This window comes from Vicia villosa, linkage group LG6 (genome assembly GCF_029867415.1).
Source record: "Vicia villosa cultivar HV-30 ecotype Madison, WI linkage group LG6, Vvil1.0, whole genome shotgun sequence".
Taxonomy (NCBI): domain Eukaryota; kingdom Viridiplantae; phylum Streptophyta; class Magnoliopsida; order Fabales; family Fabaceae; genus Vicia; species Vicia villosa.
In genome coordinates, this window is record NC_081185.1 from 127,529,716 (window position 1) to 127,588,005 (window position 58,290).

General features: G+C 34.7%; 2 protein-coding genes across 2 annotated transcripts; one reads left to right on the top strand and one right to left on the bottom strand.

Moving 5' to 3' along the window:
- Positions 1 to 18,251: 18,251 nt before the first annotated feature.
- Positions 18,252 to 22,125, bottom strand: LOC131612324 (uncharacterized). The gene is made up of 10 exons (XM_058884121.1): positions 21,971 to 22,125; positions 21,629 to 21,857; positions 21,455 to 21,556; positions 20,844 to 21,013; positions 20,603 to 20,736; positions 20,331 to 20,508; positions 19,484 to 20,195; positions 19,092 to 19,204; positions 18,761 to 19,013; positions 18,252 to 18,684 (listed from the first exon to the last, which is right to left on the bottom strand). The coding sequence occupies exons 1-10, from the start codon at positions 22,030 to 22,032 to the stop codon at positions 18,457 to 18,459; spliced, it is 2,181 nt and encodes a 726-aa protein (XP_058740104.1). The 5' UTR covers positions 22,033 to 22,125; the 3' UTR covers positions 18,252 to 18,456.
- Positions 22,126 to 33,895: 11,770 nt separating this feature from the next.
- On the top strand, positions 33,896 to 37,083 carry LOC131609946 (uncharacterized). The gene is made up of 2 exons (XM_058881782.1): positions 33,896 to 34,055; positions 35,817 to 37,083. Exon 2 carries the CDS (start codon positions 35,880 to 35,882, stop codon positions 36,915 to 36,917), a length of 1,038 nt encoding a protein of 345 aa, XP_058737765.1. The 5' UTR covers positions 33,896 to 34,055; positions 35,817 to 35,879; the 3' UTR covers positions 36,918 to 37,083.
- The last annotated feature ends 21,207 nt before the right edge of the window (positions 37,084 to 58,290 follow it).

Here is a 58,290-nt window from a genome sequence, read left to right on the forward strand (position 1 = left end):
GAAACTTGCTTAAATAGTACAAATAAAATAACTACTACTAACGGTCGACTAATTACTAGCCACCACGTGTCCTCGACATGCAGCATCTTCGTTTGTGAGACTTCCACGCGTCTTTTAGAAACTGCTTGAAAACCGTCTGAAACTGTTCTTTTGACTTCTGATATCCTCCGACTTCAAATCTATACTTGGCAAACGCCTAAGTTTTTCTACATATTTTAGTCGACCAGACATGGCAATTTGTCAATTTTAGTCGAACGACCTTGACTGACACGAACTCTTTAGTCGAACTGTTTCGACTCAAGACATTAATATTTTGCACTTTTCTCAAAGGTCAATTATTAATATTCTATACTATCAAATCCCTATTTTTAGAAGGTCGAAATCTTAGGATAACAAATTGCCCCCCAAACGGCTTCTTTCGACTGATATTTCAAAAGGAGAAAGATGGCGTTTTGTCTTCTTTTTAGGTTTCGACCTTTGTTATCCCTTTAACGCCATGATTAAGTTACGCATTCCCAGACACTAATTATTACCTAAATCCTAGGTAGTGGGCTATAACTGCTCCCCACTTTCTTGTACCAGTTTCCAAAGCGTTTTGACATGATTTTTGATTCAACAACTTCCTTTCCTCACGTTTCAACTGACGTCATTACAACCCTTATATATATAAGCTTCTCTTCTAGCAGTTGTTGCTCAATTCTTTTTTGATTTTGAAGCATATTTCGACCAACTCTGGAGGGACCTCATCACCAAGAAAAACATTGATCGTCAAGCAAAGAACAAAGAGCTCGAGATGGAAAGGGAGTGGGATGCCAGTGCAGCCTCGACTAAAAAGGTTGAAGAGTTTCAGGAAAAAGCTTTACATTTTCTGACAAGGAAGGGAAAATCAACAACAAAATTGCTGATTATAAGGCCTAGATTGATGCTCTCAACAAGAAAATTCAAGATCTTGAACAAGAGAAAATCACTTTGGCTCAAACTGAGAAGATTCCTTCGCCTGAAACTGTCAATCAAGAGATTCTGAAGGGTCTTGGTCATGGTGAAAACGCTCTCAAACTGGAAGATAGCGTTCGACAACTTAGACAAGGCTTGTCTCGACTTGACTCTAAGATTGACTTTGAGTCGGCCAAGCTAGCCTATTTTAGAAATAACTTTCCCTCTTTGTAATTTTGTTTCCGTCTGACTGTCCACGTGCTTTGTAATGAACATTTTGTAATGGCTGGCCAAATTTTTAGCCATTTTAATATAATATTTTGGTTTTATTCTATTATACGAATTTCTTGAAGTATAGGTTTATATTTTTTCAAATATTTACCATTTATCCTCAAGATTCGACCATCTGAATTCAATTCTTCAATTTCATATGCGTTGTTTGAAAACACTTGCAAAATTTTAAACGGTCCTTCCCAACTTGGGGACCATTTACCCAATAATTTATTCCTTTGATCCATGGGTAAAATAACCTTCCACACGTAATCATTCACCATGAATGTTTTCTCTTTTACTTTTTTGTTATAAGCTTTCGCCACCTTTTGCTTCTGTCTAATCAATCTATCCAACGCTATTAATCGTTCTTCGTCTAACTCTACTAATTCATCTAACATCATACTCTAATATTCATCTGTCGAAAGATCGCTTTGTCGTTGAATTCTAGCCGACTGTAGATGAATCTCTGCAGGAAATACAGCATCATGCCCAAAAGTCAAACGGAATGGGGTAGTATTTATTGCTTCCTTTGGTGATGTTCGACAGGCCCAAAGGATTTGGTCGAGCGTTTGATGCCAGTTTCTTAGCTTTTTCCCTACATGCTTTTTTATCAAGTTTATAATAACTTTATTAGCTGCTTCGACTTGACCATTAGCTTGAGCATAATAAGGAGTTGATGTTAACAGCTTAAATCCTATCTCTGCTGCAAAAGCTTGCATCTTTCGACCAATAAACACTGATCCCTGATCAGTGGTAATAGTTTCTGGAATCCCATATCTGTAAATAATATGTTTTTGTATGAAACTAATCACTGCTTCTTGGTCAGCATTAATCAGTTGAATTGCTTCTATCCATTTAGTAAAATAATCTATTCCTACTAAAATGAACTTCTGTTGTTTAGAAGATGCATGTTTAATTTCTCCTATTAAATCCAGAGCCCATCCTCTAAAAGGCCAGGGTTTGACAATAGCATGCAACTCACTAGCTGGAACATGTTGAATACCTGAAAATTTCTGGCATTCTTGACACCCTCTTGCGTATTCAATACAATCTTTTAACATTGTCGGCCAATATAAACCTTGTCTAAACAATAACCACTTCATTTTATAGCCTGACTGATGAGCTCCACAGGCACCACTATGGACCTCTGATACAGCCAAATATGCTTCGGCTTCACTTAAGCATTTCAACAATACACCTTCAGCCGTTTTCTTGTATAATTCATTTCCCAATATCACATAGTTTAAAGCTCTGTATTTAATCTTTCGATCAGTTCCTCCGACTGGATTATTTAAGTACTGGACTAATGGGTTTCTCCAATCAGAAACTGCCATATTGTCGATGGCAAAAATTTCCAAGGCATATAAATCTTTACTTTTAATTTTGTCTTCTACCCCCCCCCCCCAAGTTTTGGTGTCGACAATTGTTCTATCTTATCCAACACTTCATGAGTTTCCTTCTCTTTGACTTCGACCATGTCTTCTAACTTCCATTTGGAAACTCTATATCCTGAAGCAATTTGTGCCAATTCATTAGCAACGTGGTTATCAGATCTTGGTACATGCAAGATCTCAACATATTCAAATTTCTCCAACAAGCGTACCACTATTGCATAATAAACTATTAAATTTTCTTTGATGCATTTATATTCTTTCTTAATTTGTCGAATCACAAGCTCAGAATCACCTCGGATTTCAACTCGCGTTGCCCCCAAGTCTATTAGAGCTTTTAAACCAGTTATCAAAGCTTCGTATTCGACTTCGTTATTAGAATATACACCATTCATTCTATAGTGGAACTTAGTTGGAAGTCCTTGAGGAGAAATAATCAATACTCCAATTCCTGATCCATTTTTATGGCTGGAACCATCAAAAAACAACTTCTAGTTAGCTTGATCGACCAGACTTTCTGATAGTTCAACTAGTCCATGTTCGACTATAAAATCGGCCACGATTTGTCCTTTCATAGCTTTTAAAGGAACATATGTTAAGGAAAATTCAATTAGCGCCAAGGCCCATTTACCAATTCGACTATGCAAAATTGGTTTAGATAACATATGTTTAATAACATCATAATGAGATGACACATACACATCAACAGGCTTTATATATTGCTTAAGTTTATTACATGAGAATGACAAACATAAACATAATTTTTCAATATCATTGTACCTAGTTTCAGCATCTACTAAGGTTCGACTTAGATAATATATAGCTCTTTCGATGCCATTATCATCCTCTTGGGCTAACATACTCCCAATTGTCGAACCAGATGTAGCTATATACAACTTCATACTCTTTGTCCTATTGGGGGGTAACAAAATAGGAGGCTTAGTTAAATATGCTTTTATTTGGTCGAATGCCTGTTGATGTTCTTGCTCCCATTTGAATTGATCTTGATTCTTGAGCTTCACAAGTGGTGAAAATATCTTCGTTTTACCACTTAGATTTGAGATAAATCTTCTCAAGAAATTAATCTTCCCCAACAATGACTGGAGTAGTTTCTTTGTTTCTGGCGCCTTCAGCTCCAAGATTGCTTTCGTCTTGCTCTGGTTTATCTTAATACCTTTCTTGTGAACTACGAAACCTAGGAAATCCCCTGCATGTACACCAAAAGCACATTTTAAAGGATTCATTTTTAATCCATATTTCCTCATTCTTTCAAAAGACTGTCGAAGATGGTCTAAGTGACCATTCTCAGAATTAGATTTTATTACAATATCATCAATATAAACCTGCATAAATTTGTCAATAAAATCATGAAACATGGAATTCATAGCTCGTTGGTACGTAGCTCCAGCATTTTTTAAACCAAAAGGCATTACTACCCATTCATAAGTACCTAAAGCACCTGGGCATCAAAACGCCGTCTTAGGTACATCTTCGTCAGCTATAAAAATTTGGTTATAGCCTGAATATCCATCTAATAAACTGAGATATTCAAACCCTGCTGCAGAATCGACCAACATCTCAGCCACAGGCATAGGATATTCATCCTTAGGGGTAGCACTATTTAAATCTCTGAAATCTATGCATATACGAAGGCTACCATTTTTCTTTATTACAGGCACTATATTAGCTAACCATTCGACGTACCTTGTAGTTCGAATAAACTTGCTTTTCAGCAACCTTTCAATTTCTACCTTGATTTTTTCCATAACTTCTGGTGCAAATCTTCTAGGAAGCTGCTTGATAGGTTTCTTTCTTGGGTTCAAAGGTAGTCGATGTTCTACCACACTTCGACTTAAACCAGGCATTTCATTGTAATCCCAAGCAAAACAATCTTTATATTCTTTCAAAAGTCGAATCAACTTGATTTTTAAATCACTTGCAAGCTTCGTACTTACATACGTAGGTCTTTTAGTAATTCCATCACCCAAGTCAATTTCTTCAAGAGGATCTTGAGCTTGCATTCTTTTTACTGATCCCAAAGGATCCATTTCGAAGCCCAAGGGTTCGTCATCGTATATCCCATCAAGTCTTTCGATTTGGTGATCGACTTCTTGATTGTTTTCACTTTTTACAATCATGGCCTCAATAGCCATATTTTCTTCCAGTTCGGCTTCTAAAGCCGTTTTTCTCTTATTTTTGGCCAAGTAAGCCGTTATTCGAGCCAGGTATTCTGACTCAGTTGTCATCATCTTTGACTGTTGTCCCCTGATCTAGAGGACTTTCATGATTCCATGGTTCATTAGGATCTTCTCTATTCCAAATAAAACCATAATTTGGGTCTAAGTTCAAATACTTAGACACATTTTCATCAGAAGAATACACCTCTTCCGCTTTGTAGCAAGGAGCTACATTTGCTAGATGTTGTTCGAAATGCTTGCGACCATTCTCAGTTTTGTAGTAACTTTGATCAGCCTCAACATTTTCAACTATACCATCTGGCCTCCAAATAGCCACACGCTGATGCAAAGTAGAGGGAACTGCCCCTATGCCATGTATCCATTCTCGACCCAGGAGTAATTTGAAATTGGCTTGAGATGCAATCACCATAAAGATGGTTGGCCTGATAGTCGAACCTACAGCCAATTTTACCAGAATTACTCCAAGTATTCCACTGGTCTTACCTTTATAATTAGACAACACCATATTATGGGGCCTTAAATCTTTGTCAGATTTTCCCACTTTTTGAAGTGAAGAATAGGGCATTAAGTTCACAGCAGCCCCACCATCAACAAACACTTTGTTTATTGGAACACCATCTACCTTTGCCCTTATGAATAAGGGCTTCAAATGATACATCATTCCTCGACCTGGCTTCTCAAACACAGCCCTTTGATCCTCCACTACTCCTTTTCCCATTACATAATAGCAAACAGGTGTTTCTTCCACATTTTCGTCTGGAAGAAAATCATCTTCATTTTCAGACACCTCAGATATTCTGTCGAACTCTGCTGGAAGCACAGATACAATTCCACAGTCAATTAACAACTCATCTGATTCTATGTCAAAGTTATCATCAACCTCTTCATCTGACAGTGGGGAATATTCAGCTTCCTTTCCTGTATTGAGAGTCGGAGTATCATCATCGACTAACTCTTTGATGAGTTTCTTACCCAGGATCATTCCTGCAGCCAGTCTCTCATTTGCCACTTTGGCCTGTTCCTCAGTCAACTTCCTCTGAAAAGGTTTTGGCTGATAATGAGAAAAACCTGCCTGCATCATCTTCGAGCTTTCCTGCCCATTCTTATGGCTTCTCTGATAACGCCTCCACTGAGTTCGAGTCATAGGATTCTTTCCTTTGTAATTTGGAGATATGTAATCTTTCCTTTTAGATCCACTATCAGTCCAAGAGCCTTCAGCTTTTGCTCCAACGCCTTGGATTTGCCATTCTAGACGTTTGCCTCCTCGGAAGTTAATAGGTTTCACCCATTTATCTTCAGGGACATCTGTCTTAAGGCGAAAAGTCTTTGGCTTTTCGAATAGCTTCCTGTAACCTCCAGGCCTTCGACCGCTGCTTTCTCCTGTGTACATGAACTGACGATTCTTACCTCGACGAGGGTCGAACCTCACTTTGTTTGCAGCGTCGACATTGAAAACAGCATCACACCTTGGACATAACCCAACTTGAGAGTTGTTGTTGTGACATCTCTCAAGGAATTTCAGAAGACTCTCTTTTGGTTCAGGATACACCATGCTCAAGACTTTGCCATTAGTAGCACCGTCTTTCTTTTCGCCGAAACCATCAGTAGTATCGACCATCATCACATCAGCAAGCTCAGTATAGTGGGATTCTTCGACCTGTAAGGGATCACTATCAACTTGCATTGATGACTTTGGTTTTTCTCCAAAATGTAGCCTTCCTTCTTTCAAAGCCTTTTGCACCAAATCCCTGAAAAGGACACATTGAGAAGTCTTATGACCCAAGAAATTATGAAATTTACAAAATCCTCTTTTTTTCTTTTGTTCAAGAGGAGGATTTTTAAGTCCTGGGAGGACTATGATTTGCCCATCAGTTACCAACAAATCAAATATCTCATCACATTTTGTTATATCAAACGAATACGTTTTATTAGAAAATTTCTCATTTTTACATTCGATCAGATTTTTATCTTTTGAAGGCTTAAGTAATTTACAGATATAAGGTGGTCCTGGCTTCAATTCAGCCACATTAACCTCTCCTTCCTCGTATTCACTATCATTATCAAAGTCGAACTCATTGGTAGTAACATAAGCTATCTTTTCCTTTTTATGATATTTGCTAACTCTGGCTTTTTCAGCTTTTAGCCTTTCGACTTGGCGCACCCTGTCTGCCAGTTGTGCCATATCCCTTAAATGTTGGGTATCTAATTTCTTCCTTATGGAATAATCTAACCCACCTGCAGCCATTTCGACTAACTCATGCTCAGGGATTTGGGTGAAACATCTGGCTTTCAATAACCTAAAACGGTTTAGATAATCATCGACCGCTTCTGTACCCTTTCGCCTGACTCTGGCTAATTCTTTCAAATTGATTTTCGACTGTCCCATATAAAACTGCTCATGGAACAATCGTTCTAACTGGTTCCATGAAAACAAAGATTGTGGAGGTAAGGTCGTAAACCAAGTAAAGGCATTTTTTGTTAAAGAACTTGGGAAATATTTCATTTTTAAATTCTCATTGTTTGCTAATTCTCCAGCCTCTGTCTGGAACCTAGCAATATGTTCGACTGTCGACTCACCAGTCTCACCAGCAAATTTGGTGAATTTTGGAATTTTCCATCCCCTAGGCAATTCTGTTTGCCTTACATATTCTGATAGTGGGGAAACAAAATTAGGTCTATGTAACCCCACATTTATTCCATTCTAAACTAAGATCTATTCGACCACATTTGAGATATTATTGTGTCCAACATTGGCATCTTGCTGGATATTTCTAAGAACCTGATCAGCATCCTGATGCCGTTGTACTACTCTAGGGATCTCTTGTTCAATTTGGTCCCCATTTCTCGTAGTTTCGACTACTCTTACATTTGACCCCTGGGAAGTCGGAAGGTTTGGCTGTGGGGGCGCCCCAAAGAAATCTGCTATTCTGGCCATTTGTCCAGCCAATATTTCATAACTTTGGTTCGTATTGTTTATCATGGGAGTAAAAACAGTTCCCATTTGTTGAGTAAAGGCATTCACCATTTCATGGTTGCTTTCGTCTATCTGTTGTCGGATTGACAACATTGACGTAGTACTTAGAGATGGCAATGTCTGGTTAATGTAACCTATGCCCATAGGTTGACCCCCTGGATTTGATGTGCTTGTTGCCATCATATTGTCGGAATATAATGAAGGATTCGTATGCAAACCTTGCATCATTGAAGTGGGCATTCCAAACTGAGGGTTAAAACCTGGTGGAGGTATCATTCCTTGAAACGGCGGTCGCAATGGGTTAAACGGTGACCATACATTCATTGGTGATGATACCAATGTTGTTGTTGTCGATCCACCAGTATTTGTTGTTCTAACTGGGGACGAATTCGCAGCATTTTGTGACGCTGTTCTGGTTAGAACAACTCCTTGATTTCTAGAAAGGTCAGAATCATTGACATTAACTTCAGACATGTTAATTAATTTTCGACCACTTCTTAGTATCATACATAACTTTTATACTAACGAATACAAAACAAATAGCAATTGACGAGTCCCACCGGGTGTGCCAATTTGTTTACCCAGAAATATGGTAAACAATCGCTAGTTTCCTTTTTAAAGGTTACTTTTGCGGAATCAACTAGAATATTCCAGGACTAATTGCTTTTCTTTGTCTGTTACGTATATTGAATGCAGTAATAACTTTACAATAAAGAACACACTGAAATTAAAGGCTTTAAAGTAAATTGAAAACGACAAAATGCAGTAAATGTGCACTGAAGGTAAAGCATAACATAAATGATTGCATGAATTAAATTGGTGCACATACATACATTCCAAAGCTGCACTCATTACTCATTTTGCACAGAGATTTGAGTTTTACTTGTGTTTTGTAGAAAATGCGGACCTTAAACTATTCATCTGAAACTTGCTTAAATAGTACAAATAAAATAACTACTACTAACGGTCGACTAATTACTAGGCACCACGTGTCCTCGACATGCAGCATCTTCGTTTGTGAGACTTCCACGCGTCTTTTAGAAACTGCTTGAAAACCGTTTGAAACTGTTCTTTTGACTTCTGATATCCTCCGACTTCAAATCTATACTTGACAAACGCCTAAGTTTTTCTACATATTTTAGTCGACCAGGCATGGCAATTTGCCAATTTTAGTCGAACCACCTTTACTGACACGAACTCTTTAGTCGAACTGTTTCGACTCAAGACATTAATATTTTGCACTTTTCTCAAAGGTCAATTATTAATATTCTATACTATCAAATCCCTATTTTTAGTAGGTCGAAATCTTAGGATAACAGCGTGTCAAATTTACTACAAAACTCACAAAAGACTCAGAGTACCAAGCAAAGAGAGAAATGAGTTCCAAGAGTGCAATGTATGTTGATCATCATATTTTACATTAATGCAAAACTTTACTTTCGAATTTATATTTCGTTTACATTCCTTTTTCATTGTCGAACTCTTTACCTTTTTCCGTCAAGTTGTACTTCAACTTGTTTTACTTTCATAAAGTGATGTCCACTGTCGAAATCATTCATACATTGATTACCTACATTTTATTTGGAAAACATCATGCACATTATTCTAAGACTCCCTAATCGGTCTTGCAAGTAATCTTTAATAAGAGACTAGTAGTGTTTATCAAATTTCAAGGTAAACAAATTGGCACACCTGGTGGGAAATGAAACTACAAATTCGACCTGGTAAAAAATCGATGAAGCAATTACTAAGGAGGTTCACGCCCAAAATCCTGTTGAATATCAAAGAGGAAATTGAAAGGTTTCTCAGGAGTAAGTTCATCCGAACAGCCAAGAGATTTTATGGGTTTTATGGTGCACAAAAAAGGCATCAAGATAAATCAGAACAAAACCAAAACAATTTTGGACACCAAGCCTCCCTTAACAAAGAAGCAGCTCCAATATTTGTTGGGAAAGATAAACTGATAACGCGAAAATGTATCGTTTATTTGGCTTGATTTACATATATTATTTCCCTATTTTATCTTAATTATGTTGCTTTATGTCGGTATTATGCTGGTATTTTCATTGTTTCAGGTTTTATGTTCGTTTTGGAGACTATTTGTGAAAAGGAAAGAAATGGAGCTAAAATCACTACTATTTGTGCCTAAAAGATGGAAAAGGGGTGCTGAAGCAAGAAAGGGGTGCAAAGAAAGCCCAATTGTGCAAACTAAAAGCCCAATCCACGAAGATAGAGGGAGATGCCCATCTCCAAATGGAGACCCCCGTCTCCAAACTGAGACCCCCGTCTCCAAAGTTGAGATGCCCATCTCCAAAGTTGGAGACCCCTGTCTCCAAAGGCCCAAAGCCCACAAATGACCACGTCACAAATGGAGACGCCCGTCTCCACCTCTCCACTATTTTCTCCACTTCTTTCTCACACAAGGCGCACGTCTCCAACCTCCCTAAAAAAGCTCCACTTGAGACGCACGTCTCAAGTCTGTTTGCCTAGTCTTCCTGAAGAAGTGGAGACGTGCGTCTCCCAAGTCTGCGTCAGAAGGTGCTATATTCACGGAACGAAACTGCCTACGCTCAGCTATAAAAGGAGACTGATACTTCAGTTTCCAATGTCCGAGTTTTTCAGCAAGGATCAACATTTTAGTTTTAAGCTTTCGTATTATTTTTATTCCAGCATTTTATTTCCAGCAATTATTTTCTATTCCGTTCATCTTTTCTCACAACAATTTCTACACTGGAAATTGTTGTGAACCTTTTACTGGATTTAACCTTACGTTAGATCATAGTATTTTATTTCCTTGTTTTTATAATTATTTGATCGAAGAATTTATCGAAGAACAATCCAACCGATTTGTGGTGGAGGTTCGAGTACTTGAAGATCTAAAGATTTATTCCAGATTAATTTTATTCAGGTTTATTATTTACTGCCTTTATATTATTTATTTGCATGATATATTATATGCCAATTAATATGCCTATTATTATGAACCGAATCTATTTATGCATGTTTAACCATATTAATATGTCTGGCTAATTTATTTAGATGTCGGTATGTAAAGTAAGTTAACTGTGGGATCCGAAATAAATTGGCTTAATTATGTTTTATTAATTATCACTTGTTTTTGGTTTGTATGTCTAATTTAATTAGTAAGTCTTAAAACCAATAGAGCGAAAGTTTGAGGGGTTAAGACGGTCAAAGGTTAAAATCAATAGAGCGAAAGTTTGAGATCTTTAAGTGGATAGTAGACATAGGACATTAGTTTTAAGGATGGCGAAAGCGTATTAGAACTAATTAGAACTTCTTTATTTTCAAAAAGTGTTTTTAAACCCGCGCGGGATGGCGAAAGCGTACGTTAGGGATATTAGCATGCTCCGAGTCAACAGAGCGAGAGTTTGAGATTAGGAGATTTAAGTAGATAACGACTTCATAAAACAAGCATTTTATTAACTATTTTGTTTTCAAAAAGCGTTTCTAAATCTGGTGGGATGGCGAAAGCGTACATTATGAGTTAGGATCGTAGTCTGAATCAATAGAGCGAGAGTTTGAGAGGATGACTTTTAAATAACATAGTTAGTAGAGATCTTTGATTTAATTAGAATCTGGCCAATGGAACTTCAGATCACCTAAGTTAGACGAACTACATACCGATATCCGCGCATTTATATTTTATTTAGATTTAGGACTTTAGTTTCCCCATTTATAAAAAAAACCCAAATATCATTAGCCTTAGCTTTACATAGTAACTTTAGATAACGGTAGGTCGATTTATAGTCCCTGTGGATTCGATATCTTTTAAAACTACACGACACGACTGTGCACTTGCAGTTATCCCGACTAATAGACACGCAAAGTCGCGATCATAAACTTCCTGAGTAAGTTCATCTCAAGTCTAAGTGGCAAAACTTTAGAACTCTCATCGTTACTTTGACTCGGGAAGGAAAACGAATTCAAATGGGAAAGTGAGAATCAATAGGCTTTCAACAAGATCAATGGTTATTTAACTAAGCCTTATACTTTGTTGCCTCCTAGGAGAAAAATGTATGAAATTATATATATATATATATATATATATATATATATATATATATATATATATATATATGCTTCAAATTCGACATTAGGAATTATGTTGGCTCAATAGGATGAAAATGGTGTCGAAAGGACCATTTACTACCTCAGTCGAATTCTGAATGATATTGAGAGTATGTATAATGCTATAGAGAAGTTATGTATTTGCTTATATTTCTCCTGTACTAAACTTAAGCATTATATAAAACAACTTGAAGTTTCTGTTTATCCGCACTTTGATGTTATTAAGCATATGTTGTGCAAGCCCATATTACATAGCCGAATTGGGAAGTGGGTGTTAGCCCTTACTGAGTATTCACTTACTTAAGTCTCAATAAAGGCCGTCAAGGGCCAAATCGTCGCAAACTTTATTTTCAATCATTCACTGCTTAAAGCGACAGAAAACTATATAGGTGCGAAGCCCTAGAGTTTATACTTCGACGGTTCCAGTCATAAATGGAACTGGGGTTGGACTACTTATAATTTATCAGAAAATATTCTGAGTAAGTTCAAGTTTAGGATCGAAGGGCATTGTTCCAATAACTAGGCTAAATATGAAGCCTTAATAACGGGACTTCAAATACTATTTGATTTAGGGGCAAAAGACGTCGAAGTGAAAGACGACTCTTAGTTGGTGGTGTGACAGTTAAAAAAGGAGTACAAATGCATCAAAGAAAATTTAATGATGTATTTTTTATCGCCAACTCTTTGTTGAAACGTTTTGATTATGTTTCTATAAACCATATCCCTCGAATGAAGAATCAAGAGGCGAATGATTTAGCCCAAATTACTTCAGGATATAAGATATCTACAGAAAAATTAGAGGAATTATTTGAATTCAAATGCAAGTTAATGTTGACTAACTATCCTATAGAAGCAACATGAATGCCAAAACTTTGGGGGGCAGGATTAGATGGATTAAAAGTCACTCCAGACTTAGTAAATTATAGATATTTTGAAGTCTTAGAAAATTTTTCCATTTATGTAATTTTAGATAATGATTGGCGAAAACCCATTTTCAAATATTTGGGCAACCCAACATGATCGACAAATCAAAAAATTAAGTACGGAGCCCTAAGTTACATAATAATGGGAAATGAGTTATTTGAGAAAACTCTTGAAAGGATCCTCCTTAAGTTCCTGGGTGAAAGTGAAGGGTACTTAGCAGTTTCTGAGGTTCACAGGGGATCATATGGCTCTCATTAAGCAGTCCAAAAAATAAAGTGGCTATTGTTTCGACTGAGAGTTTATTGGCCGACTATGTTGAAAGATTGCATAGATTTCATCAAAGGATGTCAGGAATTTTAAAAGCATTCAGGCATCCAACATATGCCTACAAATGAGTTGCACTATATTGTTAAACCATGGCCTTTTAGGGGATAGGCATTGGATATAATATGTGAAATTAAGCCTTCATCATCAAAAGGACATAGATAGATATTGGTTGGAATCGATTACTTCACCAAATGGATAGAAGATGTTGCTTTACCAAATGTCGACCAAGAAGAAGTGATAGGATTCATTCAGAATCATATTATACATAGGTTTGGAATACCGGAAACTATTACTACTGACCAAGGAACAATCTTCACAGGGCAAAAAAAAGTAGAGTTTGCCGTATAAATGGGGTTCAAGTTATTAACCTTAACTCCTTATTATTCCCTTAGCTAATTTAGACGAAGAGAGATTGGCTACTTTAGATGTTTTAATCTGACAGAAAGAACAAGTAGCCAAAGCATACGATAAAAAGGTTAAATCAAAAGCCTTTATCTCAGGGGACTTAGTGTGGAAAGTCATCTTGCCTATGGATAAGAAGGATTGAACCCTGGGTAAATGGTCCCCGAATTGGGAAGGACCTTTTCATTAAAAAATTACTTAATTGTAAAGAAAAAATTTACTATATCACCATAATAAAATGTAATATTTATAAAATTGTAATAAACTACATAAATTATCTTCAAAATCATAAAAAGTAACATCTAAAAGATTATTAAAAAAAAGTTTCATAAGTTTCTCAAGTTAAAAAAAAAGTGTTTCCATTTTCATCTTCAATTTAATCAAAAGTTCAATCCTTCTGCAACATCATCTTTATTAGTGTATTCATATTCAACTTGATTAAATTCATCTCTAGATGATAAAGGTTCTTCAATATTATAACCAAGATATAAATGTGAATAAAATTAAAAATAGTGAAAGAAATTTTTCATGGGTCAAAATATAAATGTGTTTTTAAAATTTGACAAAAAATGATAAATAGTGTCAAAGAGTAAAATCCAACGATTTTACTTGATTGTATACGATTTCACTAATTTTAGAGCAATTTAAATTATTTAAAATCATCCCAGAATACGATTTTGCATAAAAAGGTTTTAACTTACGATTTAACACAAAATACTGACCTAGAAGCGTGAAATTTATAGAGTTTAGGTTTTAAATCGCGATTTTAACAATCTTGGTAATCCCTACCCGCAGAGAAGGGTGGCTTCTACGTTACCACTACTTTACTACTCTCATCTCGATAAAATTATGCTTTTGATCAATATTAGTTGTCAATAAATTTATTTAGAGGTCTTTTAATTTACTTGAAGGCCTTTTTATATAGCCTAAAAAAATGAGGCCTGGGGCAAAGGCCTTGCTTGCCTTACCCTTGGGTCGGGCCTGAGAAATATATAGCTAATGCGCCTATAGAAATAGAGAAATTACCTTGTCACTCCCTCATTTATATCTGGCACTCCCACATATTTCTCTGATGACAAAAATGTTTTTGCAATTATTTACCAAAAAAAATTCACTTTTACTAGGCTGTAAAAAAAATTTGATAGTATAAACGGAATTTCTAGTACGTTTTTTTTGCAAGTTTTAAGAAAAAAATTGTTTTTATCAAAAATTGTGGAAAATATGGTATATTCTTGAAAAATTATCGCCCTTTTATCAAAAATAACTAATTTTTCGATGAACAACTACCAATAATTTTAAAAATTCCAGTATTTATCTGGGAAAAACCAAAAATAGATCGAAAATTTTCAAAATTTCCAATGAGGAACAAAAACTTCCATAAATTTTAAATTTCTGATATACCAAAAATTTAAAATTTTCCGGTATACCGGAAAATTTTGCCTATTTTCTAAATTTTCGGTTGTGCTGCAGAATAATGCTTTACTTGTGTGGTTCAGATTGTTGGTGTTACATCAATGAAGTTGATGTTTTCGATTGGCTTTGTCTATTTGGAACATGAAAGGGAGGAGAACTTCAAATGGACACTGGGGAATCTCAAAGAGTTGTTCCCTTCTGAGAATTTGCTACCGAAGGTTGTGGTGATGGATCATAAACTTATGTTGATGAATGACATGGAAGTTGTGTTCCCAAATTCAACTCATATGTCGTGTGTGTTCCATATTTCAAAAAAATTTAGTATGAAATGTAAAGAGTATGTTAAATTAGAAAGACAAGAACATGTCATGGATCTATAGAACAACATCATGTATTCAGATAGAGAAACCGAGTTTGTCGAACACTTGAAGCACTTTGAGACTTTTTGTGCTTATGTTCCTTTATTTTTTAAGTATGTGAGTGAAACATGGTTGACACCTTAAAAAGAAAGGTTTGTTGTTGCTTGGACTAATAGAGTCACTCATTTAGGGAACACAACAACGAATAGGTACACGAACGTCAGTTTGATGTTATTACACATATATTTATATTTTTTGTTTTTAGGGTGGAGTATGCTCTTTGGAGACTAAAAAATATGTTGACTTCAAGCTGGGGAAATTTATGCCGAAGTTGGGATGATGTGAACACCATGTTGAAGTTGCATCTAGGTTTAATCACAGTGTCATTTCAAAAAAATATTGTCAATATTAAGCATCGGTATAACACTTCATTCTATTCCAACTTGAACGATTTTGTTTCAAGTCAATGTACACGACACAATGGAAAGGAACTAGAAAGAGAAATTTGTTGGTGCAAGCCAAGATGCACATGGTTGCTTCATTACACCAACACATGGGTTATCGTGTGTGTGTCAACTTTCCAGTTTTCAAATACAAGGCAATCACGTTCCTTTAGAATCAATAAATGTATTTTGGAAAAAATTACACATTGAATAACACGAGGTCAGTCATGAAGAAAGTGGTACAGCTGGATTTAGAAGTAGAGTGTGAAAAGTTGAAGACGTACTTTGTATATTGTAAGTTAGATGGTGTTGAAGAAAAAAGGTTCGGGAACTAACATATCATCCACAACTTCTATGTGTCCACCAACGGTGAAGTACAAGACAAAGAGAGAAGTTAAAAAGAGTAAAAAAGATCAAGAAAGTGATGTACATCGTAATCCTTCACCATGGGAGTATGCTAAGGGCTCGCAGAGGAGTCAGACTACGAAGAGATCTTGCACAAAACTAACTGGAAACCAACTATCAAGTATGTTGGATGGCACTCAACCGTCCACTGAATCTTCAGACATGTTTACTTGTCTCAATTTCCTAATTTCTTACATCCATACATTGATGACATTATTGATGTTGGAAAATATAAAAAAAAATGTGGTTTTCGTGCTATTGTAACTCTACTTGGATGGGGCGAAGAGTTATGGCATTTGATTCGGACGATACTCAAGTTCATCAACGCCTTCAATTATTTTTGAATTTGTTTTATGACACGGTCTCTATAGTTATGAATGTGTTTCGAGTAGAATACTCGGGTGTGCATATGGATAAATGAATGACGATTCCTGATATGGATATCATATTGCTAGTAGATACAGTGTCATATTTGTCTCCCTTTCCAAAAAATTTAACATCACATTTTTCCCTCTTGCCTTAACTTCACCTAAGTATACAATCTTCGAATCGATAATTAGGCCAAAGAAAGAATTTTAATTTCTTTAGTTTTTTTGTATCGCTATCAAGATCTTCATTTTTAGTCAAAACTTGAGCAGAATTATTTATTTTTTTCTCATTGGAATTTCTTGTGTTTCTATCCACAGTATTTCTATTCTGTGGGTTCAAACAAATTAGAATTCTCAATTCTCTACGTCGTCTAGTGGACAAAAGATTTTCAGGAACAAGTAAATCATAATTATTTTTATGTTTCGTTTCTGTTCTCTTTTTGTGCCTCAATGATATGCTTATGGTTTGATATATAAATAATTGTTCGTAGTTTTTTCTAGAAATACGAGTAGGTTATCATTGTTGTTGGTTTTGTCAACAACAATCATTAGGTTCAGATCAAGTCTAAACTTGATTGTCTATTATCACCTTGTCATTGACCGTGTGAGACAGAAATGTACTAAAGAAGCAAAATCTTGGGAATCAGTATATACACTAGAAAGACGAAGTTAGGAAGTCGTCCTAATTTATTATGTATATATATATATATATATATATATATATATATATATATATATATATATATATATATATATATATATATATATATATATATATATATATATATATATATATATATATATATATATATATATATATATATATATATATATATATATATATATATATATATATATATATATATATATATATATATATATGATAACTTTTTATCGAGTCAATTATTTGACAAAAATTAATGCATAAAAAAATTTATCTCACCAACTTTCAAAAATTTCATATTTTTGATATTTTTTAGTACATATCAGAAATTTCACAATTTTCGATATGATAATTCAGGTATCTATAGGAAATTTTCAAAAATTTTGGTACGTATATACTAGAAATTTCAAAATGACAAAAATTATACCGTTGCAACGGTAAAAATTTAATTTTCACAAATTTTCAGTGAATAATCAAAAATTTTGAGACACCCCAATAATTTTTAAAAATTCCAATATAACTATAAAAGATGTGTGTCAAATATAAGTGAGGGTGACAGTAGAAAAATATAACAAGTTCTATAGCTGATTGGTAGCAAACATATCAAATAAGAGTTTACTTTTTTTTTTTGTTTAAATAAAAGTTAAAAAGGATGTGCAAGCTGTCAAAGTTGATACATTTGTATGACTTAGAAAAGCAAACTTATTTATTTATAAAAGCTTTCAAAGTTGATAATACATTTGTAAGACTTAGAAAATAAATTGGCGTGATATCATTGGAAAACTTGAATTAAAAATGATGTTTAAACTTTAGTTCAATTAAGAGTTAGTTAACGGTTAGTTATTACAAATATAGTTTGTTAAGTGCTTGATTTGCAAATACTCTTACACTTACTCAATGAATAACAAGTGCAGCACTTACAATCAAACTCATGAACAAATACTATTGTATAATTCATCACCCATGAGCATAATTCATGGCAAGCATAATATCAAGATAAACTTAAAAATAACACTTTCAATCTATATCTATATTTATATATTTCTTATATGCTATATAAATCTATAGTTTTCTTATTTCCATAACCCTTTTGCTGGCCAAAACAAAGTTTCTTATACATCCAAGAAATTTCTTATTGAAACAGCCGATGACTTTTACACATCCATCTTTAAAGTCTTCTGTTATCATGTACTACAATATCACTTCCCTTTATACACAAACAACGTTTTTTTTCTTGGGAGCAGAAGAGCTACACAAAATGAACTCATTCTAGACAATATAATGAAAGAAGAACTATTTAACATGTGGAGACTTATCATCATTGTCTACTACACGGATAGGGACTATTGGTATTGAGTCCCACCATTCCTTCAACCTTCTATTCCCAGTTCCTGAAGAGTTGCTTGTCTTAAATGCCATGGTGAAACTTTGCACAATGAGACCCATTAGGAAGAATTTGAATGGTATCACTGCTAATAAGAATGCTAATCCACCCAGTGCCACCATCACTGTTCTTGCATGCTGCCATACAAACAACAAATTGTGTTTAAAATTGTTTCAATTTTCTTTCACCAAGATATTTTACAAGAAATTGTACCTTGTCAGCTTTTGAAATAAATATAGACCATATCTTTAACATTGCTATGTTTGCTATCTGCATCATCTCATGAACTGTGTATAATCCATGTTGGGCTGAGACAATGCTATCCATTGTAGATTGATCAGAAGCCATGTTAGATCTATTGATTACGATCTCATTGCATTGCTCATTAAGCTTTTTCTCTCTTGCCTCAAGCATCTTTACTATCACCCATACCAAGAATGCTGCAGCTCCCTTTCCAACCCATTCCCTGCATTGCAAAACTCAATGATTAACCATGTAACACCATTTGATAGATACATAATAGTGTAAGAAAATAAGAACTTACATATAGGTGATTATTAGCGATGCAGCAAGAACGGCAAGAGTGTTTACTGGTCTTTCCCATGTGAATATTTCTTGTAACCAAGGGACCACATTTTTAAGTGGCTTTAGTAGTTCCTGTACAATAAAATCAGCAAACAATGGTTAAGTCTTAATTCCATACACAAACATGGTTTTATTTAAAATCATCCTAGAAAAGATCAAACTCTTACTACTGAGTCGCCACTTTATGGACAAACATGACATGATTTCTTAATCTCAAAAGAACAAAATATAATACATGACACTTCTCTTAGGCAGAAACTATAAGATTCAACATTAGTTTGTCTATTTTTGGAAGAAGAAAACAATGCTTGTGTCCGCATTTATGGCTGTAACATCAACTAAAATTCTTACCGTTAGAACCAGAACACTGTCTGTGACTCCTTCCTCCTTTAATTCTTCAGTGGTAGCTTTCGCAACAAGAACTTTCTTTTCTTCCTCCCTAGATTGTTTAATAGCACACTCCAGCGAGGGAGTTAGAACCAGAAGATTGTCAGTGGATCTTTCCTTTAATTCTTTAGTGGTACCTTTCGCAACTCCTTCTTCCTTTAATTCTTTAGTAGTAGCTTTTGCAGCGAGAACTTTCTTTTCCTCCTCCCTAGATTGTGTACTAGCAGACTCCAACGGGGGACTATCGTCTAAAGCATCCACACTTTTGTCTGCCTGACTCACCTCTTCTACAATCGAATCGGAGACTACTGGGCCAGCAATGTTCATACTCCTAAGTAGAGAATTTGCGCTACATGGCTGTCCAGTCTTAACTTTTCTAAGGACATCAGGAAGCTCTTCTAGCACATAATCACCCTTTGGTATTTCATTATATAAGGAAAATATTAAGAATTTTGTTGGGACAGGAGGTGATATTCTTAGCATTTCTCTTGCTGCATGAAGCCTTATGATTCCTAATATTGTCCTTGCATGCATCTCCCATGTTTGTATTCGACATTTTATCTGGTACTTCGATAAAAACTGATGGAGAAACATTATCTCCCTTATTAATGCAAGCCAGTGGTCGCGTCTTGTAGAACTTGTAAGCTCTGGAAACTCCAGCACAACTCCCTCTGATCTGGAAGTCAAACAACAATATACATGTGCAAATCTCATCATTACCTAATAACTTAGTGTACATATTTAACATAACAATAAAAAAAGATATGGATATAATAGAAACTGCTATGCTATAATAGTGTAGTGTACTTACAATTCAGATGATTCGATCACTATGCCCTTGTCAAAAAGTTGGGCTCCCCATGGCCCTGTGGCAGATGGTTCAACACTCTGCTCAATATCCTTAGATAGGTCTATTTTGAGAGCATCCTCGTACTTAATTACTCCCGACGTCTCAAAGTAAAGAGAATAATTGGTCAGTGTAAGTCTACCTGGCAATAAGAAAAGCAACTCTCACACTTCTATACAAATAAATTAACCTAATAGATTCTAATGCACTGTAAAAATAAATGATCTGATGCAGACCAGGCCAACTTGTCGATCCAATGTGGCGAATTACTCTCTGAGAGCTGGCCGTTCCTTCTACATGTAATATATATTCGTCTTCCGCTAGTTCCACACCAGTTGGCATTGCCTGTTTCTGCAAATGTCTTATGCACCTATGGAATCATGAATTTGAAAATAAAGGATAGTTAGCTTGTGTGTGTTAATGTTTTTTTTTTCTTTGAATTCTAGAAAATCATCTGTCATCAGATCAAAGCATTACTTGGCCATTTCTTTCAAGAACATGTCATATGCTGGAAAATGTAGTTGGAAGCCTGTCGGTGCGGTTAAAGATTCAAAAGTAAACCTTCCATTTGTTACATCCGCAGCTAATGGAACTAATGATCCCAACCATACAAATGCATCCTCTCCAACACTCGGCTCATTCGTAACCTGGTGAGGTAGTTTATGAAATATAATTAGAAAACAAAAACAAATTGTTCAAAGCAAGAGTAAGTAACCAGTTACCATCTAAACCTAAAATCATAAATATTCGATGCACTCATATCAATCTGGCTTTGATTCAAATTCCAAGGCCACCAAAATGACTAATTTGTGTCCATTGTAATTTGTACAACAAGAACAACCAAGCCTTATCCTACTAAAGGCGCTCTACTAAAGCCTTATATTCTATCCAGAACTATACTTCTATCTAATCTCCAGATCTTTCTTAATAACTTCTCTTACAAGTTTTCTTATAGTTTTTTCTAGATTTTCCTCTATATATCCTTGTTGTTTGACTCCTCTTTATATGATCTACTCTCTTACTCTCGTATCCGCTGTAGAGTATGTAACAACTAACAACAACAAAATAAGGGGTGAAAATATTCTTACAAGAAGGGGCATGATGTCTGAATAAAAAAGAGAGATATCATCTTGTTCTGGTGTAGTTTTCACAGGCTTCTTCTTTTCTTCTTTCTCCTTTGCTTCAACTTCCTGCAAAACTATTAACTGTTACGGATTTGGATCCAAGTGTTAATCTAAAGAGAGAATTAATATGATATATACCAGGCATTCGTTGTCATCATAGTAGGAAGGCCTTTCCCAAGCAAGCATAATGTCAAAGGATAACCTACCAAACGAACCATTATTGATTTCTTCCTCTAATTTACAGCACATATCACTCAGAACCTTCCCACTGCAAAACTCAACTAAATTTTTGCAATAGTTTCCTGCATCAAGAGTCCGTCCTCGCTCGAAATCTTCCACCAATTTCTCTACCGTGATGTCCAATTTCCTAACAAAATTTAGTATCAAATTCAAATCCAATAATGAATTCAGTCAATTCACACATTTGCATTAGAATTGTAATAATGTAGGAAATGGTGATGAGATTAATTTGTTACGTACTGTGCGCATCTAGTGACGACGTCTTTAGCAATGGAGGATAGATACTTGAGCTTCGTCGCCATAACCGTGTGTTTGCAGTTTCTGTATTCTTCTCTGATCTCTCACGGTGAGTTATATATGAGACACCGAAAGGGTGATACGTGGGATGGATGAATATCCGCCACGTGTTAATAGCCATGCAAAGCAAGCATGCAACACATGGTTTCTTGATTCTGCTTAATTCGTCACATATCTCTATTCTTTGAATAGCGGTGCAAGTGTGACTGCACCCAATTAATATAAGGTGAATTCTTATCTATCTATACATAGCTTACATAGACAACTATAGAAATTTCTTGACATGCCATGCCTTCTCATTGATTAATTATTTACAATAAATTTTAATAATATTTTTTTTTATATTTACATACTCTAATATTCCCTCTGGTCTTATTAATAAGAAAAGATTCCTTTTTTAGATACATTGAATAAATAATGTATTTGGACAACATATTGTCCAGATACATTATTTATTTAATGTATCTAAAAAGAGAATCTTTTCTTATAAATAGGACCGGAGGTAGTACATTTCATAGTAGAAATAGAAAGTGGACGAATATTGAGACTATTGTTAAAGTCGTTAAAAAGTTATTGCGGAAGGTCCTTCGTGAAGATATCGACAACTTGATAACAAGAGAACATGTAATACGCACACCTGCTTGCAGATAATTTTTTATGACTAAAGTGTATCTCCATTTCGATGTGTTTTGTGGATTGATGTTGAATAGGATTGTCGGACAGGTATACAGCACTGACGTTGTCACAATAGACTACATTAGCCACTCATCGGTATTCAGTCTCTGCACTCGATCGAGACAAGGTATGTTGATGTTTTGTGGACCAAGATAACAAATTGTCACCAAGATACGCACAATACCCAAAGGTAGATCCACTACAGAAAAAAAGATCTCCTGCCACGACCAGAAAACCGAGGCTATATGCAAAATAACCGTGGCGTAACGCTGAGGCCACGATTTGGCAACGGAAATCCAACTGTGGAGTATTCGGTCGTGGCCTAAAGTAAAGTCCACGGTTTTTTGGTATAGACCACGCCTTTTGTACAACCGTGGCTTTTTTAGGCCACGGTTTAGGTAGCTTGATTAAGGCCGCGGTTTGTATTTGCCATGACTTCAAAACTGTGGCTATATGGTAAAGCCACGGTTTCATTTTAACGTTTACGACACAGTATTAGTTCAAGATATAGCCACGGTTTGGTTATAACCACCTATTTAAAACCGTTGTTATATGTTATGCATTCTAAACCATTTATCTAACCACGGTTTATTTTTGTATCATTACATAATTATGTCATTTAATATATATATATATATATATATATATATATATATATATATATATATATATATAATTAACAATAATATTTATGATTAGAATCTAATTAATTACAAGCAAATTAACATTAACGTCAAATGTAAGTTTTTTTTTAGTGCCACTAATAAGTTGGATACTAAGTTTTGATGTCATCCCAAATTCAAAACAACCATAGAAATTCAAAACAAAAGCTAAATTAAACACAAGTTTCTCTCAAAGAGTCTTCCCAACACATCAATTATTGAGTAAATCATGCGAGTACCATTTAATAGCATAGGCCTGCTTTCAACTATTGTGCGATTGATGTCTTTTACTTGCTGATTGATGTCTTTTACTTGCTGTCCATTTTCCATTTCAAGTACCTTTCTACAATGTCTAGTCCACTGAGTTCCTTTACTACATGCATGGTTGCAGGGACCCCCCAATTGAAATGTTGAATCTGATTCATCTAAGTTGCTCCATGATAGGAGTTGTTTCCTCGCTTCATTGACAGCTGATCTTGTGGCACAGTGAACCGAAGCTGCTAAAAGCAAGGGTGGCTCACCAGATGCTGCACCAACAAATATCAATTATTATTTAATTTTTCATCCAAGATTTTCAAACTAGCATAGTAGAACGTGTACTAGAATAATAGAACGTGTACTAGACCATCTTGAATAATTGAATTGCTTAACTTCAAATAGAGTTCATACAATGCATCTACTTCACTCACAGTAACTAGAGAACAAAACTTGATTCAATCAACATATCATAGTATTCTTACATGTTCTTTGAGAAAAAAAACTTATGCTCTCTACATATTATAGTATTATTAAGTTACTATAAAATGAGTTTAGAGGAGTAATCATGAGCTTAATTATACTAAACTATAACATGAGAAAATGACATATCGTGTGAAAGAATCAAGGTTAATGCGGTAAGAGTCTATCTAATAAGTAATGCATTCAATTCAGCAGGACTATGTCGTCAAATATTGAATTGTTGTCAAACTCTAGTTAATATAAATTTACCTTTTGTAGGATGTTGCTGGGCATTTTCTTGATTACTATAAACTAGAATCAAGAAACCAATTGCAACCTGTCTTTGATGCTTGCAGTAGTCTGAGTATAAGCTTCTTTATTATATCACCTGAGTATATATGTTTTAAAATTTACAGCAACATAAAAATGAGACTGAATTACATGTAAGATTAGATTCCAAAGTGATAAAGAAACAACTTTTGCTTTGATTCTATATGCAAAAACCTGTGATTGGCCTCTACAACAAACCTACCATTAATTATATATTCACCACACAATCTTGACATACTTAAGACAAGTATGATATAAGCAAACCAGATAAAACAAACTAGATATCCATTTTCCCTACATCTAACAATTTCGAACTTGAGCAGAGGGAGTTTAGGATTTCAAATCAAAAATCATGGTTTATAAAACTTCTACTCAGAAACAGAGCTTTATCAAAACAAAACATAAACTCGTACTTGAGAAAAAGTGGAGTTGGGGTTTTCAACAACAGAGCTTTTATTTATAAGATATGTGGTTAAATGCAGACATATATGGCTAAATTGGTTATAAGATAGAAGCCAAATTATTTAGACTATCAAAGTTGAATGAGGTTGATGCAAGAGATGGAATAAAACACTAGACTGCTACTAAGTATAAATTCCAGTACATAATTGGGCAGAAAAGATAACCCAAAACAAAACAAGCATACGAAATTGGAAATGATTAGAGAACCTGGATAAGTAGAGGAACAAGATCAGGGTCACTCATGCTAAGAGTAATCCTCTCGTCCATTCTCATCTTTCCAGCATTGAAATTAAAAAACCTACAAGACAAGAAAAGAATCATAAATTTTATAAGGATTCTATACATGAACCAAAAAGCCTACCCAGAATGGCAACTATTGTTTACTGGAACAAAAGATAGTGAAACCAAACCATATTTTATAAGAATTTTATACATGAAATAAAACCCTACTTTATTTACACATGGCCACATCAATTGAGCCCTTACCTTCAACGCACTTTTAATTACCCTGTAATATTATTTATGTTACTATTACTTGAACTTGAAAGTCTAGACAACCTCCAATTGAGGCTATGAACAAAAGTTATCTAAAAACCCAGCTATGATTAGACGATATTTGACACCAAATCTAAATCTGCAAGAATAAAATTCATTCTATCCCCTCCTATAAGCACAATGAAACTGAAATGTTATGAATGAAAGCATGAAATATTCATTCAATTTATATAAATATATCCTCATCAGCCATCCTTATTTTTACTAGCATATATCAGAGCAATCTGATTGCATGATTTAACAGACATTAGGGGTGTGGCCACTGAAAAAGGTTAATAAAATGCAACAGTTTTAATGGAGAAGAAAAATAGAAAGTCAAATAAGTAATCACAAATAAAGAAATACACTAATGCATGCCAACAAGAAATTAGAATTAAGAGTATGACATTGAAGCATGGTTTAAGACTTTAAGTGCAACACTTAGATGATATATGTCATACTTATCAACAAATGTGAATGGTGAAATGTCTTCATCTTTCGCATTGGTAAGTAAGCGCTGCTTGATATCATCGTAGTTGATAACTGACATGGAGAGGCCCATATATTGTAACTGGTTTAGTTCCATTCGCATATCTCCATTAACTCTTTCTGCTAATTCCTCAAGAGCAATCTAAAACACACATGGTGAATGATTCAAAAAAGTACTTTATTCAATATTAACTTTCAAAAAATTGAGACGGATATCAGTGATTCAAAGTAAATGTGTACCCTCATAGCCCACAAAATCAAGTAGAGTAAAACTCTCCAAGATATAAGATGAACTATGCTGCAAAAATCACCTCATTAACTTGAAGCCTTTCAGCCTTTGCAACCTCCATAAACTTCTTTGCCATCTGGCATAAATAAAAATTTAAGTTATAAGCTACCACACCTCAGCATGTTTGTTTTAACATGTAAAGCTACAAGTTGTATACATGCTAGAGTAAACGGGTTTGATAAAAAAATAAATAACTTAACTATACACTCATATATCATAGACCATATGTCATTGAGTAGCAACGAAAGTTGCTTCCATGAGGATGTAACCAAAAAAATTACTCAGAAATACACCCCATCTTTTATTAGGGGGCAGAGTGAAAACAGTGGGATAGAGACTGGGTTACCTTCTCTATATAAGATTTACTAATTTTATCTAGATTCACTTAAGGGTAACAGACAGCCAAACTAAGTCATCAATGGTAAAAAAACTCGGACCATTGCAAACTAATTCAAGGTCAAGATCATACACAACACTAAAATATTAGAGATTAATCAATGTACATGAATTTAAGGAATTTTGTTTGGAACCCTATCATGAACTTCATGTAAATAGAGACAGAGACCTAGGCATGCCTGTGAAGAGAAACACTGATAAAACCAAAACAAAATATGTACAGTAGTGGGAACACACGTAGGAAAGAAACACAAATGAAGCTCATGGATTGGAACTGAATTGTGTAGTTTATTAATAAAAAGGAAAATAAAATTGATGTTCTTAACACACTTTCAAACCTAAGGAATTACACATTCTCAGATGAGTTGGGTACTCTCTTCTTGCCAAAACCAACCACTACAATAAGTCATATCATCACAAATCAAAAACCAGAAATTTCTAACTTATAAATCAATATAAAAACTATTTGCTAGGGTTTGCAAATCTCAAAAAATTAAAGACACAAACTAGGGTTTCAATGCATACCAGCAGTGACGAATCTGAGATTGTACTGCAAGCGCTTGTGGGCATGACCACGAGGCTTTTTCTTCTTGTCCTATTTGACCTCTCACCTTACCGGCACGAGCGAGTGATCCGTGAATCTTACCTGAAAATTTGATTTCATAAATCGATATTGATTATGAACAAAGGAAAACAACAGAATCACAGTACAATGTGATTTGACTTACCCATGATTGCGACGACGAATTCTCTGTTGAATCCTCTCTTTAGTAGCAGTCGTTGGAGAGATCTTAGTGAAGCAGCGAGAGCTTTCACAGCGGCGTGAGGTGAGAGAGAGATTTGCAGTTACGGATTTGAAACAACACACATGAAGTTGAAATGATAAGAGACGAAGATTGATTATAGGGTTTGATTCAGTGGAGGAGGCGAAGATGAATTTAGGGTTTGGAAAATCTGAAGAAGTATTATGATTCGATGGAAGAGGTGAAGATGTATTTACCTTTTCAATTTTTTTTTTACCTTTTTTAATCTTAAAATAAATTAGAAAAGAAAATAATTATGAGAGGGAAACTAAAAAAAGGAGAAAGGAAATGATCGAGAGAGGACAAGAGAAATGTATTATTTGTTTTAGTTTTTTTTTTAATCTTAAAAAAAATATAAAACAAAAGAAAAGAGGGAAACGAAAAGAAGAGGGGGGAAAACATGGCGGGCACTAACTTTTTGGACTTGGGCCACGGTTTTTAGTCAAAATTATAAGGCCGCGGTTTTTCTTTGTTGCTTAAAATATCCGCAGTTGTATAACCGTAACAATTAAAGTAAATGCCACAGTTTCATACTCCGGATTCAATATTTTATAACATAATTCTACGCTTTGATAACCATGGCCAAATCATATATGTGGCCACAGTTTCTGAGTTGTGGAAAAATTTAGCGTGGCCGTAGGCCATATTTCTAGTAGTGATCTTCTTTTGTTTGAACAACCAACTAGACATGACAATGAGGCGGATCGATGACGGTTTTTGTCTCCCCAAACTCAAACCCGAATCCCCAAACAATCATTGTTCCCCACCCCAAACTCAAACGGGGATTGAGAATTAAAACTCAAACCCACCCAAATGTGTTCGGATCAGCTTCGGGTATCCCCGCCTAGCCACCATCCATTTAATAAAATCAATATTTTTAATAAAAAAATTTATTTTTTCCAAAATCAAATTACATTATTAATAATAAAATAGAAGAATCTCAAAATTTCATTCATACATTTCAAATATTTTAAATAATAAATAAAAAAAATTATTAAAATTTTGCCACATATTTAATATTCTAAATTATCAAAAATAAATAATAATGTACATAATCAAATAAACGGGGCGGGGTTCGGAGTGGGTACTAGTGTCCTCATTATCCGATCCGTCTCCATCTTTTATAATCGGGGAAAACTCAAACTCGAACTCAAATTCAGTCAAAGCGGGTTTTCCCCGTCAACTTTGGGGCGGATTCAGGTGGGCACCCTCGGGTTTTTTTTTTTTGCCATGCCTATAACCAATCCAATCAGCGTGTGTGTAAGCTACGAGTTTATCAATGGAGGAAGAATACATATGGAGGCCGAATTCAACAATACCATGAACGTAACAAATGATCTATTTTAAGGCAGACATGTGTTGTGTTTTTGGATCATACATGTAACACTTTAAATCTCAAAACTTATATATAAAGCAATACACGATAATTTAAGGTGTCACCAATGACCATCCTTTAACAATACACAATCATTTAGCAACACGCAACTGAAAATTAAAACATCATTCAACACCTGTCATCACACGCTCGCCATAACTTAGGCTCATTGCGGAGGAATAATCAATAAAACACAACATTCAATTACTTTGTCATCGCATGCTCACCTTCATTTAGGATATCATTGTAGCGGAATAATAAACTAACAATAAAACATACCAACTTTCATGATTAGTCTCATAAAACATAACTTTCATAAAGCAATTGAAACAGAGTTGTAATACTCAACTCTCAACAATCTCCAAATGATTCAACAAATCAAACATTAATTTACAACAAGGTAAAATAATTCCCTTTAACAAAACAGCTTCAAAACATAAATGAAACGTCTCATCTCGATGTTACAGAATCAGAGCACGACATTACTAAATAAAGCGACAAGTAAAGAAAATAACTCAAAGAGCTATCTTCCACTTACAACAGCAAACTCTACTCCTAAGTATCTGCAAGATGTCCATGGTGGACAACATTAAAGTAAAAGGGGGGTGAGAATAATAAACGGCACACAAAACAATCAGGATAGATTCATACACTACAAAGTCATATACATTTCAACATGCACCTCGTTATCATGTATTCACATCTCACCCACATCTTAATCAAACTCATATAATTCATACAAAATTACTCATAATTATACTCATATATCATCGTCATGCATCAAATCACATTGAAAAATTTTATTTATATAATGTCACTCAACTATGCAACTCGATGTCTATGCATGTGGTACCAACTCAACAAATGATTCCTCGTTCGAACCGAGTTCCGCACCGAACCCAGAGCTCTGCACCCAGCTCCAAACCCCAACATCGAGTTTGGGATAAGTCACAAATCCCATACCGAATCTCTGAACTCGCCTCTTTCACAACAACAATGGCATATAATGCATGCCATACAAGTCAATGCAACTCAACAACAACTACATCGTTTAAGGTCCACATTGAACTTCAACAACATGCATTGACAACAACATAATAATCCAGCTCTAAATTATTATTCAATAATGAGTAACAATAACAACAACAACAACATAACTATGCTCACACACTACACATAAGAACTCAAAACTACACATAAGAACTCAACACGATATTATAAACATATTTTCACCAATTCATTATCCGTCAAATATTTCACAAAATCAATTAACTTACATTTTAATTATCAATTACATCAAAACCTCCATAAAATAGTTATTTTTATGCATTATAAATAAAGAATTTTGTACATAATTTTAGGGGTTCATAATTTTACAGACGCCTACACACTAAAATACTCAGAGTACCCAAGCGACAAGCGAAATGAGTCAAGCAAGGGCTATGTATGTTTGAACCACCTACTTTCCTGCAAACTTTAATATCATGTCTTTTACATTCAAACTTTGTTGTTTTCGTTATATGCTTTTTATCTAAACTTTATTTGATCATTAACAACTATTTTCAATTCTAACTTCGTGAATGTTTGACGTCGTGTCGAACACCTCTTTTGTAAAGTAAACGACACTTAAACTCTCACAAAAACTCTTTGAAAATACAAGCGTTGTTCTGAGATTTATGGTCGATCTCGCAAGTAACCTTTAAGAAGAGACCAGCAAAGTTTACTAATTTACAAGGTAAACACGGGGCTATTAAGAATAAATTTCCATACGTTCCTATCAATGGATGTGATATAAACACCCATAGAATCCTTCCAATAGCCATAGTTTTGACCGTATAAAATTAGAGCTCTATTGTATGCCCCATTAGGTTCGGAAGCCATGTTTCTAAGAAGTGTTTTGGAAGCAAGGAATTAACCAGAGCTCTTGATGCCACTTGTTAGACGCTAGGCTTAGGATCTAGAGGGGGTGAATAGATCCCTTTAAACAATTATTCGTTTTTTTAAAATGTTTTTAAGGATGGCTTGCAGAATCAGATATGTGGCTATTTCGAACCGCTATTGGTAGAATCAAATATGCGGCTAAACCTTTAATAATTGTGAGAATTGCCAAATATGAGAAGTAGCTTGAATCAATTAATTTTACAAAAATATTCGTTTGAAAAATTATTCACTTAAGTACCTATTTCCAATGAAACAAATTTGACGAATTGACTTGGTCAATCTATCGAGCACTTGTTGTGCAATTTGAAGTTATGCGCAAACAATTTCACAAACAATTGGAGTGCAAAAGTTAACAAGTCAATGTGATCTAAGTGTGGATAATTGTGAAAACCAATTGCAATTTGAAAATTACAATTCTCCATTCAGAAACAGTTTGCATCACAATTTAACAGTTATACTCATTATCGAGTTAACGATTATGAACCAATATCAATAGCAAGTAATATAGGAATAGGGAGAGAGGAACACAAATATTTGTATAGGCAGTTCGTCGTTCGTTCTCGCTACGACTACGTCTTCCCCTAATTCCAAACGGGAATTAAGATAGTTTTTATTACTTTGCAAATTGTTATTACAAGAGAAGTTAAAGCAATAAACAAACAAACTCAGTTTTAATGTCGATTCTTTATCTTCTCTCCTCTTGATCTTAAGCAAGATCAAGTCACTCAACAATCCTGAATCAATCCTCCAGTTACCGCTACTCCCTCGATCAAACCCATGTTCTTCAAGGCTTTCACTCGGCTGAATTGCAATCGCAAATTATTGGCACCCAAGAACTTTGATTGATCCTCCGTCTACCGTTAATCCCTTGACCGAACTTCACTGTTCTTCAAGGCTTTCACTCGGCTGAATCAAACCCAAAGTTTCTTGTAAAAAAAAACCCAAATCAATCTGATCTTGGAGAACAAAATTTCAATGGTTTTATTCAATGAATCCACCAAAATTCTTCACCTAATCGGAATCTACAATCCCTATCCTTGAACGTTATCACTCTCAATCTATGGTCACTCAAGCAAAAATGATTATGTGTCTTTGATGAATGAACAAGAGAAAGAATGAAGATGAGAACCAATTTTGTCTCTTTCAGGTTTCAAAGTTGTTTAAAAAAGATGCATGATTGTATTTGTATGTGTGTGAGAAAGGAGTCAAAACTGGAAAATTTGTGCACAAAAATGCCCAAAATTGAGCGATGAGTCGACCTCGTAGCTTCTATGCGCCGACCTATACAAGGCAATGAGGTCTGGTGTTGGTTCAACACAGCATGCGTCGACCTCTACTTGACATGCATCGACCTATGATCTCTCATGTGTCGACTTGCACATCTTATGAGTCGACCTGTGCATGGCATAAGTGTTTATTCTAAGATTATCTTTTTCATGCTCAGTGAAGGTCGACCTATAAGGGCTGTGCATCGACCTCTAAGGTGGTTTTTCACTCATAACACCATTTTGACTCATGAAACTAGACCATATGCATATGAACAAGTTTAGAGTGATTTTTGGGGTGTTTTTATGCATGAACACACCTTAGGTCAAGAGGATATCGTCCAATACATTCTATTTCTAAAGACTTAGTTTTGACATCATTCAAAATAATTTATTGAGGTATGCACTTACATAGTCTTCCTTTTTTATGATGGCAAAACATGTCGAAGTGCTTGTTGTCTTTAGAACACTTTCCCTTAATAAGTGCACGCTTGTCTTTAGGTAGCTCCCCCTAAATATGTACACCAATTTAAACAAATGTTTCTTCTTTAGCACTTGCACTTACTTATCCCCCTTTGACAACATCAAAAAGAGAACAATTCAAAGTAATTATTAGAAGTATTGCTTTCAAACACACACGTAAAATTTAGAGGCGGTTGCAAAGTAGATAAACATTAACAATCATTCACATATAATGGCGATAATGCAAGACTTTCAATAATTAAAAGGAACAAACATTAATATTGAACACTCTGTGCGTACACAAAAGTTGTTCAAGAGTAGAATGCAGAAAAATAAACAGAATGATGTGCATGCTTAGGATATAGATGCGAGTATGATATGCAGAAAAAGAAATGCAAAGTGCCACTCTAATGTCCTCGTCCTCCAGAAGGTGGCATTCTTCGACCATGATACCATGAGTTTCCATTTTGCCCTTGTTCACTATCCACGTAGTCACACCATTCGGAAGTATTCATGATTTTCATTTTGATGGTTAATGATAACCTGAAAACGAGCCATGGTAGCGCTATGGTTTCTGGCCATTTGCGTCTGAATTTCGTTGAATTGACCTTGTGCATAGTTGGCAAAGTTGGTGAAGGCAATTTCATGTGTAGTGATGTGGTCATGAGCAGTAGCGAACTCTTGTCTCCAAGCAGTCTCGACTTCAAAATGTGCCTATTGTTGAAAACGCATATTCTCTTGTTGAACCGTCAAGTTTTCCAGCATGGTAATAATTACAGACTGATTTTCTTAAACCTGTTATGGAGTTAAACCACCTTGTTGTTGCCATTCTCTCCAACCTTGATTTTGAGGAGATTGCTGTTGAGAGGAGTGGTGAAAGGACGAATCCAAGCTATCAAGGTTTTTTGTCCGTATGATTGAGATCAAATGGTCTATATTTTAAAATTAATATTTTTACTATTTTAAAAATTCAAAACTTTATTAAATTTGAATCTTCTAATCTTGATTAAACAATTATAAATATCGTAACTCCGTGAATGCGACAAAATACCGACTATAGTAAATTTAATTTTATCGTTTGGCCCTTTAAATTCTCTTTTGTAAAAGAAAAAAAAAAAACACGCATATAATATGTTATGCTCAACTATAAATTGAGCAGTGTACAAATAAGTTGATGGAAAAATCACAATGAAATAATACTGGTGATAAGGTTTATATATAAAAAATTATTCTTTTTACACCTTCAGATGTAAAAATTCCTTCATACTTGATCTAAATTTTTTGTTTATATGATCCAAAATCTAATCTAATATAATCATAAAAAGAAAAATTAAGATTTGAATTAGACCAAAATACAATGCGTCCCTTGCTCACCTCTGTCTAGCAATAACCCATTTCACACGTATTTCTACCCGTTAATACTCGGGTCGGGTTTTATTTTTATTTTAAAAAAATACTCCTTATCAATATACTACTACTGAATAATCAGGGTGTTAGGGTTTTGAACTCTCCCATTTCTTCTTCGTCTTCACACGGTGCCTCCGGCATCTTCCCCAGACGACGGCCAACTCGCACTCCTCCGCCGTACTTCAAAATCTACCTGCAGAGCAGAACGCCACCGTATAATCGTAAAATTTCTCCCTCTCTCTATGTTCAGAATCAGATTAATTTGCTTTTTTTTTTGTTATTTCTTTCGCTCAGTCTTTCTCTTGATCTCTCTGTCTGTTTCTCTGGTATAACATGAACGCTAACATACCTCATTGAGCTTTGTAGCTTCAACTTCGAAACTTGATTATTATAAATTAATTTAGGGATTTTAGATAGAAATACAAGATGTAAGATTCACGCAATTTCACTTAGGCAAAAGCTTCTAGAACTGTGTAACCTTGTAGTAGTAGTTTTGTACATTTTGCTGTGTGCACATTGCTCGCAACTGTTTCTGTTTGAAATTTTAAAACAATCTAGATCACACTGCCTCCAGCAGCTTCTCCACCAGTGCCTCTTTTTTTTCTTTTCAATATGGAGTAGGGCTAAATGGATTTGGATTTTGGGCGTTGTCCTTGATCAATCTCACTTTATGAATTTATTAGTTCCTATGGAATATAGGGGTTTATGGCATTTATTCTCTTGAGTTAGTCTGGGCTAGACAGACCTTTTACTAGTTGCATTTCAATCGAGTGGCGTGCTTATATGCTCTTGAGTCTTGAATCTTGATGTAGTATAATAACTTTGTCTAGCCAAGAGTAGAGCTAGGATCGAGTGTTAGGAGGGGATGTCGATAATTCTTTTGACACAAATATCCGCCCGATTTATATTTTTTCAGCCGGAACTCTGCAACACATGCTGCTTCTATTTGATTCGTAATTTCTGTTTATGAGCAGTCATTTGTTGCTTTATTGAAACAGACAAAAGTACATGCTCTTCTAAATTGATAATTTTCTTATTTGGGTTTTTTTGTCGTTGTGTGTGTAAATTGGCATACTATTACTTTACCTCTTCCATCAATTTTTGTAGAATGTGAATTTACTAAATCTAACCACATAGGCGTGTTGTAGTATCTTGATGTTCATTCATGTATACATGATTTTACAAAATTTAGACATTAATCTACATATAATTTAATAGCTGAATTTTAAATATGTTTTGAATAACATTATATCAAAACTAAGGAATGTGATGGAGTATCAATTTGTTTGAGTTGTATCAATATTTGAAGGCTAGATCTTGGGTTTGTTACACTTGCATTGTTTAAAAATTTGCTGAAGATGTAACCATGCTATCTTTGAAATTGGTGTCAACTGATCCTAACTAGACACACCAGCATGTTAAGTAGAGGGGATTCTTGTTCTGCTAAAAAGGAACGGCATATTCAAAATTTGATTATCAGAACCTTGTATGTGGATAATACACAATTTTTATATATGTAGTTTGCTTTAAGTTGCCGGTATGTTTGAAAATGACAAGTGAAAATATGATTCAGAGCTAGCCCTTTATATATGTTGCTTTCTTTCTGTGTTATATAGGTTAGTGTATGTCCAGCGATGGTTTTGGGTTGTCGTTCGTGCTACAGTTTACATATAGTTCCTTCACTTTTATGATATTTGTCTTTTTTGCTTCATTAGATTTTGAACTATAATTTGTTTTGGTTTTAGCGGATTTATTTTGCAAGGGTCGAATGTTTTATCAGACCCTAAATTACTGAATTCATAATTTGTACTTATTTATTTCTGTTTCATTTTCTTCTCCCATTATTGATACAATGGTTGATGAAGATTTTTGGAAAAAGTTAAATGTTCTAGACTGGATATGCCAACTTCCTTAATTAATTATCTAGTGTCTGTAGTCCTTTTTAGATCTTGCTGCTGCTAACTATTTTGATTATATTACAGCGTTGGACACTCAAGCTTGTGCAAATTGAAGTTTGTTTAATTCAATTTTAAGCAAAGGTCAACATGCAAGGTATTCCTGGAGAAAATGAACATGCTCTGTCTGTTGTTGGTCCAAAGCCAATGGAGTGGTCTACTGTTCCATACAATGCTCCTCGGGCTCCTGGGGCAAATGGAAAACAACGGACCTCAAGTTTGGAATCTCCTATCATGTTGCTGACCGGTCACCAGAGTGCTGTATATACCATGAAGTTCAATCCAACAGGAACTGTCCTTGCATCTGGATCCCATGACAAAGAAATTTTCCTTTGGAATGTGCATGGGGATTGCAAGAACTTTATGGTTCTAAAAGGTCATAAGAATGCAGTTTTAGATCTTCACTGGACCTCTGATGGGACACAGATAGTCTCTGCCAGCCCTGATAAAACCCTGAGATTATGGGATACAGAAACAGGAAAACAAATCAAAAAGATGGTTGAGCATCTCTCATATGTCAATAGTTGCTGTCCTTCCCGGAGGGGGCCACCTCTTGTTGTCAGTGGCTCTGATGACGGAACAGCAAAATTATGGGATATGCGCCAAAGGGGTTCTATCCAAACATTCCCTGATAAATACCAGATTACTGCTGTCAGCTTCTCTGATGCCTCAGATAAGATCTACACTGGTGGTATTGATAACGATGTCAAGATATGGGATTTACGTAAAGCTGAGGTTACCATGACACTTCAAGGTCATCAAGACATGATTACGAGTATGCAATTGAGCCCTGATGGTTCCTACCTTCTTACAAATGGCATGGATTGCAAGCTATGCATTTGGGATATGCGTCCATATGCTCCACAAAATCGATGTGTGAAGATTTTAGAAGGCCATCAACACAACTTTGAGAAAACTTTGTTGAAATGTGGTTGGTCACCTGATGGAAGCAAGGTCACAGCCGGGAGTTCTGATCGAATGGTTTACATCTGGGATACCACTTCTCGAAGAATATTGTATAAGCTTCCTGGACACAATGGATCTGTTAATGAGTGTGTCTTCCATCCCAATGAACCTATTGTTGGGTCTTGTAGTAGTGACAAGCAGATTTATCTTGGGGAGATATGAAGCATGGGGTTTTGAAACTAGCAAAAATGAAATGAGCATGTTCATGCTTTTCACAATCATTAGGGATTGTAGACTTTAGACTTCCGGATTCCTTGACTGTGTAACATCCTGGTGAAACTGTTGTTGCTTTTGTTGCTAATTAATGTGTTTCAGAATTTACATTGCACACTGTTTCATACTGAACTGGGCCTTTTGGATTGAACTTGTAATTGTAGTTGATAAAACTCTTTGGATCAAAATTACTTGTTACCAAAAATACAAATATCTTATGTTTATGCATGAGGTATTTATGCATTTTTTGGTTGAAGAAATAGATGATATTGTCGCATGAAATAATTTCTTAAAACCATCTTGATTATATTCTATATTTCATATTCGATTAAATATGAGAATTGTATTACAATATTCGATTAAATATGAGAATTGTATTACAATAAAAAAACATGTAAAATGGTTTGTTAATTTAAACATAACAAAGTACAAGTTAGTCCCTATAATAAATTACAAGTTAGTCCTTTAACTCAATGTTCAGTAACAAGGCTCAAAGTCTAAAAGTGACTTAGCAACATTAGATTAAGTTAAGCGACTAAAACATGTATTAAGTCTTCTTACTGTTATTCAATATTTTGATTAGTAACTTTATATTCTCGTTATTATTCAATATTTTGATAAGTAATTCAGTAATTTCATTTTTCTGTTATTATTTAATATTTTGATCAATAATTTCACGTTTCTGTTATAATTGTTCACAAATATGGGTTAGGGCAGAATATGGTTTTAGACGCACATTTGTTTGTAGAGTGTATTAAAAATAGGAAATTAAAAAAAGAAAAAACTTAAGAATAATAGTAAATTGAAAAAAAAAAAAAAAAACTTAAAAATAATAGTAAATTAATGTTAAAATAGTAATACATGTAAAAGATAAAATGTAAACAACAATATCAAGAATAATATGATTAAAAATAAAAACTATTGAAATTTGTATTAGATAAATCAATTGTTTTAGTTTTTTTTTATACAAATAAGACAATTATATTATAAAAGAGGATATAACTTAAAAAAATCTACTCAATCTTTTTTAATAAGTTTCTTAATCTTTTTCACATATTTGAAAAAAATGTACGATAAATTTTTATTATTCAATAGTTGGATCAGTAGTCACATTTTTTACTTTTTATATGAATTATACGATATAAGAAAATAAAATTTATTAAAATTTTATTGACTCATTATATATTTGGATCGCTGATTTCACTTTTCACATAAGTACGAGACCTAATTTTTTTTTTGACTCACCACATTTTTGGATGAACAATATATTTTATACATATATAAACAATATGTTTGTTACGACGCTATTTATAAAAAATATTTGAATTAATAATTATTTTTTTTTTATTTATAAAAATAATATTGTCTACACAAATATTTGAACTTTTTCATATATAAAGATTGTTTTTGTTTTGGTTCATTTTTATTAATTGAGAATTAATAAACAAAGATATATTTTGAATGTCACTCTTTATTCTTCTCGTATTTGAATCATTAATATATAATTTTCTCGTATTTAGATAGTATTTGTGCTTCGTATTATTTTTCCATGCAGACTATAACTAAAATTGTCATCTTAATAGAGATCCATCAAAATTCATTCAAAACTAAGAAACAGAAAGAAAAAAAGAAAGGGAATGAAAAAGAAAACTTAATAAAGACTATTAGTGAAATCAATTCAATGTATCCTCTATCAACTGATTGCCTAACATAATTTGAAACATCATTATTACAGTCCTAGCATATGTTCATAAGCTAAAATAATATGGCTTTAGTTTAAAAAAACTATGTCTGAAGTATGTTTATGAAAATAGTACTACGACAGGTTATGGATAATTAAATTAAATAAGAATTCGGCTAGTAACAATTTATGATGTTTTGACTTTGTCACGAGGCTAGTAACAATTTATAGCTTTTGCACTTCATAAAACATGACAGGTTATAATATAACTATCTTTTTCAAATATCAACTAAAAAGTACTCTACATTGACTAAATCCCCAAGAATTCAATTATTTGGAAACATATCTTTTTCCAAATATCGACTAGAAGCATAGTGATACGTTATTCTATAATTACTTGTCTCATTGCAACAAAGTTACCTTCAAATGAGAGACTCGCCCCAATTATAAGTCATAAATCAAAGAAATCTGGTTTTTTCCGCTCTTTGCAAGTCCTCGTGTTTGAGGGACTGTGTAATAATATATTTGTGAGAGCCTCCAATAAGGGTGACATACAGGTTAACGCCTCGGAAAGCATCGCTTGGACATTATCTTTATATGGTATGGGGAGCTTGTCCTCAGGGTAGACATGTACTATATTGTTATCCATTCATTAGTCACGTGGACAGAGTCATACCACGATTATATGAAATATGTAATTAATAGTCTTCTTCAGTAAAGGAGGACCTCTTAAGGTTTCCTAAGATTCAACCCCACGAGCCTCTGTAAATACCACTACAAAAAAACTGCTCTGCAGCGACGTGGATGCCACGTCGCAACGTTAAAAATCACGTCACAATCAAACAATAGCGACGTGTGCTGCTATGTCGCATGAGCACGTGTGACAACTCAGTAGCGACGTGGAAAACACGTCAGAAGGTAGCAACGCGATTCCCACGTCGCAATAAAGTTATATAGGGAACATCTCCCTGCACGCAGAGCAGGTGTGGGGGAGTGTGATATTGACTTTTATAGCGACGTTGGTCTCACGTCGCTACTTTGAATGTTATTTTTTTAAAAAAAATTAAATAACGCAGGTATAATTGTATTTTTATATAATAAATTAATTAATTTATATAATAAAATTTATATATAATAAAATGTATATAATAAAATTTATATAATAGAATTTATAAAATATAATTTATATAATAAAATTTATATAATAAAATTTTATAAAATAGATTCATATAATATTTTATATAATAAATTCAATTAAATAAAACTAAAAATTTAAAACTGATATTTTAATGAATTAAAATGTAGAATAAGTTACATAAATATAAATTTAAAACAAATAAAATACAAAATGTTTTTAAGAGGCATCATCATCATTCGAAAAATAATTATCAGGATTAAAATCATCATCCACTCCGTCATCCTCCGGCTCTTGATCAGGAACATTACTGAAATTTCCACCACCTTGCATAAATCGTCTCATCTGCTCCTCCATCTCAGCTTGCTTCTTCAGAATGCCCTCTATCTGCCGCGCATGCTGTTGCTCCATATCAGATTGTGTCTTCCGCATCATCTCCATCTGGGCCTCATTTTCGCGTCTCGCCAATTGCCTTACTAATTTAGTTTGTTCCCGTGTCAGATTTGGTTGACGCGATCCACCCTCTCCATCCATAACTCTTTGAAATAGATTGCGATCACCAGGTCTATAGTTGGACGCCAAATTTCCAGCCCCAAAAAAGCAACCATTAGGCCATTTTTCTTTAATAACCTCACTCCAAATATGATGATCAACATCAGCGTTAAGCGGCTCCCCCTCTGCTGGCATGTATTGAGGATTATTTTCCAGAAAAATTACAAGCAATCTATCATATTCATCCTACACACATATTCAATAAAAAAATTTAAGTTAAATATTTACATGCGTATTTAATTGTACTAAATAAATATGTACATACTATAAATTAAAATATATTAAAAAGTTGCCACATGATTTTCACGCCACAACTTATGATTTGCCACGTGATTTTCACGTGGCAATTTATCAATTGCCACATGAAATTCACGCCACAATTTATAGGTTGCCACGTGAAAATAACGTCACAAATTTTTTATTAAATTAAAAAAATAAACAACATAAATTTCATTACTTACAAGATACAATCTCGTGCGCTCGTCGACAAAACCTCCCGATCTCCTTGTCCGGGTCCTCGAAAGCAACTCAGGCATCCATGGTCTTCTCCCCAACTTCTTAGCCTAAATAATATAATTAAAAATAATTAGTAAAATATATTATGAATAAAGATGTAACTTAAAAATTTTAAAATTTTTACCAATCGTCGGGCATGCTCCGCGGTCCTAATACTTCCAACTGTATTGACACAACCCCGTTTTCAGATGCCCTCATCTTGAAAGTTTCTGATTTAGCCAGGAATTTTGGAGTCCTCCAATATGTAACAAGCTCCTGAAAAAACCTCCTCGCCTATCCAGCTAGGACGGATGCCGTGAAGCTCATAATTCTCTCTTACTCGCCGCAGCATATCAGACATTCTTTTAGAGCATCTGGTATTGAAAACTTTCTGAACCATTTTTTCATTCAACGGATCCCACATACATTTCCCCTGCAATGTTGTATGACATTAAAATAAAATGTTAAGTAATTATAATGAGAATTTCATTTAAATAACCATAACTAAAAAAATAAATTAAATGCACAACTTAAGTAAATAACAATAAATAACAATACCTTAAACATTTTAAACCATTCATCTTTATTTTTAACCTCGCCATAGCTCTTAAAATATGATTTATACATCTGCTGAATTATATAATTAACAATCCTAGCAGCAGTCCGACTCGGCGCAAAACTAAAACAAAAAATGAAAATGTTAAATATAAATTTATACAAAAAATGAAAATGTATAGATAATATAAAAGTTTTTAAATAGGAAACTTACTTGCTTCCTTCGGGCCAAATCCAAAATCTACCGTCAACGACATGAATCTCATCGGAATCATCCCTCCCACGAAGATCAGCTCCATCTATCTCATCAACTGCCTCATCAACCTCACGTGCTGGTACATGTGTGGAATGTGGGGTGCGTGAGCCTCTAGCCTGTGTGGGGCATGGAAGGGGAGATCGTCCAGCCCGTGTCAGACGTGGACTAGGAGATCGTCCAGCCCGTGTCAGACGTGGACTAGGAGATCGCCCAGCCTGTGTCGGACGTGTACTGCTGGATCCTCCCGTCTGCTGGAAGGATGAAGTCATCTGGATGGGATATGAAAAACCAAATCCTCCAGTCTGCTGGAAGGATGAAGGCAGGCCAGTATGGGCGAATGGAAAGTTGGGCGAGGGCACACCAGTATGTGTGAATGGAAAGCTAGGTCCTCCTGCCTGCTGGAAGGACGAGGGCACACCAGTATGCTGGAAGGATGGCGGCATCTGAGTCGATGGAAAAGGCAAATTAGATCCTGAGTACTGGAAAGATGCAGGTACCCCAGACGGGAATGTGTGGGAGGAGAGTAATGGGGTAAAAGCCTGAGTACTGGCTAAATACATGGGATCAACATGACTCAGAGGGGGGGGACACACGGCCGAGTGAGGCGCGTCACATACTACTATCCTCGGACGTTGGGACTTCTTCTTACCACTATCTTTACTCTTAGGTGGCATTTTACCTATTTTATTATTCATCAACAAAGATAATAAATTCATTAAGATCAATATATATTTATTAACAAAATTAATAGATATTCATTAACACATAACTAGATATTCATTAACACATAAATAGATATTTAATAGATATTACATTCAATGTTTAGTTATTCTTCATCTTCGTTATCCATATCATTCTCTTCATCATTCTCTTCGTCATTCTCGTCATTATTGTCATCGGATTCAAACTCTTCATCATTCTCTTCGTCATTCTCTTCATTATTGTCATCGGATTCAAACTCTTCATCATTCTCTTCATCCACATTATTTTCAACCAACAATATAGATGCATCAACTTGATGTCCTTCAACAGTTGTATCAGACAAACTTGTAATGTCTTCAGCTGCAACCACTTCATGAATTTGATCAACATCATCAACTTGATAGGTAACATCTTCTACTTGATCGCCATTTTCAATATGACCTTGTGGTTTTGTTTTTATTACAACACACCATCCTCTTTTACGTGTTACAAATCAAGGATAAGGTACATAATAAACTTGCTTAACAATATTTGACATTATGAAAGGGTCATACTCTTTGTATTTCCGGTTCATTTGAATCTCAACAGTACCGTATGACTTGTCTATTTTCGTGCCTCTACTTAGATCATACCATTCACAATAAAACAAGACAACTTTATTTTCTGAATCCAAGTAATTGTATACCAACTCGTAGATATAATTAATAACGCCATAAAAGTCGTCTTCACCGCCATATGTAACTCCTTTTACAAATACACCACTGTTTATGGTTTTTTTCCCTTCGGTCCATGCCTCAATGTGAAACTTATATCCGTTCACGAAGTATGTGTGCCAATCATTTGCATTTTGGATAGGGCCATCTGCCAAGTTTCTCAAATGGAGTATTTCTGGAGTTTGTGGAAACACGCTAGACAATCTTTGCTTGAACCATAAGGGAAATTGAGCATGAATGACGCCGGATGATGACTGTACACCGGTACTATGAAAATAGGCATTGTTAAGTTCCCTACAAAATATACACCATAAGTTTAATAAGTTTGGTATACAGACATTGTCAACAAAGGTAAAAAAATTTGGGTAAACTTACTCAAGATATTGTTTAACTTCAACGCAGTTGATCAAGACATGGACATGTGCAGATTGCATTTCTTTCTGGGTCAAGAAAGGTAAATCGTGACTTTTCATTCCATGCAACTTCCCAGTGTTAGGGTCAGCACACCTTGATAAATTTGATGAATACCCATCGGGCATTCTCAAATCTTTTAGCCATCGACAAACAGCTTTGGCTTTTTGGGAAGTCAGAGTGAAACAAGTCTTGGGTTTTAATAACTTTCCATTGGGTAGAGGCTTCAACTCCAACTCTTTTCTGTTACACCATTGTTCCATGTCTTGTCTGGCCTTCTCGTTATCTTTTGTTTTGCCTTTCACATCCATCACTGTGTTAAATACATTATCAAAAAAATTATTCTCAATATGTATAACATCTAGATTATGGCGCAACAAGTTATCTTTCCAGTACGGGAGGTCCCAAAATATACTTCTTTTTGTCCAATTGTGCGTGACTCCGTATCCTTCAATTCGGCATGCTTTGCCAGTATCTGTAAATTTTGGTAGCTCACTAACTTGTTCCCATATAGCCCATGGTGGCAATCGAGGCGGAGGCAAATCTTTCACTCGTACATCTTTTTTAAAGTTTGTCATGTTTCTTCTATAGGAGTGATTTCGTGGTAGGAATCTACGGTGACAGTCAAACCACGAGCTTTTCCCACCTTCAGCCAACGTGAACCCCTTGTTGTTTCCCATGCAATGCGGACAACCCATTTTGCCATGCGTACCCCAACCAGACAACATGCCATATGCTGGAAAGTCGTTGATGGTCCACATCAAGGAAGCTCGCAGTGTAAAGTTTTGTTTACGTGATACATCATAAGTCCATTCTCCAATCCATAATCTCTTCAAATCATCAATTAAAGGTTGTAAATACACATCAATTCCTGCTTTTGGACTCGAAGGTCCTGGAATGACGCACGTCAAAAACATGTATAGTTTTGTCATGCACATCTCAGGAGGGAGGTTATAAGGGGTTACAATAACCGGCCAACAAGAATACATACTTCTCGACGCTTGAACATAAGGAGTAAAACCATCTGAGCATAATCCAAGCCTGACATTTCTAGGTTCTGCGGCAAAATCAGGATGTATTCAATCAAAGTGCTTCCATGCCTCGCCATCATATGGATGCCGCATAGTGCCTGGACATGTTTTATTTGTGTGATGCCATGTCATTTGACTTGTACTGTGCATTAAAGCAAACATTCTTTTTAATCTTGGTATTATCGGAAGATAAAACATGGACTTTACTGCTACACGGTCTTGATTAGTGTTAACGGCTCTACTGCGAACTTTATATCTTGGACTCATTCAAAACTTACATTCCTCCAACAATCCATCTTGAGTACCAAACTCATTGTCGTAAAACAACATACAACCATTAATGCAACAATCAATCTTTCTTACTCTTAAGCCCAACTTCGCCACCAATTTTTTTGCTTCATAAAATGTTGTAGGCAAGTTGTCTTTCATTACAATTGAGTCCAACATCATTTTTACGAAGTATTCCAAACACTGATCAGGAACATTCCAATTTGACTTGGCGGCCAATAATCTCACACACATTGATAACTTTGAGTCAGACGATCCACCAAACAACGGCGTATTCATCTCATTCAACAACTGATAAAATTTCTGCGCTTCCTCATTTGGCAACTCTTCCCCATCAAAATCTTCAGGTTGATTATAGGTCACATTCACACCAAAAGCATCTTCAACCATGTCACCAATCAGATTAAAGTTTTCCTAATATTCCATAGGCGGCCGACTACTTGAAGCATGCACGTTGCTAGTCTCTAGTACGTTACTAGGCAGTTCTTCACCGTTAAACGTCCAAACCCAATAATTTGCAATGAAACCCCTTCTATGCAAATGAGATGTTATTTCCTGTGGATCACTAATTATTGGTCTACATTCACATTTAAGACAGGGACACCTAACTCCTCCTTCGCTTCGACATAATTCCTGAGCAAACGCCTAACTGATAAACCCTTCAACTCCTACTATAAAATTGAGTTTAAGTCTCATTCTTCCTGGAAATGTTCTATCGTACATCCAACTACGATAATACCGATAATATTCCATACTGCATATTTATACAATCATTGTCATTTTGAGTTAGTAATATTAATCAACTTAATATTATTCTTAGACGTATACTAGTTAATATTTACTATTCTTAAAAATATTATTTAATAACAATACTACTAATATTTTTAACTACACATGTTATAATGAACATATGTTAACCATAAAGTTATTATTTTTTTAACTACACATTTTAAACTACACATATTGGAAATATTATTTAATAAAAATACTACTATTATGTTTTTGTTACATATATATAGTAATAAAAATAAGAAATAAGAAATATTACTATTATGTTTGAAAATATACAAACACATACATATTATGTTTTTATAACATATATACAAATTCAGTTTTAAATCTATTATATATGAACAAAATAAAAAATAAAAACTGTTTTTATTAAATATATCATATACATATACATAAAACATATATAAAAATTCTTTTTAAAATATATAAATATAATATATATTCTGTTTTTTTAAAATATAGTATAATATTACTCATTATAATAAATAATATATATAATAAAAATTAAAAATGAAAACTTTATAATATATATAACTATTATATTAGTTTTGAATATATTAAATTTATTTAAGTTATAATAATCTATTTTTTAAAGTGAGAACTTTATAATATATATCTATATTATATTCTTAAAAATGAAAACTTTATAATATATATAACTATTATATTCGTTTTAAAATTATATTAATATTTATAATAATCTATTTTATATATTGTAAAATATTAAACAAAAAATTTGTTTTAATAATATTAATATATAATAATTTTAATAATATTTTTAATATATCAGTGTTTTTTTAATAGTTTTAAAAATATTAATAAAAATATATTTAATTTTTGTTTTTATTTTATTTACAATATTCTGTTTTATTTTTTAAGTTTTTATAAATAATTATTTAATTTATAATTTCGTTTTAATTTATAAAATAACCTAATTAAAAAATAACCTAATAAATCTATTAATTTATACAAAAAACAAAAATCTATTAAAAATATCCTAATAAATCTATTTAAAAAATCACATTATTATCTATACAATAAAACTTATCTCTTTAAAATTTATACAAAAATAACCTAATAAATCTATTAAAAATATACTACATTAGAAAAAAAATAACTTACCTCTTCTTCACTCCACTCCTCCTTCTTCAATCTGCTCCACCTTCTTCAATCTACTAAATCTATACAAAAAAATCAAAAATTAAAAACAGAATATAGAATGAAATTATAAGAAAATACTGATGTAACCTTAATTACCTTTGATGTAAGAAAAATATTTGGATTGAATTGGTATTGCAATTGGATTTTGGGAGAGAAGGTTTGGATTTTTGGTTTTGGGAGAGAAGGTTCTGGTTACGAAAATGAATTGTTTTGTTGTTCTGATGAATGGTGGTGGAATGGAGTGAATTGCTTACATAAATACAGAATGTAGCGACATGAACATCACATCGCTATTTGCCATGTGAGAAACACGTCGCAACATGAAAACAGTAACATTTAATTAATGTCTCTGCCATAAATGATGTCACCTAGTCATTTCAGTGTAACGTTGTGTTTTCCTTTTAAATGTTGCGACGTGTTTGTAACGTCACAACTAAATTTTTTAAAATTTGAATCTTCCCCCCATGTGAACGTTATAGCTTTTTATATTTTAATTTATAAATTTAATGTAGCGACGTGTATCCCACGTTGCAACTTTTTTCACGTAACCCAATGCCTGACTTCTGATTACTTTATGGCTATAAAGTTATTTAAAATTTAAAAACAGGTTGCGAAGTGTTTTTCACGTCGCTACAGGAAATAATGAGCCACGTGTTTTCCACGTCGCTAAAATATGTCGCAGGGGAGAGGATTTCTTGTAGTGTACCTTATCCCTTAAAGGTAAGGATATATCACATCTTAACCATCATAACGCATAAACACATAACATATCATGTCACGTGAGTTGGACCTCTCTTATCACCATAACATCAACAACCAAGGTCTCATCACCACGAGCAAGCCCTAACCACCATTAACTATAAAGACCTCTCGGTATCCCTACCCGCATAGGGATAACACACACATGTACTTTTTGACAAGTACAACATTGATCACACTTGGTAGATTCAACTAATACTTAGTGAGAAGATGGAGAGTTTTGAGTTAAAATATTTTGTCTCTCTTTAAGATTTATTATTTCTTCCAATAGGTTTTTATTTTCAAATTCAAGAAAAGAAATAATAGTTTTAGAGGCGAAAACAATATGTTTTAACTTACTGGTCTTCTTTCCACATTGAAAGCATGTATGAGTAAATGGGGGATCTTTCTTAATTATTTTGTTACTCTTGTTACTCTTTTCTTTTGTGCTTCATAAATCTTTTGAAGTTTTTAATGATTAACACTATTTCTTCATTTGTAAAAAAAACAATATTTCTTCATCCGAGTCAGAATGTTTTTGTACCTATGACTTGAGTGCTGAATTTTTATTCTTCTTGCCAACTTCTTCATCATTTGCAATTCTTTTTCAGTTTTATCTTGTGTTCATGCAATTTACCAAGAAGAGTATCCAAATTCATGGATGACAAATCCTTAAATTTAAAAATTGCAGTGACTTTGGGTTGCTAACCATAATTTAATCATACAAGGACTTTTACAATCAATTCCCCATAGTGTAAAACTTTTTCTAGAGTTCTCATGTGATTTATAATATGGATGAATTGTTTTTACATATCATAAATATTTCTTCAAGTTTCAATTTGAAGAGTTCATACTCATGGGTTAATGTGTCATCCTTGCCCTTTTTATCCCAGTAGTTCATTTATGGGTAACTTGAAAGATGTCTCACTTTTTTTTTGCAGTGTTACAATGATAAACACACAAAAACTCATTAAGACCAAAAGGGGTAATGATGACAGTCTTAACTTTCAAACAAGTCTGCAGTTTTTATCTTTCTTCTTTGGTCCAATAATTTTTACCTTTGCTTACCAAAACACCAACAACTTGATGTGTGGAAACTAAAGGACTATTTTTACAACTTTACAAATATCAAAATCCACCCCTCTATAAAGATTTGGATATTCTCTTTCTGCAAAGCATATCGTTTTCCATTAAAGGATGTATGTTTGTTTAGTGAATCATTTGAAGTCATTCATTCCTCATGAGACAATTAGTCTTAAAATATGAGTTAGGCTCTGATTCCACTCATTAACAAAGTGATTCCAAACACATGAGGCAGGGGGTGAATTGTAGTATTTGGAAATTGAAAATATTTTAAACATGCTTTATTAAAAATCGATTGATATTAGTCCAATAGAGATAGAGATACAGAGAAGAAGGAAAAGAAGAAATTAAATAAGAAAGAAAAATAAATGACATAAAGTAACATTTAATATGCATCTATCTCTCCCACCTCTCCATGTAAAGATCCCGATATAGACAACCTCACCCAATTTCTTGAAAAGCTTTCCATATGCCATGGCACGACAAGCCTTATGGGCAACTGTCATGGACCGACCACTTGCCCGATACAAAACAAGCCTACTTACCGCCCATCATATTTTGTGTCACAATATGTGCAATCTAAGGCAAGATTCTGAATACAATTCACTAGACCCTTTTTCACGCACTCACTTACTTAGACATTAGAGTGTTAACCTTGCAGGTCCATCTCTGTGCAACCGTATCGGAGACCTGCATGACCGTATCAAGAATCCATCTCATCTATTCACCGATATTTTTTTTTTTAATATTTTCATATTTTAAACAATTTAAAATATAAATAAGAGTAAATTAAAAAAGAATGTGTAACTTAAATGCACAAACTTTTTAAAATGATTTTTTTCATTACATATGAGATAGAAATAGGCATGAAAACAAAATCCATTTAGATATGTTTTGGGTTTTATGGAGAAAACCCACTTTGATTTGACGAAATTTACGATCGTGATTGATTGACAGTATAAAATTATTTTACACTATCAGTGGATCATTCCTTTGATGTATTAATATTTTAAAAATAAAAACGTAATTTAGTGAGATACACATCATTCATTAGTTAATACTTTGTAAAAATATTTTGGGTTAATGAACTTTTTCGTCCCTTTAAATATTACAGATTTCGTTTTTAGTCCCTCCAAAATTTTCCTTTAAGAAATCGTCCCTTCAAAATTTTTCTTCTGAACTATTGGTCCCTAACGTCAAATTTCGTAGCTAATTAGTAGCTAATCTCTAGCAAATTTGACATTAGGGACCAATAGTTTAGATGAAAAATTTTGAAGGGACGATTTCTTAAAGGAAAATTTTGAAGGGACGATTTCTTAAAGGAAAATTTTGAAGGGACGATTTCTTAAAGGAAAATTTTGAAGGGACTAAAAACGAAATCTGCAATATTTAGAGGGACCAAAAAGTTCATTAACCCAAATATTTTATTGTAAAAATAATACCTTTTTTCTCATATGAAAAATTATCTAATAGTTTCTTGTGGCTTAAATACACTTTTGGTCCTCGTGTTTTAATCAACTCGCGAAAATGGTCATGCCTTTTTCAAATCAAGGAAACTGGTCCTTACCTCCACTTCCCCCTTCAGAAACGCTGATGTGTAAAAAAAAGGCATATGTGGCCTTGATTACATGGAAAATCACATTTTAAATTCATAAATCTGAAGAAAAAAAAACACATTTTCATTATTTGCAAAAAAATCTTTAAAAAAACACATTTTCAAAAAATCTAAAAATCATAAATAATCCTAATCCCTAATTTATTTTAATCTCTTGAGTACGTTTTCCTTGGTTCCCATTCTCGTTACAGAGAATTTTGAGATGGAGATGCAACCACTTCTTTCCATGGGTTTTCTCGATAAGTTAGCCGCCCAAGCAATGTTGTAAAGACTGGACCGGACCGGCCCGTCGGACCGGGAACCAGGGAGGTAACCGGCCAGGTTCGCTTGGCGGATCGCTCGTACTTTCGAACCGGAGGAAACCGGTGTGAACCGGTACGAACCGGAAAAACCAGTGGTTTGCGCGAACCGGTGGTTCAATTGTTTTTTTTTTAATTTTCTTTTTCTCAAAACGACGTCGTTTTGAGTTTTTTAAATTTTTAAAAAAAATTATGCTTTCATTCCCAGCCATAGCCCACAATCACACACTCACACGCATACCACACATTCATCTGCAGATAAGCATTACGAAGAACAACATCATCAAACTTGTCTGTCGCCGGCCATCTCTTCCTCGCCACCGTGCCGCCATCATCAAACTTGAAGGACCGATTGAGGTTAGTTTATGATTTCTGACCCTATTAGATTGCTAATTTCCTTAGATTTTTGTTAGATTAGAGCAAAACAAGGGGTTAGGGTGAGTTGATAAGAGGAGATGCAGTAATGTGTTTCATGTGCTATTCATTCTCATGTTGTGATGATAACGAGTTGGAGATGCAGCAACAGTGGGTTTAGATGAGTGTGTTTTGTGTATTGATATAGAAACATAAGAGTGAGTCTCTCTGTAAAAGATTTTGTGGTGATAAAATACGAGTTGGCGAGGCTCTAGGGAGATGGCATAGTTCGTGACCATGTTAATTTTGTTTGCCATTCATCATATTCCCCAGGCTCACTTTTCTAACTTTAATTAATTTTTTGACAAAACTTATGGGACTCCTAGAGTGATGTGTGGACTTGAAATTCATCTGAAATTGACCATACAATAATAAATTTATGCTGACAATCTAGTGGTGGGATGGGACAACAGCAGTAGAAAACCGAGATGAACTTTTGCCAGGTAAAATTATATGATAAACTTTAAGTATTTTAGTACAATGTCAATATGCATTTTAAAATGTTTTCTAATTTTTTTTTCACATGCATTATTCTAGATCAATGGTGGGATACTTATGGAACCGAAGCGCCGAATTTGCAAAAGCTGGCAATTCGGATTTTGAGTCAAACTTGTAGTGCATCTGGTTTTGAACGAAATTGGAGTGTGTTTGAACACATTCATTCAAAAAAGAGAAATAGGTTGGAGCATCAAAAGCTTAACGATCTTGTTTATGTTCGTTACAATTTACGGCTACAAAATAGGTATTGCACTTATTATTAAATACTAAATAGCCCTTTATCATTAATTAAAACCTTGACCAAGCCTTAACTACTTTTCTATATTTTAGGAACAAATGGTTTTCCACCTTTCTGTATATATTGCATACACAGTGCCTTGTAGTGAATCAATTCAAGATGAATAAAATTAGTTTCTGTTGCTTGATTCAACAAGTCTAATATGGTATCAGAAGATATTTTCCCTTTTTCTCACATGTGTTATCCTCTCTCTTCTTTCAAGAATCTTTTATGATTCTTTCTCTCTCTCTCAAGTGTTACCTGCAATCTTCTCCTTTTCTCATACTTCATGTTCTCACAAGATTAGCCAAACACGATTCCTTCTTATTCCTCTACTTTTCTTTCCCTCTCTCTCTTTCCTTTCACGGATCCTTTTCCCCACCACCATCACCACCGCAACCCTCTTTCCAATAACCCTAATCTCCACCTTCAAACCCTACCATGGCCGAATTACCATTCTCCGATTTCGCTACAAACCCTTCCAATCCCTATTACCTACATCCAAATGAAAATCCATCATTGATTCTTGTTTCCCCTCTTTTAGATCACAACAATTACAGCGCTTGGTCTCGAGCAATGAAAGTTGCTATCATATCCAAGAACAAGTTGAAGTTTGTTGATGGCACCTTTTCTCAACCCACCGCCGGTCACCTTCTCTCTGATCCTTGGCTCCGCTGCAACAATATGGTACTTTCGTGGCTTCAAAGATCGCTGTCTGAAAACATTGTTCAATCTATTCTATGGTTCGATAATGCTCATGCTGTTTGGAAGAGTCTTGAAAATCGATTCTCTCATGGTGACATCTTCAAGATCTCTGACCTTCAAGATGACCTTTCACAACTTCATCAAGGTTCTTTGGATGTCTCCACCTTTTTCACCAAATTAACCTCCTTATGGGAACAAATCGATGCTCTTCGTCCCACCAAAGATTGCACCTGTGCCATACCTTGCACTTGTGGTGCAGTTTCGGACCTTCGCAAGCACAAAAATGAAGACCGTGTTCTGAAGTTTCTTAAGGGTCTCAACGAATCTTTCTCCACGGTGCGCTCTCAAATTCTCCTTATTGAACCCTTACCTTCCATTGACAAAACCTTTTCCATGGTCCTTGGCCAAGAACGTCGTAACACCCCTCTCATCTCCTCTGACACTCCTGCCATTACCATGAATGTTCAATCTAACAATTCTGGGGGAGCTCGTGGATCTTCCTTCAATCGTGGACGCGGTCGCTCTAACCAAGGTAGAGGCGCTTCCATTCAACGTGTTTGCACTCATTGTGGGCGCAATAATCACACCGTCGATACTTGTTTTACCAAACACAGTTATCCCCCCGGCTACAATTACAAGAGCAACAAGGCCTCCGTCAACAATGCTGAGGCTTCTACTTCGGCTGAAACACCTGTTGACTTTACTCCTGAATCTCATCAATCCATGGCGGCAATTCAAAATCAATACAACCACATTATCCAACTTCTGCAGCAACATTCTGTTTCGTCCTCCCCAATTACTTCAGAAGCTGGACTTCCCAATATCAACTTTGTTTCTACCTCTGTTAATGGTAAGCCTCCTGTATATTGGGTACTTGATACAGGAGTTACACATCACATTACTCCCAATTTACATAATTTTTCATCTTACTCTCATGTTCCTCCTATCCATATGAAATTACCTAACGGTTTTAGTGTTTTAACCAACATTGCAGGCACCGTTTCCCTTTCTAATTCTCTCATTCTTACTTCTGTTTATTATATACCTACATTCAATGTTAATTTAATTTCTTCTACTAAGCTTATTGATTCTTCACACCGTCATCTCACATTTACTAATTCTAAATGCCTCATTTTGCAGAAACACACCCGCCAAATGATTGGTTCAGCTGATCGACATGGAGACTTGTTTGTTCTTCAGGCTCAGGCTACCCTTCACAACCCACCTCCCATTTCCCTTACTTGTAATTCTGTTAATTCAATTTCTTCTGATTTGTGGCATAAACGCCTAGGCCACCCTTCAGACTCTGTACATAAAACTCTTTCGTCTATCTTTTCTCACATTACTTACAATGATAATAAATCTTTACCTTGCCACTTTTGTCATTTAGCTAAACACAAACGTTTACCTTATGTAAACAGCACTAGCACTACCACTCACGCCTTTTCTTTGCTGCACGCTGACATTTGGGGTCCTTACTCCACCCATTCTGTTACTAATAAGCGATACTTTCTTACTCTCGTTGATGATTTCACTCGCTTCACCTGGGTCATCTTCATGTCCCATAAAAGTGAAACTCGCACACATCTTACTAATTTCATTTCTTTTATCAACACTCAATTTTCATCTAACTTACAATGCATTCGCACTGATAATGGGCCTGAATTTTTGATGTCTGAGTTTTACAAATCTAAAGGTATCTTGCATCATAGATCATGTGTCGAATGTCCTCAACAAAATGGTATAGTTGAGCGAAAACATCAACACATTCTCAATGTTGCCCGATCCCTTTTTTTTCAAGCTAACATTCCTAAACATTTTTGGCATCTTGCTATTGCCCATGCTGTGCATCTTATTAATCGCTTACCCTCCCCTCTCCTTCATAATCACACTCCCTTTTACCTCTTATATAATAAGCATCCTGATTATACATATTTTAAATCTTTTGGCTGCTTGGCCTATGCCTGCACCATCCATCAAAATCGTATAAAATTTGATCCTCGTGCACACAAATGTGTGTTTTTAGGCTATCAAGATGGTACTAAAGGTTATTTACTTTATGCTTTGTCCACTAACCAATTCTTTGTTTCCAGGAATGTTACTTTTTATGAGCTTTGCTACCCCTTTTCCACTACTCATGATCATTTCCCCTACCTCCACCATATATCATTCATCATAACTCTACTAACCTTGAACCTATTTCTCCCACTCCCGCCGCTCCTCCACGTCTGCTAACATAACCCGATAATCCCCTTGCTGCCATCCTTACTCCTCAACCTGTCCAGCAAGATAACACTTCCACAACCACCATTCCCCACCCTACATCAGCCACTACAATCCCCCAACAAACCTTACATCCCACTTCTCCACTTGCCACACCTCAACCTACCCCCCTTAGGCGTTCCACAAGACAAATAAAACAACCCTCCTACCTACATCAATATCACTGTAATCTCCTTAATTCTGATCCTCCTCCACCTACACCACCACACAGCCCTTTTTCCATATCTTATGTCCTCTCTTATGACAATTGCCATACTAACTACAAAAATTTCTGCCTATCTCTCTCCTCTATACCTGAACCCAACACCTTTAACCAAGCTTCCAAACACACTTGTTGGCAGCAAGCTATGAAAACTGAATTGCAAGCTCTTGAAGACACCAATACATGGATCCTTTGCTCCCTTCCCCGTAACAAAACTCCTATCGGTTGCAAATGGGTTTATCGTATTAAATACCTTGCTGACGGTTCTATTGACAGGTATAAAGCGCGCTTAGTCGCCAAAGGTTACACTCAACTCGAAGGTGTCAACTACTTTGACACCTTCTCTCCGGTGGCCAAATTGACCACTGTCCGCACGTTACTTGCTCTAGCCTCCATCAAATGCTGGCATCTTGAGCAACTTGACGTGAATAACGCCTTTCTTCACAGAGATTTAAACGAGGAAGTCTACATGACATTACCTCAAGGTTATGATCTCCTTCATCCCTCTTCCCCTTCACAGGTTTCTAAACTAAATAAGAGCATCTATGGCCTCAAGCAAGCCAGTCGCCAATGGTATTCTAAATTGTCTGAATCATTGATATCTCTCGGTTACACTCATTCTAATACTGATCATTCATTATTCACCAAATGTAATGCTAATTCTTTCACTACTTTATTAGTTTATGTCGACGATATAGTCTTAACAGGTATTAATCTTTTGGAAATTCAACATGTCAAAGCTCTACTTCATCATCAATTTCGTATCAAAGACTTGGGTCCCCTTCGGTACTTCCTTGGCCTTGAAGTAGCTCGCTTTAAATCTGGTATTTTCATTAACCAACGTCACTATACTCTAGACTTACTCAATAAAACAGGTCTGTTAGCTTCCAAACCCTCTCCCACTCCTTTCAATTCTTCCCTTCAACTATATAGTGATACTTCACCATCATATACGGATGTAACACAATATCATCGTCTTATAGGGCAACTTATTTATTTAACTACCACACGACCGGACATCTCCTTTGTTGTCCAACAAGTTAGCCAATTTGTTTCCAAACCCACTGTCACTCATTATCAGGCTGCTATTCATATTTTACAGTATTTAAAAACCAGTCCTGCACTGGGCTTATTTTATCCTGCTGCAAGTGATTTATCTCTTTCAGGTTTTGCAGATAGTGACTGGGCTACTTGCCCAAAGACACGCAGATCTGTCACTGGCTATGCTGTATTCTTAGGGAAGTCTTTAATCTCCTGGAAATCAAAGAAACAAACGACCATCTCTCGCTCCAGTTCAGAGGCTGAGTATCACGCCCTCGCCAATCTCACATGCGAAGTGCAATGGCTGCACTACCTATTTCATGATCTCCCCATAAGTTTTTCCAAGCCTACATCTCTCTACTGCGACAACAGATCAGCTGTGTAACTTGCACACAATTTGACATTTCACGAAAGATCTAAACACATTGAAATTGATTGTCATCTCATCCGCGAAAAACTGGAATCCGAAGTCATCAAACTGTTCCCTATTCCATCCACTGCTCAAATTGCCGACGTCCTCACCAAAGTTTTATCAAACCCTTCTTTTTCTACTTTTCTGCTCAAGCTTGGCCTTATCTCTTTGCACAGTCCAGCTTGTGGGGGAGTATTAAATACTAAATAGCCCTTTATTATTAATTAAAACCTTGACCAAGCCTTAACTACTTTTCTATATTTTAGGATTTCTATATTTTAGGAACAGTTGGTTTTCCACCTTTCTGTATATATTGCATACACAGTGCCTTGTAGTGAATCAATTCAAGATGAATAAAATTAGTTTCTGTTGCTTGATTCAACAAGTCTAATACTTATTATGTTTTATATGTTATTGTTTCGATACTTGATGACATGAATATTGGTTCTATGGTTAAGAATATATGATACCGTTTTATAGTTAAGAAATATGCTATTGTTTGGTTTGTTTGGTTTATAAACAAGACTATTTTGTTCTTGTCTAGATGAGATAAGAATATTGGTTCTATGGTTAAGAATATATGATACCGTTTTATAGTTAAGAAATATGCTATTGTTTGGTTTGTAAACAAGACTATTTTGTTCTTCTCTTGATGACATAAGAGTATTGGTTATATAGTTAAGAATATATGATTTTGTTTGGTTTATTAAGAATATTTTATGGTTCTATATTTAAGAATATGTGATATTTATTGGTTTGTTAAGAATGTATATTATTGTTAGATTTGTTAAATTTTTTTGGTTCTATGTTTGACATTGCCGTTAATGATTTGTAGAACCAAGAAGAAACAAAATTATGATCCTATTAATTTTGACACACTTGGTGATCATTCTAATTGGGTGTTGGAGGATTCCCCGCCATTCTTGACCATTGAGGAGGTGGAAGCGCTACGCAGAGATCTTGCTAGTATGACAATCCAACCTATTTCAAATGATATTGGTATGATATTGATTTTTGTGATTACAATTATGTTATTTTAATTTCTTAAAATATGTCAATTTCTAAACTCTTTAAATTGATGTTTTTATATATGAATTAAATTTGGATGAGGTTGATGTTGAGGGAGATGCACCACTTAACTCCGGAGAAAACAACCAAAGTAATGATATCATTGATGGGGAAGATGTTGCAAATGCGATTGATTTTGTCGGAGATGGTTTTGATATTGAAGGAGATCCCAACATTGAGATAATTTTACCTCCTTGGAACTAAATTCAATAGATATTTGAGTGTTTTGGTTCTAAAGTATTCAATTAGTTTATGTTGCAATTAGACTTTGTAATTTGTACTACTTTGTTATGTGTAATACTTATGTTTAAATTTGCACTAAATTTGTAATTTTTAAGTGCTGAGCAAACTATATTTGTGCTTTTTAAGAGCCTTAAACTATATGGATTATTAGTATTTTCAGCACCTAATGTACAACTTCTGAATTTGTGATTTTTAAGAGCCTTATTTATAGATTATGCTGTTAATAGATCAACTTTTAAGTGCTAGTTATAATTTTTTTAGAGATTGAATGGTCCGGTTCGACCGGTTTTATACCGGTTTAATGGATTATATAGTTTTATTATAATGACAGGTTTAATCCGGTTTAATCCGGTTTGGTCATGCGGTTCGACCAGTAACCCAGTGGTTCGACCGATGAACCAGTGACCCAGTACCCTCACCGGTTTAATGACCGGTCCGGTTTTTAAAACATTGATTTTACCTGGCAAAAGTTCATCTCGGTTTTCTACTGCTGTTGTCCCATCCCACCACTAGATTGTCAGCATAAATTTATTATTTTATGGTCAATTTCAGATGAATTTCAAGTCCACACATCACTCTAGGAGTCCCATAAGTTTTGTCAAAAAATTAATTAAAGTTAGAAAAGTGAGCCTGGGGAATATGATGAATGGCAAACAAAATTAACATGGTCAC

What these genes read in the sequence shown, in the direction of transcription:
- LOC131612324 (XM_058884121.1), bottom strand. Translation starts at nt 22,032, where the DNA reads ATGGCGACGAAGCTCAAGTATCTATCCTCCATTGCTAAAGACGTCGTC. An exon ending in GTCGTCACTAGATGCGCACA is followed by an intron (nt 21,858 to 21,970) that starts GTACGTAACAAA and finishes AAATTTTGTTAG; the next exon opens with GAAATTGGACATCACGGTAG. An exon ending in ACAGTGTTCTGGTTCTAACG is followed by an intron (nt 19,205 to 19,483) that starts GTAAGAATTTTA and finishes TTTATTGTACAG; the next exon opens with GAACTACTAAAGCCACTTAA.
- LOC131609946 (XM_058881782.1), top strand. Translation starts at nt 35,880, where the DNA reads ATGCAAGGTATTCCTGGAGAAAATGAACATGCTCTGTCTGTTGTTGGT.